The sequence below is a fragment of the Panicum virgatum genome, chromosome 1K, assembly GCF_016808335.1.
Source record: "Panicum virgatum strain AP13 chromosome 1K, P.virgatum_v5, whole genome shotgun sequence".
Lineage (NCBI taxonomy): Eukaryota > Viridiplantae > Streptophyta > Magnoliopsida > Poales > Poaceae > Panicum > Panicum virgatum.
The window spans coordinates 9,883,384-9,951,527 of record NC_053136.1 but is presented as its reverse complement, the minus strand read 5'-3'; the positions used below and the strand labels follow the sequence as shown (position 1 = coordinate 9,951,527).

The window sequence follows — 68,144 nt, the reverse complement described above, 5'->3', positions numbered from 1 at the left end:
TACACAATAGGAAAGCGACCTATGGATCAACTTATTGCTGTATCTGCTAATCTACTCAAAGCTTGATAATAAGAGTAAGCTTAGCTAAGAAGGCACCATTGCTAGTCCTAAATATAACTTGAGCAACACAACGAGTTCTGCTATTCCAGATGCTCAGACACATATCTATACTCTTAACAAACATATGCACTTCACTATTTCAGTAAGATAGCATATACAAGCATTTCAATCATGCATTACGCAAATTGCTAAGTCAAAACCAAGGCCATGGTGGTTCTGTGAACTACATTGGTTAGCAGCAAGCATAAAACTAAATCAGATTCTAGCACATTCTATCTACATTTCCCTATCATCTCTGGTCTATAGATGATGTTATCTTAACAAAGTTCCGCTAGGCGCGTGGAAGTCGCAGCGTAGTCGATGTAGAGTGCGCTGAACTCCCTCATGACCGTCGTCATGGACGGCGGCCACGATCTCGCCCAATAGTGGTGATGATGGCGTGATGTAGAGGCGGGAGTTGTAGGCGATCATGCCGTCAACGATGGACCAGGGTGCGGTGCGGTCCCCTGCGGTGATCTCGTCGTGGATGGCGACCAGAGCCGGGTCCGAGGCCTGCACCTGTCGGAGCCTGTCGATGAAGTCGAAACGCGGGCCCGAGACAGCGAGCAGAACGCCGGAGTCCGTGTCGCGGCGTGACAAGGCGTCGGCGACGACGTTCGTGGAGCCCGACTTGTACTCCACCGCGAAGTCAAAGCCCAGAAGTTTTCCGACCCAGTGGTGCTGCGGAATTGTTGCAAGGCGCTGATCCAAAAGGAATTTCAAGCTATAATGGTCAGTACGCACCAGGAAACGGCAGCCCCAGAGATATGGCCTCCAATGGCGGATCGCCTGAACGACTCCGATGAGCTCCCGCTCATACGCGGCGAGGGCCCGGTGGTGCGGCGCTACTGGCCGGCTGAAGAAGGCCACCGGATGCTTGTCTTGCAACAGCACCGCGCCGAACCCGTACGTCGAAGCGTCGCACTCGACGGTGAACTCCTGTGTGAAGTCAGGAAGACGGAGAACCGGCACCGAGGTGATGGAGAGCTTGAGCGCCTCGAAGGCCTTGGCGGCCTCATCCGACCAGTAGAACCCCTCCTTGCGCAGGAGAGCGGTGAGTGGCGCTGCAATGGAGCCGTAGTCGTGGACAAACTTGCGGTAGTAGCCCGCCAAGCCGAGAAAGCCACGGACGGCGCGCGCCAAGCGGGGTTGGGGCCAGTCGCGGACAGCCTGCACCTTGGCCGGGTCCATCGCCACGCCGTCGTCCGAGATGATGTGCCCGAGGTAGTGGATCGAGTTGACGCCGAAGGAACACTTGGAGCGCTTGATGTAGAGGTTGTGCTGCATGAGCGTGGTGAAGACGAGGCGCAGGTGATGCAGATGGTCCGCCCAAGAGTTGCTGTAGATGAGGATGTCGTCGAAGAAGACGAGGACGAAGCGGCGGAGGAACGGACGCAGCACCTCGTTCATGAGTGCTTGGAACGTGGCCGGGGCGTTACAGAGGCCGAACGGCATGACAAGGAACTCGTACAGGCCTTCATGGGTGCGGAATGCCGTCTTGGCCACATCTGCAGGATGTATCCGTACCTGGTGGTAACCGGAACGGAGGTCGAGTTTCGCGTAGAATATTGCGCCGCGAAGTTCATCGATCAGCTCGTCGACCACCGGGATGGGGAAGGCATACTTGATCGTGAGCGCGTTCAGGGCCCTGTAGTCGACGCAGAACCGCCATGTGCCGTCGGGCTTGCGGACGAGGAGCACCGGCGAAGAGAAGGCCGATGAGCTGTGCCTGACGAGCCCCTGGCATAGCATGGTCTCACACTGGCGCTCCAGTTCGTCTTTATGGGACGCCGGGTACCGGTATGGCCGGACGGCCACTGGTTGCGCGCCGGGCCTCAGGTTGATGCGGTGGTCGCAGGCCCATGCTGGAGGAATCCCTACGGCTCGGTGAACAGTGCGACGAACTCGTCGAGGAGGTTGTCGTTGGAGCAGACGCGCAGGGCTGGTGCAGATGGTCCGGCCACGCCACGCCATCGCACGTGGTGATCGCGGCGCCAGAACGACATCGTAAGGGCGCCAAAGTCCCAGAGAATGGGCCCTAATGACGTGAGCCATTGCGTCCCCAGCACGATGTCATAGCCCGCCAAGGGTAGCGCGAAGAGGTCCCCTTGGAATGCTTCCCCGTCGATGCAGAACGTCGTGTCGCACAGCACGCCCAGGCAAGGGACGCGTTCTCCATTGGCGACCGTCACCTTCATGGAGCCTCGGCGTTCGAGCGTGATGCCGCTGGCGCGGGCGACATCCTCGGCGATGAAATTGTGTGACGATCCCGAGTCGAGGAGACGGGCATCGCCCAGTTGCAGGTGCACCTGCATGGTCTCGCTTGTGCGGATCCCGGCGATGGCGTGCAGCGAGATCTGGGGCTCATCAGTCGCGGACTCCTCCTGATCTAGGGTCGCGTCATCTTCTGAGTCGAGGTCAAGAAGGAAGAGACGCTAGCAGACCTTGTTGTGGCCGCGCCCAAATTTCTCGTTACAATTGAAACATAGACCCTGGCGGCGCCGCTCGTCCATCTCCGTCTGGGAGAGCCGTTTGACAGAACGACCCTCCATGATGACCGGGGACGTTGCCTGCGGTGCTGTGGCCGGAGGTGCAGGTAGCACCGGCCGGGTCGGCGTAGGCAGGAGACCGCGGTTGGAGGTGCGCTGTGGAACTTTGGATGCTTCCATGACATCTTCCTGCATGATATATAGTTGCCGAATTGCAGAATGTTGTGGGTGGAAGCCTGGGAATCCAATGGCTCAGGGACCAGGTTTTGGACTAGGAACACCGAGACATGGGCCTTTATCCTTGTCTGGTTATTCTATTTTTAGGTCTTTCCTAGAAGAAGGAAAGATTCATTGAGCTAGAAAGTAAAAACTATGGCATGCCACTGCTGTGACATTAACAAACAGTTGCCATAAAAAATGTGGGCGAACTTCGACAAGCTATGGCCGCCTCAAGTTTGCTATGAAAGCACCGCCATATACCGCCAATTCTGAGACATTCTCATCAGTTTGCCTTTGGCTTTCTATTTCTGGCTCTGGCTGAGTTCCACGACAACAGTTCACTAGTTCTTAGGGCATCTCCAGTAGTGAGTCGAATCATGGAGGGAAGAGAGACACACGTAGACAAGCATGTCCTGATGAATCGACTCCTCTAGTTTGTGAGTCTATACCTGCTCTACCATTGAATAAAAAAGTCCAATCTTCCTTTGTTCAGCTGTCTCTGGCTTACTTTTAGAGTTGGATGGACTCTTACCTTTCTTTCATGGGTGTGTTCTCCCATTCTTTGTAGTCTCGATAAAGAAGCCATTACTATTTTTTTCTTGACTGCCTGTATACTTCTCTCCTGCCTTATTTTACTCCTTGCGAACCTATCATTCCTCACTCAGTTCATATAAATGATTTTGCTATTTTTCTTCATCAAATTTCTGTTAATTGATATGAACGAGACACTATTATTTTCTTCTATCAGTCAATATGGGTGATGGTTGCCCCTCAGGTTCTTGTTAGATGCCCAATAGAGAAAATCGTTTAGGTCTAAATTGTAGTGGAAGCTCCGTGAGTATGTATCAACATTTCTGTTTTGAGCATTTACCTTGTACGCAGTGGTTAATAGGATGCTTCTCTAAACCTAGATGTTTTTTACATCGGTGCCAGGTAAAAAGTTTGTTTATAATCTTGTTAGTGATTGGTAGTCTTGAGGCTAGTTCCGCTTGCATTGGTCAGATCACTAAAATGTGAATGTGACCAAAGAGATTAGTAGATTTACTCGCATCACATCATGCGTTCATGCCCAGCCATTGATGTTCTGGTAACTTGATGCAGGGTATATATACCATGCTCATCCATCCCACGGCGTAACAAACCTAGAAGAGTTGACTTGTATTATTCAAGCTGGTGCATCCGTGCAGGTAGTCATTTTCCTTGCTTATTATGCTTGAGACTGGGAAACAATAGAAGTTGCATAACAGAAAAATAAGAAATCCCTTTTCTTTCTGTTTCGGTGGGATCTTATCTGATTCAGAATTTTCTTTTGACTTGTATTGGAACAGTGGAATCAAAGAGAGGGAATGGAGGGTTGACAGCCTGTGAGATTCTCTGTTTCACCATGAGGACATGGGTATACCATACGAGATTGCAAAGTTTGGGATTCGGCAGGGAATGTGGGGATGTGTAAAGAAAATTGAGCCTGGACTCCGGGCCTATCAGGAGGCCAGGGCTGCTGGGGAGCCAGCGTCAAAGAGTTCCTTGATGGCTCGGATCAATACTAGGTTGGAGACAACTTTGTTCGGTCACTGGAGACCAACAGCGACGAATCAGAAATTGTGGAAGCAGAAGAAAAACCTGCGAGAAGCAACGTGTCGAGGTTCCTCGTGCTCGGCGGGGCAGTCGCTCTGGCGTGCACCCTCGATCAAGGGCTCCTCACGAAGGCTGTCATCTTTGGCGTTGCGCGGAAATTCGTGGGGCAGAGGAAGACATTGTAGAGTTGCTGTTTATTTTTCTGGGTATCCTCCGCCTTGGCCAATGTGGTTATTGGACTCGCCCTGATTCACTGTCGTGAATTGGAGGGAAGAGGTGATTCAGACTCTGTTTGGTTACAAATAGTCCCTTAACTAATTTTAGTCTAGAGGCTAAAACTTTTAGCCTTTACCTATTTGGTTTGTGGGACTAAAGAAACTACAAGTCATTAAATAAAGTACACAAAGTACTCTTCTACCCCTGCATACAAATCTGCATGCAGCGCGCAGTGCGCACCTTGGGGCATGCACGCCCGGCGCCTCAACTGGTGGGTGGCCTCGTGCTGCGCTGGGTGGGGGACATGTTGTTGGGCTGAGATGGTTTGGACATGTCCAACGAAGGCCTCCTGAGGCGCCGGTGCGTAATGAGGTTCTTGAGCGGGTCGATAATGTAAAGAGGGGTAGATGTAGACCTAAACTGACGTGGGATGAGAGACCTTAAGGATTGGAATATCTCTAAAGAGATAGCTTTGGATAGGAGCGCTTGGAGACTAGCTATCAATGTGCCTGAACCTTGAACTTTTTTTTCGGGTTTCATCTCTAGCCTACCCCAACTTACTTGGGAAAAAGGCTATGTTGTTGTTGTTCTTATTGTATGCTTAGGGAAGAGGAGAACGGGGAAACTTTGATTGGGAGATGACAACAGTAATCATGTGGTGCACCTGAAGGTTCAGTTTGAGGATAATATTCAGGTGATATGCCGAATTCATTTTAGTAAAGCCAAATTGTGTTAAGAATTATCACAATATATAATGTTAAGCATAAAGACACAAACCACGGATGGTAGGATGTGTTTCTGCACAAAATGCTTTTACTGTTTCCATCCTTCGATGCTTTAGAGACTCATAAGGCCTGGTGTAGTGCAGGAAACCCACAAAATGTTTCTAATAGTCAGCTATTATCTAAAAGTCAGCTTGTTGATTTCATTAATCACATTGCATTAATAGTATTTCCTTTCAGTCTGTTCACTTATGGGCTTAGTGAGTGTTTTATCGTTCTCTGCTAATTCAATGTGGGTTGTGTGATTGATCCAGTAGCATCTTGAGACTGCAAGTGAAAGAGTGAAAATGAAAGCTGCTATGAGAATCCTTGAAAAAAACAATCTTGCTTGGGAAATCTAAAACATTGTAACTGAATCTAACCAAGTGATCTATTAAAGCTGATCAAACCATCTGTAGTTGTAATACCAAATTTCACATTTACACAATTTGTATCGCAAATATATTCCCAGAGTTTAAGCACCCTTGTTTAGATGATGTGAGCCGACATGCTTATGTTTGCTGCTCTGGGAAGCACGGTGAAAGCTTTTATTTCTGGCAAGCTCCAGCATCAATCCGAACATTCCCATAGGCTGCATTGGACCTTGATCTTTGTGACAAGGCCACTTACGCAAATAGTTAGGTTGTAACAAATCTTTGAACTGCTTGTAGAAAATTGAGGGAGTTAGATGCTGTCACAGGTTATATTATGTACAATTCTGGCCAATAGTCTGTTGTTTTCTAAGTGACCTGCATTAGCTAATTTACTTTATGCTATCATTGTTACATTTCAGACTGCAGTTGAGTATATGTTAGTAAACTCAGTTTTTTTGTTGCTTAATCAAGTGTTATATTACGCAATTTTCCAAAATTTTGCCCATAGATATTTAGTTGACCTGATCTCTAAATTTAGGTCTTTGATGGGAGGAGTTTGAGTATGAATTAAGGGCCAATACTGCACAGGGAGCAGGCCTCACCTAGAGGCTCCCAGTGTGAAGCTAAGAGGGATATGTGGGGAACCTTCCCGGGGGTGTCAATAGGTTTACTCTTGCTAACCTGTTCAACAAACAATGGGAGATCCTGGAAGCGAGGTTCATCTATGACAGGGATACTTCGAGATCAAGGGGGTTCGGTTTTGTCACATGTGCCTCTGATGAAGGGGTTGAGGATCTGTCACCGAATCTTGATGGCGCTGTGAGTTCACAATCTCATTTGTCCTTAGTTGTTTGCTTATAATGTGCCTTTTACGACTTATTTCTTATATTCCAGAAATTCATTCATCTAATCATATATATGCAGTTTTTTCGTGAGCTGTGAAGCTTCTCCTGGTTAGAGTTCTACACATGGTTTTTGTTTGGTGATGAAGTGGTACTGTCTTCAAGAAACAAATGAAGGATTGCATCCTATGACATTACAGAATGTCACCTGTTGTGTCGGTGAGCGCACTTTGACCACTAAACTCCAGTGTCCAATTCCTTTCAGATGTCTCCTTAAAACTGGAAACGTTTGCCCAATCACTGATATGATCCATTTGGTCCCCCACTTTTGGATTTTCTACAACAAAAGGAAGGAATAATATGAAGTTCTTTATCTGAAAGTTTATCATTTTGATATTTTGCAAATAGTCTTACGATGAAGAAGCATTGCAAACATGGCCATTTCGGTACTAATCTAGGTCCAGTATGTGTGGAATGTGTTGGTTTCATGTTGAAATGGAGATATGCTTGCAGCTGAAGTAAGAAATTGGCCTCCAACTTAAACTTATTCATATTGTGTTGTGAACCTTTTGGAAGAAGAAGAAATAAGACAGAAAGGAGAGCAGCAGATTGCCACAACAACTGAGCTCAAGAGGTCTCACACTAATTTTTTGTTTTACAATGATCTCCCCCTTTGCCTTTTGTTATGCATCACTGTAAATTCTAAACCACCTGTTATAGTTATTTTAGTTCAGTGCCAGCCAAATTTCTGGTTGGCTGATTTAGAATTGATTTACGTATTTTTCTATTTGTTAGTTTCCAATTTGATACTCTAGACCTATACTGTTTTGAGCAACATTCTGTGGATGGTTTTGGCAAATGTGATTATGATTTGAATGAGGAAATGTTATAATGTCTTAATTTGACGGTTTGGGTTAGTAACAGTGAGTACTCATTAGATTACTTTGAAAAATCACTGTTTACTGTATCTTTTAGTCAGCATTGAATTTAACATCCGTAGCAACGCACGGGCATTCAACTAGTATATTTATAAATTCGTTTCATGTAACCTTCTATCTCAAGACCAAACTAGAGATGACTACACAGATCGAACTAAAAGTGTTTTGTGCCTTATTCTGGTTGAGCATAGATGCTGGTAAATCGTGAAACAAATTGCGCTCTGGTTGAACTTGGACGGCTGCTCCCTTGCGGCGGACGCCGAGAACTGAGCCGAGCGCTGCGCCGCGCCATTGCCGACGCTGACATTTGAAGGTGCGAGTCTGTGACGCTCTGGGCAGAGAGCAGGATGTCCGCGCATGTAGGCTATGGTCAGTGGCCAACCCCCTGATGAGTGCTGACACAACCTAGGCTCGCCGGCTCGAGCTGCTGCCGCTCTCGAGTTTCCATGTCCGTCGCATATCGAGCTAGACGGCGTCCATCCGCACCAACGGCTCACGGCCGGCGCCAGGCCCGGTCGGCTCGCCGGAGCTCCGCGCAGCGAATCGTGTCGGGGAGCCGCGGCGGCGCGGTAGAGCGTCCGACGAGCCCCTGAGCTCAAGCTGCCTGACCACGCCGTCGTGACCTCAACAGCGAGCTCTCGCAGCCATCCGCGTCGTGCTCAAGGGCTCACGCACAGGAAGGTCGGCCCTGCGAGCGTCCACGGCCGGAGAACCGCCCGCGTGCCTGGCGTGCGGCGCCGTCGTTCATCTTCCCCGACGAGGTTGGCCAGCGCTGGAGCGGCCCAGCGCACGAGCCAGCGGGAGGGGCTCGCTCCCATGAAGCCGATCCTGGCCGTACGATACCGATCCAACTGCTCCGATAGGCCTAGGGGGTGGACGGTATTTCATTTACCGTCCACCCGCGGACGGTAGATGGAACACCGTCCACCCCAGGAGTCGGACGTCCACGCCGGCGATCGTCAGAGAGAACCATCCATGGCTTCCGGCCGCGAAACTGCAGGATCCCTTGCCGGACGGGCGTGCAGCACGGCGTTCTACACGCTCAGCGACCGGCCGGCGTGCCAGGCGAGAGCAGCAGCATCGATCGCAAGCTTCTTTCTCCTCCTGAGTCCTGAAGCATAAGCAATCCTGACCTCCGCCGCAGCTGCTGCCCAGCCGTGAGCCCGCGAAGCTTCCCATGGGCGCTCGACTGGCGCGCGGCAGAAGCAGCTCGTGCTCCAGGCTTGCACGGTGGCCGGGGATGAGCTAGGCTGCGCTCTGGATGGCGGCGGCGGCCTGCATCTTGCTCCTCCCCTCAAGGCTTCAACTGCTCTCCGAGCTCCCGCACCTCGCGGGCCGCCGCGGTGCCAGCACGAACGAACTGCAGGCGCGGGATCCGTACCTGTGCTTCCTGGGCGGCGCCGGGGCTCACCGCCGGCCGGATGCCGGCGCAGCGCATTGTGCCGGGCGGGGAGCGGCAGGCCGGCAGCCCAGGGGACAGCGCGCGAGGACCGTGGGGACTGGGGAGGCGACTATTCAGGTCAATCTCCGCCGTACGAGGCCGATCCAACGACCAGGAGGGCCCAAGGGGTGGACGGTATTTCGTTTACCGTCCACCCCCGGACGGCAAATAGAGTACCGTACACCCCAGACTCGGCGTTCCTCGCCGCGCGCCGCTCGCGCAGACGCCGGCTCCCGTTCTGCGTCGCCCGGCAACCGGACTTACACGTTCCCGCACACGCCCGTACGGTGCGGTGTGGCAGCGGCGTCGCCAGAGACCCCCTTCCCGCATAACGGGGCATGGCCGCCGGCGACGGTGATGGAGCATGGAAGAAGTGCAAGGGGGAAGGCGCTCGTCGACGAGGTCGCCGGAGTGAAGGTCGCGGCCGCCTTCCGGTGCAGGGTGTAGCGCTCGGGTGGGTGCCGAGGAGCTAGGAGATGATAGATGGAGGTGCGGGTGGACATGCCAGCCCGGCCCCTCTGCGTTTGTGCCTGCTCCGGCTCGCAGCGGCGGCGTGCGTTGTCTTCTACTTCTGAAGCCGGGCTTGATCGTGGCCGTGAAGGTCCGAAGACCCCCCCGAGCTCGGTCTGCCCGAGTGCCCGGCACCATCAATGGCGACCGCGCCGTCGTGACCTCAACGAACAGCGAGCTTGCCAGGAATGGAGCGTCGGGGCTCGCCGGCCGCGTCCTGCTCATGCTGCACGGTACAGTACAACGCCTAGGCGGCGCCCGTCGGTCCTGCGTGCGTCCACGGCCTGAGAACCGCCCGGGTGCTGCGCGGCTACGCCGTCGATCATCTTCCCCGACGAGATTGGCCAGCCTGGACGGAGCGGCCCAGCGCAGGAGGGCCTCGCTTCCTTGAAGCTGATCTGTCCATACAAGACCGATCCGACAGTTTCAAGAAGCCCAAGGGGTGGACGGTACCCGGACGGGGAATCAGATACCGTCCTCCCCGGAGTCCGGCATCCGTCGTCGCGCGGGACCGCCGGTTGCTGTTCTGCGTGCCCGGCGACCGGAATCACACGTTCCCGCACTCGCCCAGCTGGTACAGCGTGCCGGTGCGTCGTGATGGGAGTCCCTGCTGCCCGCTCAACGGGGCCATGCCGCCGCCCGGCGGGGCATGGGACGCTCGAGCTCGGCGAAGGCGGCAGCGGAGCTTGGAATGGATGCACGGGCAGGAGGCGCTGGATCTTCGACGAGGCTGCCGGAGTGACGGTAGAGCGCCGGTGGGGTGCCGAGGAATGCGTGGCTGAGGTGGGGGAGGCGTTCAAGACGCGGGCGGACGTGCTCGATCTGCGTCAACGCCGCCGCCGGCGGGTTGCAGAAGGACGATCGGCGGCGGCGAGTCTCGTCTGCTAACTTCTTAGGAAAACGAGTTCTAGAAACCTCACAATCGCTGCATAGATCTGAGCATGCTATTTGCTATGCCATGACGAGAATAACATACACTCTGATTCTCTAGTACGCCGTTAGCTGCATAAAGTTGTTGCATTGGCTGAGAATGTTTATTGCTTGAGCGTTCAGTTGGTATGGTAATACACCCCTTGATATTTGAGGAATTTTTTTTTCTTTTGAACTTGAATAAAAAGTAGCAGACATGTGTACCATACGTATGCATTCAGGGTTTGATGCTCCACACACAACACAAAGGCTTTAAGCTGATTATCCATCAGCATGACAAGGTGAACCTACCTGGGCGAACAAAATTCTGAATTTATATCGATACAACAAAGGAGCACACAATATCACATCTGCAGCGTTCCCGGAAAATTGTTTTGCTAAACATGACAGCTGCCAACATTCAGCTTAGCATATGAACCTTCCAGGTACATTTTGTCGAAAGATATTCAGACATGTACAGAAAATCTGAAGATCCTCCGGTGACCAAAGGGGAAGCATCATCGTCAACAAAAGACATGGTTGTGCAGCCTTCAGATTGGTTGTTTTCATCATCCTGGGTTCGAGGACCCACCGGACAGCAAATGCATGCATTATTCAGGCATTACTGTTTCAGAGTTTTATAGGGGTAGGTAATCTCCCAAGTCCCTAGTCTTTTACTAGGAAACAAAAGACGGTTTGATAATCGTTTACAACATACAGATGGTGTCAGCATCCGTCAAAATTAAGCACTCAATCTCACCTTCCCCCACAACATTACGCGACAGCACCATGATGAACAGCAGATAAGTGCAAACTCGACTGAAATTGGACCACCCTAAACAGAGATAACTTGCTCAGATCAAACAACTTGCTATGTTTTTCTTTTCTTGAAAAATGAAAAGCAACTGGCAAGAATTTTGCCGGGCCTGTACTGATAGAGGTAAAAACAAGTTTGCAGGTTTTTCAGTCTCTTCAGATGTCGATGCTGGACTGACGATATACTTCCCCATCTCCTCTGACCTCTGGGGGTGGCACTCATCTCCGGTCAGCACTGACTAAGCAGCATGTGCTTCCTCCATCAGGTCTTGATCAACTCCAAACTTAATCTTTCCAGGTAGTAGCCTTCAAGACAGTGGCCCATATACTGGTGACCATCAGGTTCCATGAGGCTGGATGGCGGTGCGGCCCAGCTGGATCATCATCGGCTTCTAGACCGCCCACCTCATCCCTGATCGCTCCGGTTTGGCCGTTTCGGCGGCCATTGCGGCATTGGTGCCAGGGCTTACAGGCTTGCTTCCCATGGGCGCCGGCTCGGACGGAGTTCCCGCTGTCGCCTGTCGGACGGGCGCCGCCGTGGCCAGGTTGTCCCCACCGAAGTCGCCATCTGTGCTTCCTAGCCGGCGCCGGGGCTCACCGGAGGGAGCTCCGCGCAGCGCGTGGATGCGTCGTGCAGGGGGTGGACGCGGGAGAACCGTGGAAACTGCGACGGTTCAGATCTATCTTGGCCAAAAGAGGCCGATCGAACGACCGGGGGCTCCAGCTTGGAAGCATGGGTCGGAGGAGCTCTTCGACGAGCGAGGTCCCCAGAGTGACAGTCGCGGCCGCAGTACTGCGGTCAAGGGTGCAGCGCGAGGGCGCGTTCAGAGGAGCGAGAAGATGATGGAGGCGTTCCTTCAAGACGCCGGCGAACATGGCCGCCCGCGCCGCTATGCCTGCTCCGGCTCGCAGCACGATCGGCGGCGATGATGTTGGTGATCGGCGCCTCGGCCTTGTAGACGGCGGCGGCCGTGTCGGCGAAGGCGGGGCTGAGGCGTCTGCCCAGACGGCCGTGGCGCAGCGGACCCGGCCCGGCCGACCCTCGAGGCGAGCGCGTCGACCGAGGAAGAAGGCGACGACCTGGTCGCGCTGCCTCTGAAACTTGTCAAGGCAATCTCCGCCGCAGGAAGCTGATCCAACGGCCTGGATAGGCCTAGGGGGCGGACGGTATTTCATTTACCGTCCACCCCGGAAGGTAGATGGAATACCGTCCACCCCAGGCCAGCAGTCGGACGTCCACGCCGGGCGGGGGATCCTCGAAGAGAAACCATCCATGGCCTTCCGGGCCGCGAAACTCCTGGAGCCTTTGCAGTACGGGCGCGCAGCACTGCGTTCTGCGCGCTCAATGAGCGGCCGGGCCGACGAGCGCGGGCAAGCTAAGTGCCGGCCGGCGTGCCAGGCGAGCAGCAGCATCGATGGCGAGCTTCTTTCTCCTCCTCAAGCATATGCAATCCTGACCTCCGCCGCAGCTGCTTCCTGCTTCCTGCTTCCCGGCCGCGAAGCTGCCCATGGGCGCTAGCTGGACGGGTGCGCGGCAGAAGCAGCTCGTGCTCCAGACGTGCACGGCGCCCGGGCATGAGGCTGCGCTCTGGGCGGCGATGCGGACGGCGGGCCTGCATCCTTGCTCCTACCCTCAACTGCTCTCCGAGCTCCCGCACCTCGCCGGCCACCGCGGTGCTGGCACGGACGAACTGCAGGTCCTGGGCGGCGCCGGACTCACCGCCGGCCGGATGCCGGTGCAGCTCCTCGTGCTGGGGACGGGGAGCGGCAGCCCAGTGGACAGCGCGTGAGGGCCGTGGAGAGGCAATTATTCACGTTGATCTCCGCCGCACGAGGCTGATCTAACGGCCAGGAGGGGCCCAAGGGGTGGACGGTATTTCATTTACCGGCCACCCCCGGACGGGGAATCAAATACCGTCCTCCCCGGAGTCCGGCATGCGTCGCCGGCGGAGGCGCCCGGGAGCGCCGGTTGCCGTTCTACGTGCCCGGCGACCGGAATCGCATGTTCCCGCACTCACCCGGCCGGCACGGCGTGTCGGTGCGTCGTGATGGGAGTCCCTGCTTGCTCACTGGGGCCATACCGCCGCCTGGCGTTGTGCGGGACGCTCGAGCTCGGCGACGGCGGCAGCGGAGCTTGGATGCACGGGAGGGTGGTGCTACATCTTCGACGAGTCCGCTGGGTAGCGCGCGGGTGGGGTGCCGAGGAGTGCGTGGCGGAGATGGAGGCGTTCAAGACGCGCGCGGACGTGCTCGATCTGCGTCAGCGCCGGCGGCGGCGGCGATGCTTACGAAAACGAGTTCTAGAAAGCTCACAATCGAACCTATTTGAGGTTTTCAGATGCTGCCTGCATAACATACACTCTGATCCTCTTGTACACAGCGTTAGCTGCATACACAGTTGCATTTGCTGAGAATGTTTATCGCTTGATCGCGTTCAGTTGGTAGAACCCCTTCATATTTGAGGATTTTTTTTTCTTCTTTTGAATAAAAATTAGCAGACATGTGTACCATACTTATGCATTCAGTGTTTGATGCTCGACACGCAACACAAAGGTAAGCTGATTATCCATCACCAAAGGTGAACCTGGCGAAAATTAAAACTGAATTTATGACGCAACAAAGGAGTGCACAATAACACAACTGCCTCGTTCCCGGCAAATTGTTTTGCTTACCTGCCAACATTCGGCTTGAGCTTAGCATCATCATTCAGACATGTAGAGCAAATCTGAAGATCCTCCGGTGACCAAATGGTCCAGCGCTGGCCAGCGTGCATTCAGGTATCCTCCCGTAATCCTCCGGTGACGGGCTGGCCAGCGCTGGACAGCGTGCATTCAGGTATCCTCCCGTAATCCTCCGGTGACGAGGTTGGCCAGCCTGCATTCAGGTATCCTCCCGTAATCCTCCGGTGACGAGGCTGGCCAGCCTGCATTCAGGTATCCTCCCGTAATCCTCCGGTGACGAGGCTGGCCAGCGTGCATTCAGGTATCCTCCCGTAATCCTCCGGTGACGAGGCTGGCCAGCACTGGACGGAGCGGCCCAGCGCGCGAACCAGCGAAGGAGGGCTGCGCTACCTTGAAGCCGATCCTGTCCGTACAAGACCGACGGTTTCGAAAGGCCCAAGGGGTGGACGGTATTTCATTCGCCGTCAACCCCCCGGACGGTAAATGAGCCACCGTCCGCCCCCGACCCGGCGCCACGACAGCAACGCGCAGGAGACAAAGGTCCGGCGGCCCGTCGAGCGCAGCTGGCCGGTGTCCGGTGAGGCGCCACGCGCGTTCCCGTGCTCCTGTTCGGGCAACACCGGGCACATGGGATGGCCGGCGCCGCATCGTATCGTACCGTTTCTCCGCCGGCTCGACGCGACGGCGCTCTTCGACGCGATCGGTAAGGGCGTCGCCGACGCCGACCCGCACGGTCTCGCGGAGAAGACGTGCCCGAAGTCGCGCAGGATGAAGTGATCGGTCGCTTTCACGGGGCACCTGGGGACCGGAGCTCCGACTACGCCGTCAGGGCATGATCGGATTCGGAGGCCATTCGTGATTTTGTTGGGTTGGGCGTCGGTGAGGGCCGGCGTGAGGCACAAGTTTCCAAGAATTCTGGTCGGACACGAACTCGGACGCGCCCCGCCATAAATATTGGCGACCCGATACCGCGGCAACCAGCAACACACGAGCAGCTGCCCCTCTCCGCGCCGCGATGGCCGCCGCCGTAGCTTGCCGGAAGCGCTCCGCGACCCCGTTCCTCGACGAGGTGCTCCCGGCGCCGCCCCACCTCGCCAAGCGCGGCCGCTTCTCGCAGTGCCCGGGCGCCGCGGCGGCGCAGCGTCCGCCGTACCTGGCCTTCGACCTGCTCGACGCCCTCCGCCGCGTCTTCTCGGACGCCGGCCCGGGCGAGCTCGAGGCCTGCTTCGCCGCGTCCGGCCGCGACTTGGACGCGACCGTGGAGGCGTGCCGCGCCCGGCAACGACAGGCGAGGGAGCGGGAAGCGGCGGCTGCCCGGGTCGCGAGCGCCGCTGCGCGGGACGACTGTGGCGGCATGGAGGAGTGCGCGGGCGTCCTGGTGGAGCAGATGTCCGTGGCGGCCGACGTCGCGGACGCCAGGGGCCGCGCGTCGCTGATCCTGAAGCTGATCGAGGGCGCCGTCGCCAACCGCGCGGCGGTGGCGGCGGAGGTGCGAGCGGCGGCGCTGCTGGAGGACAACGCGGCGCTCAAGGCGCGGGCGGAGGAGCTGGAGCGCGACAACGGCGTGCTGCGGCGCGGCGTGGCGGCGCAGCACAGGCGGCAGGAGGAGCTGGAGCGCGACAACGGGGTGCTCAAGCGCGGCGTGGCGACGCTGCACCGGCGGCACGAGCAGGCGGAGCGCGCGGCGGCGGAGCTCAAGAAGAAGGAGGCGGAGCTGGCGGCGGCCAACTACGCGCTCGGCGTCCAGGCGCGCGGCGCCGACAGCCGCCGCTTCCAGGTTTTCCGCGGCCCCGACGTGTTCTGAGGGCCGGCGGGCAGCTCGACGAGATCGCCCATTGCTCGCTCATCTTGGTGGTGTCATCATCTACGGCGTAGGGCTAGTGATCGTCATTAGCAGCAGGCCAGCAGCATGTCGCTGGCTGAACAGACCGATGCAATGTAAACCTTAACACCAAAGGCTTTGTTCGCTTTGGATTACTATACCAAACTCGAAGCTTGTTTTCAGGATCTTGAGTCTGTAGCAGATCAGATAGTCAGTTGAGACTTCAGACAGTTCTGGTTTCAGTTTGCTCGCACTCGCAGACAATCACAAGATGCAACAGAGATTTAGTTCTGTATCCCCTTGTAAGAAAGAAGAAAATGGCAATTATGTGCATTGGTATTTAAAAAAAATAATTTGTGACTTTACATCTGAAAGCAGCTCAGATCTACGGCTTAGGGTTAGTGATCGTGATTAGCAGAGCAGCACCAAAGGCTTTGTTCGCTTGGGATTCGCCGAAAGGGTAGGCAGACGTGAAGAGTCGATGCAAGATTGATAGTCGAATCTCTCTCTCCTGCTATGGTTCGGCTGCTCCAACGGTGAAGATTCGTTTTGAGGAACCACATCAGACGATGGTTCGATCACTGGAGAATCCCTTACTCCCTCCTTCCACTTAAGGTTATAAACATAGTACGATCTCCCAAAGAACACTTTAACTATTCATTTATCATATATTATATCACTTATAGTTATAAACTTATAATCATTATAAAGTATATTTAATTATGAATCCAATTATATAAAATTTATATTATAAAAATAATAATAAAAATTAATAGTCAAATTATCGACCAAAGATAGCAAAATTTAAATCTTGATATGTTTGTGCACCTTGTAAAAGTGGAAGAAGGAAGTACCTAACTGTCGTTCTCATACAAGCAAATTGAGGGTCGCTACCATTTCGTTCAAAGTGATCGCTTATGAATGTTGCAGATAAAGTTACAAACTTCAACTTAAGGCTCCCACCTTAACAGACGATGGTGAAATGGTTCAATTTGTTCTATTCAACCCTTTTTTGTCAAAACCTAGTACCCTATACGGAACCATAAAGAAAACTCAATGAAATTTAACGTCAAGTTCATTACATATTTGCATTGACTAACGACTGTACAACTTAACTCACATCATGTATACATGGGTCAGACTATCGTCTATCTCAACCTCAAGCATTGCCCGGTGGTGGACTCGCAGAACTTCACTACTGCCATGAAATACTCCCATGGGATTAACTGATTACAGATGACTATAACTCAAATCGAATTTGAAATGGCAGGCTGCATCGCCGAATCACTTTGGTTTTTGGACTGGCAAGTTCAGATGTCGCAGTCATGGCTTATGGTACATGCCTGGTTGGTCTGGTAATTTAGTTGAGTTCTCTAGTTCATTCTTGACGTTGCCTGGCTCGTCAATGGCCATCGCATTAGCATCCGCCTATTGCAATTGACGGCACCATCAAGAGAAAAAAAGGACACCTTTGGTTAGTTGATGGGCATAAATCATGGTGAATAATGAAGTCTCAAGATGTTATCATTTAACCAATATTGTAGAAGATACTTACAGGAGCTTGCTTGGAGGGACCAATGTCTTCTACCATGGGTTCCAGTCCTCTACGTTCAGATGTAACTCGGCTAGCATCCTGTAGAACGCAACATAAATAAGAATGATAATCACACTTAGCCTACAAGAGTGAAGTGCAAAAGAAATGCAAAATACCTGAACTTTGGTCTCATTTTCACTAAATTCTCTCTTAACTCGAACACCTAGAATGTTGCTCCTCCTATGACAAAAAAATGAAATGAGGAAGGGCAAACAAGATCAGAATCAGGATTGAAAAACAAACCAAAATGAAAAAAAAAACATCATAGACAGGTAGGGAGGGAGTGGGGGAGAGACCTTGTTGACTCTTCCACAGCCTTGTGATCATCCATTTCCATGTCAGAATCAGGATCATGCCTTTCATCTGGATCCGCTTGATCTTCATCTGGCTGTATATCAAACATAAATGTATCCAAAATTTAATCAGCTTTTAACTTGTCATTTACAAAACAAGACCAAGGCACAGCCAATCACTACTAGACCACTCGTAAATTTCATTTCTGATATCACAACTACACAGTAATCAGTTAAACAAGACTTCTCGCCTATGTTTGTAAGGGCATGTGTGTGTTTGGTGTTTTGGTGCTACATTGGTTCTCTCTTTTTTGTTTGTTTGTTTGTTTTGTTTTGTTTTGTTTTGTTTTTCACCCGATGTTGTGCTGCTGGTTTTTATCCTCTTCTTTAATATAATGATAAACAGTTCTCCTGCTTAATCAAGAAAAAACAAATTATTAACTATCCAGTCTTTGTTCAATGTTGGCTTCAATCTGTGTTCAATTTGGCATGTTAAAGTTTTACCAAGCCAAAGTCCCTAACATTCAGACTGGTTGAGGCCATGGACCATAGTACTATGATAGCATCAGAATGTGCTTCAGATAAAAGAACATTTTGTGCCAAAACCCACACTCAACCATAATACAGTCCCTGGAATACAACTAAAATAAAATGCACTGAACGGAACAACATGCAGATAAAAGAAATCCAATAAAAAGGTGGAAATATCTTTAGCATGCAACCTCAACAGAGAAAACAACAATGTTATAAAAATAGATCTATTATTCCTTATACAAGGAACAAGTGTCTGGCGTGTTAACATAGACTAGTAAGGCTCTCTAATCAGTGCTGGCTGGGTGGGGTATTTAGTTCCAGTTAGTGATATTTAAAGCATAAGAATGACACAAGCAATACTACCTTACTTTTAGGAATCTGCGTTTACAGCCAGAAACCATGCATCTAGTTCTCATCAGAATAACCATGTAAGAAAGCATCCCATACTGTATCTGTCCTTTCGTCATATTCTTTTTGAGACCAAATATCTCTGTCCTTTTCTCATATTCTTTTTCAGATAAAATAGCATCAAACAACTAACTTGGTGCTTATAATATAGGATGCTCAGTTGCTCACCTCAGGTAACTCCGTGTCAGGAGCCCGCTCTTGAAACTGGACGCTAGGAGCATGCCTAAGTTTTGAAAGATTATCCAGAAGTTTGCTTCTAATATCATCCAGTTGGTGTCGTGTATTTTTGTTCTCCATGTTACTTGGTGCAACATGAAGAGTGTAATCTGGACCGAAGTATTCATAGTACTCGTTGACAGGCATCTTGTCTTCCAGCTCTTGACCAAGAGCAACTCCGGTCTGCACAGTTTTTTTAGTAAAAAAAAAGTAAATTGGATGAACAAACAGCAGGAAGCATAGAAAACTCAGAGGACAAATAAATATAGCATTCTAACATCTGCAATCTAAAGATTTTGAAGTCCAGCAACAGAAGCCCTTACACAATAGGAAAGCGATCTATGGATCAACTTATTGCTGTATCTGCTAATCTACTCAAAGCTTGATAATAAGAGTAAGCTTAGCTAAGAAGGCACCATTGCTAGTCCTAAATATAACTTGAGCAACACAACGAGTTCTGCTATTCCATATGCTCAGACACATATCTATACTCTTAACAAACATATGCACTTCACTATTTCAGTAAGATAGCATATACAAGCATTTCAATCATGCATTACGCAAATTGCTAAGTCAAAACCAAGGCCATGGTGGTTCTGTGAACTACATTGGTTAGCAGCAAGCATAAAACTAAATCAGATTCTAGCACATTCTATCTACCTTTCCCTATCATCTCTGATCTATAGATGATGTTATCTTAACCAACTAGTAATGGCAATAGCAGTACACAGGGACAAGAATTCAAGAAAGTGAGCTTTTACTCAGATCATCATACCTCATAACACCAGCACCGGGCAACATTTCTTATGGTATATCCACCACCACCGAGAAGCAACAATGGAACGTTGAAAGACCTCATGTATTTGACACATTCTGCATGACCTCTGATAGAGAGGTTGAAGCAGCCCAGCCTATCCCCAGACAAGGAATCAGCGCCGCACTGAAGCACAACTGCACCAGGGCGGAAAACCTCCATAACCTTGCCCACGATTGGCTTGAACAGGGACTGATAGCTTTCATCATCAATCCCATCATCCAGCGGGACATTCAGAGAGTAGTACTTCCCCTTTGAGTGCCCAATGTCACGGATGTCCCCTGTTCCTGGGAAATAATCCCCAAACTTGTGGAACGAGACGGTCATAACCCTGTCTGTTGTGTAGAAAGCCTCCTCGACTCCGTCTCCATGGTGGATATCGATATCAACATACAGAACTCTCTGTAAATATTGAGCCATCACATATTAAGCACACCAGAGTGATTAACATTGATCTGACAGAATATTTATTTACGTACAGGAAGGAAGGCCATCAACCAAAACATGTGATGATGGAAATGGGGAAAAGGTTGTTCTAGCTACATCTGGGCCTAATCTATCCCAAATGGCACAAAACCATCACCAAGTAACTTTATCTAACATTTTTTGACCAAAGGTAACTTTAACTGATGATGGAAAGGGGGGGGGGGATGTTCTAGCTACATCTGGGCCAAATCTACCCATAAACGGCACAAAACCATAATCAAGTAACTTAACTTTATACTTATAACATTTTTTTGACAGAAGGCGACTTTAACTGTATACAATTACCCATCAGCATGCAACTTGGCAGAATTAATCCACCAATCACTACTCGTATGTAACAACATGGAAACGTGACAGATCGAAACACCTAACCAACCGAGCCCACCAAAGCAAACCAACCACAACCACAACCACAACCAGGTGGCACGCAGGAGAGGGAAGAATCGTCATCACCTCGTGGTGCTTGAGGAGCTCGAGTATGGCGAGCACGATGTCGTTGACGTAGCAGAAGCCGGACGCCTCGCACTTCTTGGCGTGGTGCAGGCCCCCCGACCAGTTGATGGCGATGTCGTGGCCGTGGTTGAGCTTGACGGCGCCCCCGACGGAGGCGCCGGCGTAGGTCTGGCAGAAGCTGTAGAGGCCGTCGAAGACGGGGCAGTCCTCGCCGACGTTGAAGCGCTTGAGGAGGCGGATCTGGTCCTGCTGTGTCTCGGGCGTGACGGTGCGGAGGAAGTTGATGTAGTCGTCGGCGTGGAAGCGGCAGAGGTCGCGGTCGCGGGCGGGGTTGGGGCGGTAGACCTGCATCTGGTTGAGGAGGCCGTAGCGGGCGAGCAGCGAGTGCGTCATCCGGATGCGGTGCGGCTTCATCGGGTGCCCCTGCCCGTAGTAGTAGTTGCCCACCTCCGGGTCGTAGAAGTAGCACACGCGCCGCTTCTGCCCGTCGGGCCCGACCGACGGCAGCGAGTTGCCGCCGGAGCCCGCCGGCGAGAGGTCCATCGCCGCCGCGGGGGGATTTTTGGGGTTTCTGGGGGCGGGATGGTTTTTTTTTTCGGATGCGGGAAGTGGTGTTCTGTTTTGAGGAGGAAGAAGAAACGGGAGGAGGAGGAGGATTATATATGAGCAAGGGGAGAAAATGGGAGAAGACGCTGGAAAGCGAGTTAGGCCACGGCACTGGTGAATCCAGGGGCTGGTTTGGCTGATTGATTTGTTCCTTTTCGAAATTTCTGCAGTGTTTATATATTATCTATTTATTTATTTTTCTATTGTCAGAAACTAATAGTACTCAGAAAATGGGAGTACTGATTATTTCAACCAGAAGAAAGATTGACTGTGTTCAGAACGGGCCCGTTCAAAAGTTATGTGAGCGTCTACTTTATTTCGTAAAACAAAAAAAGATCATATTTATTTTTTATTATAATTGTGGTAAAATAAGTACAAATTCCACTAGACATTTCGCTTGCGTTCCAACAAAAATCTCGTGTTTCCAGGGAAGTGCGCTTGCCTAACGCGTGCCCGGTGTTCGGAGAGCTTTTTCTCACGAGTTTTCCCTTAAAAGTCGACGCTGGCGTCATTCTGAATGTACATATTAAATAATCGCTAATCATACATAGCATACCCATAATGTGATGAGAATAATACATTTTTATCGTGACATATCATTATCAACACTCGCAGGCAGCCCGGGTTCGATCCCTAGGGCTGGCACCGGGAAGCACCTCTGCAGCCTTCCATCTCAAAAAAAAAATCAAGATTCTAATATTTAATTTATTAGTAATTGTGACATAAAACTTATAACTCCGTTCGGCTGGTCTACCAGCAGGCTTTTTTCACTCTCACAGAAGTTGGGACTTTGAGACAACCGAAAAAAAACTAAAGGGCTCACGATCCATACTGCAAATAAGAAAAACAGGCGATTGATTCTAGTTAGTACAATTAATATGTTCTCTTTACATGCAGAACAAAACATGGACTGGTTTAATCTTCCAAAGCTTTTTTAGTTAGCCCAGTCTGATCCTAATGAGCATGAGTTGGCTTTTAGGTTCAATGGTGAGCTGATAGAGAATTCGATATTTTATGCAAGGAAAATATTTTTTAATAATTAGTAGTCATCATTTATTTTATACGTTGTGACGCCGTTGCCATGCAGCGATCCGAACATTCACCACTGTACCAGCCCCCCCTTGCAGCTGTTCTCCCTGCTCAACGGCATCACAGGCACGGAGCACGCTGGCCATGGCGACGGAGCTCGGCAGCCTCAACACCCTTCATGGCTTGCCGCCATGGGCGGCGGCAGGGGCATGCACTGATGCCATGGCATACTCATAATTTGAGACTAAATGTTAATAGATATACATATTTATACGTATCATATATATTCAGCATATGAAGGAACAAAGTTCACTAACTCAGCAAAGGAGAAACTAGCCCAATAAACTACAAATTAAGTACATATACTAAAGGGCTAAGATTTGGGGCCTCCTCATGAGTCGCGGCCCCACGTGGGGCCCGTGCACTGTTCATGTGGGGTCCCACATACTATTCATGTGGGACCCACGTGGGGCCCACGTACTATTCAGGCGGGACCCACGTGGGGCCCACGATTCTATTAAGTTAGTCTCTTTATCTTAAAAAAATATTTTTCTTCTATTATTTGACAATACAAAATATATTTAACTACTTCTTACATACAAAAATAATAATTAAATTTTGTATACTACATTTACATGTGGTAGTTGTACTACTTCTTGGGTTTTGATTTCCCTCCGTAAATCCACAAAATATAATTAAAATGTTCATTCATTTCTAATCTTACTTATTTTCTTACTAAAGTAATTAAACTATACCTACTGCCACAAAAAAAATCGTAAGAAAAAATTACCTATACCTCTATACTACAATGCTTGAGATTGGCGCGCTCTCAGGCACAAAACTACTATGCCGCTTTATTGTAATTTTTAGATCTAACTCAATACATCGATACGATGTTGCTTCGAACATAGTAACGGATAATATCTTTCTATTAATATTTTAGGTCCACGTTTTTGTATAGGCGCGCGTAGCGCGCCAACCTGACTAGTAAATCTTATTCCATCTAAACACCTAGACTTAAAGGTGAGGTTTATTATAAGTCTCTTTATAAGCCCATAAGCTCCTTTAAAAGATGCCTATGAGGTTTATTTCCTATAGGCCGCACCAAGAAAACAATATTTTCCAACCTCAATCTCTCCACACCACTATCCACTCAGCCCCTACAAAGCACATTAATGAGGAGTACAAAGGTCATTAGCTACTAAAGAGACTTATTATAAGCGCCATACAACAAAACACCTATTTAGCTTATTATAAGCCCATAAACCTCAAGTAATCTCACATAAAGAGGCTTATAATAAGCCTCAAGTAACCAAATAGGCCCAGACTCGCGTAGTCGCATTTTGCGAGCGGCGGGTCGCATCGTATCGCTTCTTTCCCCGCTAGCCTTGGCGCCGCATCTCGCAGGGCGCATTGGTGCATCCCCCGGCTCAATAGTTGGTGCTCGACGACGCCCCCACTTGGCCCCTCTAGCGACCGGTGGGCAGCACCAGCACCAGCACCTCGATCGCGCCCTCGCCCCCATCGGCCATTGCTCGCGGGCTGCGACTACATTTGCTTGATTACATTTATTAAGAGAGAATTCTTCAATCAAGTGAAAGATGAGGATATCATCAATCTCTTCCAACAGGAGGGATCGTAGGATTATATTATAGTAGTCTTTATTGTTTTATAATATTCTTTAATTATTTATGTTTAGAATTTGTACTTTAGCTATTATTATGAATTTGTTATGACTATTATAATTTATCGTCCATTATAGCATATATTTGCTTTGATTTTTATTTTGCATGTGGCAGATCCAGCCACAAATTTCTAGCTCCGCAATTGCTCGCAGCCCCGGCAAGACTGTGTCAAAAGGACGGGACCGTCCGTTCCGGCATTTCGTCAAGTACCATGCGCGCGTCGCTTAAGCGCCCTAGCGGCGGCGCGTAGGGGCAGGAGAAGAGGTCCGACTTTGGCCGCTGAGGGGGAGAACGCTGGATGCTGGCCATCGAGGCGGCGGCGGCGCTGGTTCGGCTTCGGCGGCGAGCTGGAGACCCGGAGTCTTCAGGGTAGAGTTGCAGTTACAGGGCTAAGAAAGTTATAATTATAATCAGATCCTTCTGTCTAAAACTTTCATACGAAACACAGCTCTTATAGGGTCCTGAACGGAAAACTACCAGCTTGCGCCTTGCGGGTTGCGGCTTGCCCGTCTTCTTCCGCGCGCGGCGAGCTCCTCTGGCCCCACACAAAGCTTCTCGATCCTTCGCGAACCCAAAGCCCCTCCCCTCGCTTCGTCCCCTCCTTTCTCAAACCCCAGATCCCGAAGCCCCGCCGCCGCGCCGCATGGACCATCCATGGCGCTTCCCCGCCGGCGCCGGCGCCGACCTCTGCCCGGTCTGTTCCGCGCGCCACTTCCCCTTCTGCCCGCCGCCGCCTCTCCCGCCGCACCCCTTCCCTTATGACCTCCACCCGCCGCCGCCCCCTCCTCCCCCGCCTCATCCCTTCCCTTATGACCCGCCGCCACCGCCGCCGCCGATGTGGGGCCCTCCGGCTCCTGGGCCGCATGACCCCCACCCCTACGAGCTACCCGGCAGGGAGGGGCCCCACAAGCGGATGCGCGTGGGCGAGGCGCCCCCGTTCGATCCGTACGGCTTCGCGCCCTCACCGCCCCCGGGAAGGGCTCCTATGGAGGGCGATCGGCTGCTTGGCCTGATCCGGGACCATGGCCGCAATCCACTTCCTGGATCGGCGTGGTGTGGCGAGCCGTGCCCACCTGACGGCGGCTTTGGCTACGGTGGAGGTAGAGGCTATCCTTCTCCGTACCCGCAAGGGGGCGATTTTGCTAATTTCGACCATGCTGGAAGGTTGCCACCTCCAATGCCAATGCATGATAGGAACAATGGCTTCGGTCATGGTTTTGCTCCGGGAGAAGGGTCTCATGAGAAGTATCTTGATAGTGCCGATCACCATTACCATCAGTTCCACCCAGAGGCATTGCCTGGTGTGCCACCACACTCTCCACTGCCTCCATATGCAGAGGCTGCAAATCACAATGATTCCTGTGCTTGGCTTCCTGGGGCAGGTGCCGTAACACCACCACCAGAACCTCCATTTCCCTCTCACCGGGATTACCATAATGCGCCGCCACGGCCGACCGCAAACTCGTCGTTGTTTCCTGTCCTTTCTGGTTCTCCAGCTACGGCAGTTAATACCCCTAGAACTCACACCTTGCCTCAAGCTCACCAAATGCCAAATGCAAACCGTCTTAAGACTCTTAACAATGAGGTTGCTTCTGTGATCTCAATTCTTTAATGTATGGTAAATGTTTTGTACGGCATACTCTTCCATCAGAAGCACTTACCTTTTTATGCTTGTGCGCTCACAGGGGTCAGGTTTGATTTATCGGCCATTGTCAGAGCAAGACTTGATAGATGGAATGTCAACCAACACACAACATTCTGCGGAAAATTCCAAGGTCACAATCATCAATGCATGCGATCTGTTCAAGCAGCCCTGTCGTGCTTCACGCCCTGACCATATTGTTATCATCCTCCGAGGGCTTCCAGGTTTACTGATAATATTGTTTATATTCTTAATTATTCTTTTTACCACTATTTTGAATGCTGCCTTCAATATTTACTAGTTCCTACTGATGTATAAGTCTTGTTATGGTTGGTGGTGCATGTGAGCACCTAATTACCTATTTACCTACTGCCATCTTATTGGGTTTGAGAAATAGAAAAACTAGTTATTGGGCCAACACCTACTTCCTATATTGTAAACTAGTATAAGTTACTAATTCATAGCATGTAAGTGATAGGCTGAACAATGTGATAAATGAGCCCTTGTACATTTCAATTAAATCAGAAAATTTTGTTTTGCTGTTTTAACTGGCAACTGTCTACTCGGTAAAGTTTCTTAATGATATTGTCTCTACAGTATTCCTAATTATAATTTTTTGTATTTTTTAAAGTTATTTCATAAATCTGCTGTTAGGTTGTCCTTCACTATTGTTGTGAACTATAATTCATACATTTTTTTTAACATGCAGGTAGTGGAAAGAGCTACCTGGCAAAGGCATTACGCGATCTTGAGGTTGAAAATGGTGCAAATGCACCTAGAATCCATTCCATGGATGATTATTTCATGATTGAAGTTGAGAAGGTCAGTAGAGATTGGTAACTACATTTCTATTTAGTGTTGACATAGTTTGTTTAATGGTTGTTTGTAACTGAAATATGTGTAAATTTGGCCAATATTCTCTTAGAAATTGGAAGATAATGAAGTCCCTAAATCTTCTGGTGCATCAAAAGGGAGGAGGCAGTTGACCAAGAAAGTGATTGAGTACTGTTATGAACCGGAAATGGAGGAGGTGATATTACATTCACTAGTTCTGTAATTCTTTTTCTCTTGTTATACGCGCCTGCAAAAAATTTGACCTCACTCCATTAGCAAGCTACAACACGTAAATGCTGTCATTTATGAACACAAGCAAAGCTAATTATTATATTAATGCAATAGTAGTTCAATGTTGGTTACAGTGTTTACTTCATCTCACTAGAGAAAATGATTTTGAGGTATCTTTTTTTGAAAAGAGATTTTGAGGTATCTTGCCTTGAGTGTATGATGCACAACTGCAACATGTTCAAAGATTTTCCTCAGGAACATCAAAATATTTTCTTGTGAATTATGTCACTGTTTAGGCCTTCTCTGGCCAGGAACTTTGGATAAAAACGACAAGTCATCTTTTCTTTTGTTTCAGCACATTCCTTTTCTTTTTCTATGTTTTTTAGCTGTTTGTCAATTATCCTCTTAAGGCGTGACATTCATTGCTAACTTCCCTGTACATGTTATAGACTTACAGGTCAAGCATGTTGAAGGCATTTAAGAAGACTCTTGATGAAGGAAATTTCACATTTGTGATTGGTATGAAGTTATTTAGAGTTATAACAATCATATAGCAACTTTATGTCAACCACCACTTCATAGGTGGTATTTACTTTTATCGTTGTCTTTCCAGTATTCTGGAGGCCACATATAATGGCCTTCAAATTTCATAGATTAGCGGAAAGTTTATCATAGTTTCTTTTCTTTTCTTTTCTTTTCACACTATAAGCGCTACATGCGAACAGCCGACAAACTGAAAAATTCGATTATCCTTTGGTTGGTTTATCAGTAATGTTTTGTTTCTGATAGCGATGGAATGGATTCCTTGAACATTTGGACAGTTCCCAATTTTGTGGCACTTAATGTTATTCTGTACTGTTTAAAACACTCATTTTAATAACACCTTAGCTGCCCTAGCAAAATACAGCGGTTACGGGCCATGAGAATGCCTTCAATTTCACCAATGGCTGATTCTATGTTTCTGGTAACTGACTTGTTTACTGCTGGTATTCCTGGCGGTTTTAGTGGATGACCGCAATCTGCGGGTAGCTGATTTTGCTCAATTTTGGGCAACTGCGAAGGTAAATCCTCAGTCTCTGATGTGTTGACTTCAAGATTTCTTTCCATATGGATTTCTTCTTTGGGGGTTTTGAACCCTTAAAGAGGCGCCCACTACTTGAAAAAAAAATGCAGTTCTGAGGATATGCTAGCCCCCCCCCCCCCCTTCAAGGATTATTCATGCCATGGAATAGTTTTGAACCAATTATGAGGAAATCAACCCTTCTACCCACCCACCCCACTCCACTCCTTAGAAAGGTGCCCTCATCCTATTAAACCTGTTTGGAGTCGAAACATAACCTCCATACCTGCTTAGGTTTATCATTCTCTCTCATTTGCACCCTCCCTACCTCTTGCACGCACGTTCTCCTGAATGATGTAACACTTGTTTTACCACTTTTTTATGCTAGCTGTTTTTTCCCATTGATATTTAGCTAACATGATGAAGAATATTTGTTTTTGCTATTGATCATTCTTGGCGTCTGTACATTTGATTTTTTCCCCATATGTTATAGCCAAAATCAACTGTTGAGTTGCTGAACTCATATTTGTTTGATTTTGGTCTCTTACGACTTTAGTTGCGCTGAAGTAATATATTGTGTATTTTTTGACGATACATAACTTGTTGGACGCTACTTTGGTAAACTCTCCAATTTGCAATGTCAGTAGACTAATCTGTCCTTTCATTGGACAATATCTTTGACTTCCAAGGGCTACCTTAATGTGATTTTGACTTTTTTTATTTACTATATCATCTCATTTCATAGTGAATCCATCATGATGGTGTTCTAATTCTTCTTTTCCTTTTTGCAGCACTCAGGTTATGAGGTGTACTTACTGGAGGCACCATACAAGGATCCAACGGTAATTTCCTACTGTATTTTCAATCATATGTGAATTTCCTGTTAAACATGTATTTAGGTGTTTGGCAACCACCCCAAATGAACCTTGGGATGTCTCAATTTTCCTGTCTTGACATAGTTCCACAGTATATGCCTAATGGTATGGTGCGTGCACATGGAAGTCAGAAATTGTATTGATGTGAGGCAGTCAGAAGTTTGTCACCATGCGCAATCTTCATAATCTCACCATTAATCAGTGAAACCAAGGAACTTTGACTCGTGTTCCAACTTCAGTCAAATGTATAAACTTTTGCTAGAGGCAACCCATAGAGTATTTTACTGGTTCCCTGTAGCAACTAGCAACCATCTAGAAATCTGTACAGGGCAACTACTGAGTCATTCTGCTTTTGGGTTTGGAAACCTTTTACTGACTGGATAAAAGATTGAAGGATGTATCTTGTGCATCATTCTTCGTATGAAAGTCATATGTTCACTTTCAGTATCGCATTTCTTTCTGTTCTGTATATTTATTTTTCTTATTTACTGGATTAACTAAGAGCTTAAGGCTAGTCTTTGCTATTGCCATTACCTTCTTGTTATATCATAGCAGATCTTTGATATCCACATGAATAATAGGGTTGTGCTGCAAGGAATGTGCATGGATTTACGTTGGATGATATAAAAAAGATGGCAGCAGACTGGGAAGAGGCTCCACCACTGTATCTGCCGCTAGATATACATGTATTTTTTTTTTGCTGTTATTCATATTTGCTGTTATGACCTTAGGTGCATGATTAATGATGTCTCATGATATATTATCCTGTTTATTTCTCAGTCATTATTCCATGATGATAATCTTGGTGGCCACTCTATACAAGAGGTAATGCTATTATTTAGCTGTTTTTAAATAAATCAATGCGCTAATGAGTTTTGATCCAACAAATAGGTTGATATGGACACAGAGGACAATGATGATGATGCTAATGAAACTAGTACCACTGCTGAAAACTCAAAGAAAGCTATACAAGAAGCACCGCATAATGAATCAAATGAAGGTGCACCTCTTTAACATTTCTTACATTGTTGACTGAGGATATATCATTGGCCATAGCTTGTCTTCTTAACAATTAGGCCCCTCATACTTAGGAGGAAGCCTTTAATGTAGAAAGGTGGTAAAAGTAAAATGCCTTCCGACCAGAGCTTGAGATGTAGGTTAATGATTAAGGGTGTAATGTCATCTAGTGTATTTTTGTGTCCAGTTAGTATATATATATATATATATATATATATATATATCAGTTAAGCATTTACATCACATTGAGGTTTATGAGTGCTAAAATAATTGTTTGTGCTTGTTTCTCAAAACCAGGGGAAAATTGGAACACAGAAGTAGAAGATGATTTGGATACCTTCAAAGAGCTAGGGCAGAGCAAATGGTCAAAAGATGTTGAAGATGACACTGAGAAGACTGAAAATACAGAGGAAAATACACACACTCTTTCTGGCCTCGCCCAAACATATAGCACTCGTCAGAAAAGAGTCAGTTGGGGTGACCGGGTATGTATTATGTTTAAGTGTGACCTTTAATGTTGCCTCTCTTAAAAAGTCAGATAACTTCTTAGCTGAAACATATCTAGTAGTTTACTAGTTGTGCATATTTATTTAGTTATTTATGGCATATATCTAATTTACTTCACGGATAGAACTTGACAGTCAAGTTTATGTTAACGTGTCTGTAAGTACAACAGCAATGCCATAACCACACAGATGATGTGTATGTGAACAAGAATCATAACTGTTATGTTTGCCTTTTTTTCCTATGATACATGCTCACTCTTCATCTTATTTCTTTGCAGCTTGAAAAGGGTGGGTTTTCCATAGCTGCAACTAAAAGAAAACTCGCTTCATCGCTAGTCATAGGGCCTGGATCAGGGTACAATTTGGTCAGTATCTGCACATTGCTAACTTTGTGACATTTAATCAGTAGGACATCCACTTTATGCTGCTGTCCATCACTTGGCATGTGCTCATTTTAACATACCATTCATTGTCATATTAGTCACTTCTCTCTTATCCATCTTGTTTTATTTCATCTATAAAATGTAGATCCTGCAATCCTGGGAATGGAGAATAATTAAAATAAAATGTTATAAAAGCAATGGTCTAGGAACAATTTTACATTTTATTTTGCTTACACTATTCTGTATTTGATTCTGTTGGAACTTGGTGCTCTTGCCCCCAAACAAAAATATACATTCTTATAGTTTGGTGCTAAAATTATAAAGGGAAAAGTCCGTTTACACGAATTATCACAAAAGTTCTAAATCTTCAACAACGAAACTGGAGAATAGAGGCCATCCAACTGTTGAAACCGAGCAAATTTAGCCCCATAGGTGGTTTTTTATTTTGTGAGAATTAAAAATATTCCATTTTAAACTAAAAAATTCATAAGTAATTCATTTTAAGTCAAAAAATTATGAAATGGGTATCATAAGTTTTCTAAAAATGTAACCTATCCATTGGCACAATACTTGTCAGTTATTCAGATCCAATTTGTTTATATGTTCATAATATTTTGTTGCTTGTAGTTATGCTTATTATTTTTGAATAACTAAGATTCAAATGGAGCAATAATAGATAGGTTGCATTTTTAGAAAAAAAAATGGTACTAGTTTCATATTTTTCTGATTTAAAAAAATAGTTTTTGATTTTAGATCTAATTAGAACTTTATTTTTTTTTAAAATACAGACCATCTTCAAGACCACCCAAGGGCTAAATTTGCCCGGTTTTGACAGTTGGATGGCTTATGTGTCCGGTTTTGTAGTTGAATGTTGAAAATCGGACTTTTGCGATAGTTCGTTCTCATTGATTCCAGCTAGCAGCCTGGACCCTGTAGCAAACTTGTAAGTATAAAACTGTTTCTTGCAGGTCTCCAACCCCTTGGCCAAAGATAATTCCACAGGGATGAAAGGGAAGGCCAACAACGAGACCAAGAAAAGGTTCAGTGAACAACTCCGTGATGAAAGTCAATCCTTCAAGTCAGTTTTTGACAAGAGAAAGCAGCACATCGGAGTTGTTGAAAATGGAGATGATGAGTAGTCCTTGACAGAGAAGCCTATCATGTCTGCCCTTGAGATCTCTGGATGCCAAGGTATGACCTGGAGGGGACAGGTGCAGACAGCTCGGAATCACCGCCTTGTCTCCTCATCCTCCAGCACATCACAATTTTGTGGCGGTCAGTGATGTGTGGGATCCAGATTCTACTCTGATCGCCATTGGCCATTGGCATGGTCGATGTGTATCAGTTCCAATGGGGTTTGTAAGATGGTAGAGATGTGATTAGTGATGGACCAAATGCTTGTTTTTTCAAGGGTAACCCCAAAGGCCGTAGCCCATAGGATGTACTGTACCAATTTATCAGCCACACTAAATGGTGGCCAATTGTTTTACATGTATCCGTCAACCTTACATAGTAAACTGTTCTAGAGTTTGAATCTGAGGTATAAAAATTTGTTCTCTCTGGATTCAAAATTTGTTAAGCCAAATTAACTGAACCTTCATGTATCGTTTTAAACAGCGTTTAGCTCTTCACAGCAATCTTACTCGTTCAGTTTGCGAACCAGTTCCTCGTAATGGTGGCCTTCTCAGATTCGAAAGAGCTGGACACTAATATTTGCACACTATTTGTACACGACACGCTGGCATGCAACATCAATCATGTCAGACATATATTAGAGCTGATAATCTGCAGTCACTTGTCAAGATTTTAAGTATATATTCTTGATCGCATAATGAGGATTTGTGCTACCACACAGCTGAATATACAAATTATGTAATGCAAAAAACTAGAGTTGGGGTTCTAGTACGCGGATTGATTGTCATTAGAGTGTCGGGTTTTTTTTCCCCACTTTGTGTAAGGCTGTGTACCGCCAGGCAGTGGTTCGAAATTTTTCAAGCATTGTTGTATCACCTTGATATAATGCTACTTCAAATCAATAATGTTTTCCTTTTTGAAAAAGTACAAATAATTAAAGAAGCAATTATTGTATCATTCTCTGCTTCTATGAATTATTGTAGAACTTGCATGTCTTTTTTAACCAAAATTATACCCGTATATGGCCTTGTTTAGTTCTCAAAAATCTTTCACATCGAATCTTTTGAGCTTAATTGTGCCATGATTTGACAATGTTGGTGCTACAGTAAACATTTACTAATGATGGGTTAATTAGATTTAATAAATTTGTCTCGCAATTTACAGGTGGAATTTATAATTTATTTTATTATTAGTTTATATTTAATTAATACTTTAAATATGTGTCCATATACTTCAAAAAGACTTTACACCCTCGGAACTAAACACACCCTATGTCCATAACCTTACTCTCTCTCTGGCAAGACCAGAATAGAAAATGGAATGACGTACTACGGCTTTACACGTGGGAAAACTCTTCTCCATCAACCTTGCAACCAAGCGCACACAAACACCTGCAGCATCACTTCCTTGGCCGGGGAGAGTGGCTCGCCTCACCTTCTCTTGCTAATAATACCACTTGTCCCTCCTTAAATTTCCCTCTCCGCCCATCCTCGCGAGCTCGGGTTCTTTCTCTCTTCTGAACTACCAATCCTACCAATAAAGAAGAACCCGATGACCCTCTTTCCAAGAACACTACAGATTATCCTTTTTGTATCAGTCAGGTAACAAAGTTGAAATTCCGTCCCATATATAATCGGGCGACGAAGAGGTAGAGAGAAGGATATATACATATATACATTTATTTTTATATAGAGAGAGAGTACATATACATATATACATATATATGATGGAGAGGCTCCGGTGGAGCCGCCCCGGCTCCCTCCTCGTGGTCGCGGCGGCGTTCCTGGCGTCCGCTGCAATGTCGAGCGCCGGCATCGCCGACCTCGACGAGCACTGGCAGAAGCGCAAGGAGCTGGCCGAGGCGGCGGCGAGGGAGGCGTACAGGCCCGACCCCTACAACGTGACCAACAGCTTCAACATCGCCGTACACCGGGCCACCAGCCTGCGGCGCGAGATGGGGGAGAAGAAGAACAAGAAGAAGAAGAACAAGTCCGGCGGGCCCTGCAAGGCGACGAACCCGATCGACAAGTGCTGGCGCTGCCGCAAGGACTGGGCGACGGACCGGCAGCGCATGGCCCGCTGCGCCCGCGGCTTCGGGCACCTGGCCACCGGCGGCCTCGGCGGCAAGATCTACGTCGTCACCGACCCCGGCGACGCCGACGCCCTCAACCCGCGTCCCGGCACGCTCCGGTGGGGCGCCATCCAGACGGGCCCGCTGTGGATCACCTTCGCCCGGTCCATGATCATCGAGCTCTCGCAGGAGCTCCTGGTGAGCAGCGACAAGACCATCGACGGGCGCGGCGCGCAGGTGCGCATCGCCAACGGCGGCGGCATCACCGTGCAGTTCGCCCGGAACGTGATCATCCACAACCTGCACGTGCACGACGTGAAGCACACCATGGGGGGCATGATGCGGGACTCGCCGACGCACACGGGCCCGCGCACCAAGGCCGACGGCGACGGCATCTCGCTGTTCGGCGCCACCAACGTGTGGATCGACCACATCTCCATGTCCAACTGCGAGGACGGGCTGGTGGACGTGGTGCAGAGCTCCACGGGGGTCACCATCTCCAACTGCCACTTCACCAACCACAACGACGTGATGCTGTTCGGGGCCAGCGACTCGTACCCGCAGGACCAGGTGATGCAGATCACCGTCGCCTTCAACCACTTCGGGAGGGGGCTCGTGCAGCGGATGCCGCGATGCCGCTGGGGCTTCTTCCACGTCGTCAACAACGACTACACGCACTGGCTCATGTACGCCATCGGCGGCAGCAACGCGCCCACCATCATCAGCCAGGGCAACCGCTACATTGCGCCGCCAAACATGGCAGCCAAAGTGGTACGTCGTGATGACGACGATACAGATAGTAGATCATCTAACAATAATCGGTTCTTTAATTTATGCGCAGATCACCAAGCACTACGCCGACGAGGGCGTGTGGAAGAACTGGGTGTGGCACACGGAGAACGACCTCTTCATGAACGGCGCCGTCTTCCAGCCCTCCGGCGGCGCCGTCCCGAGGAAGGTGAAGAAGGACGAGTGGGTCAAGCCCAAGCCAGGCTCCTACGTCACCAGGCTCACCCGCAACTCCGGCACCTTGGAGTGCAGGCCCGGCATGCCGTGCTGATCTCATCTCATCTGTGCTTCTTGCAAACATGAACGAAGAATGCAAGGATGCACATAGAATGGAGGGTAGCTGGGCTTTAATTTTTTTGCTAACCATTTGCCTTCAAGTTTTTTCACCCCACTTTGTGGATTTGTTAACAGTGCAGTTTGATTATTTTCAGAGAAGTAGGGGTTGTTTCTGTTCCAGGTCCTTCTATGTATACAGGTTGTATTTTTTTTTTCTTCAAAAGATTATGTAAACAGGTTGTACAACATGAACCACTGGTGTTTGTGATTTTTTTTTTCAAATATAAACATATTATTCATGCATGTATCTTGCTGTTTGGAAATTAGAAGGGAGATACTTCAGGCTGTTTCACATGTCATTCCATTTCACTGTCTCAAATCTCATGGTCTCAAGTACCGACAAAAGAAAAAAAAAAGCCTCATATAAACTGCAATGTAGCCGGCACATCTGAAAGCACAAGAGCAAAATGGTTCCTCGCCAAAATGCCTTCCTTCAATGCATGAACTCTGCTTCGGAAAGAACTCTAGAAGCCTTCCTTCAATGCATGAACTCTGCTTCGGAGAGATGGTGGCAATCTGTTGATTGCTGCATCAATGTCCTGAAAACAGAGCAGTCGCAAGGTTCAGTTTTTTTTTTATGCAGAAATTGACTTACAACAAGAGTATTTATATGAAAATGTAAATAGTATCAGCAATAGTAGCAACAGTGAATGGACATGAAGAACAGAACAAATGTCATGTAGAACCAAAGCAATTCAGTAGAGATTACAGAAGAAATAGGTAGATATTAGCTCACCTCTGCAGTATAACGGGTTGAAAAGTGATTCAGTAGAATAGCTTTCTTTTCAAGCTTGTCAGACAGACTCGCTATCTGCATGCAACGGCAAACATAGTTAAGGGTCAATAAGAAGTAAATTTTCAGAAATTGCATAAACAGATTAAGGAATAACCTCAGACAAGTGAGTGTGCCCTTTCTCTCTTGCATCCTCAATTGATTTCGAGTCATCAATATAAGTACTCTGAAATTTACAGAGGACATTGAGTTGAGTATATTAAACGTAGGAACAAACCAGAACTCATAAGGAAAAAAAAAGAACAAAAGATAAGACATTCGGAGAGGAAGTGGAACTTACTTTTAACAAAGGTTTCTACTACTAATGCATTAAAAATGGTCACTGATAAGAAGCCATACCTCAACCACAAGAATTTTCGCCTTCAAAACATCTGCATTATCAGGATCAAGGATGAAATCCGACATTGTATCTCCCGTGAAAGCAATCTCAGGTGTCGACACTGTATTCGTGATCTGCAAGTTGTGAATTGGTCAACGATTGCATACAGCATCAACAATTTGTACAAAGACTGAACTCAAATTTCATTTCAGTGCCCTGCAACTAAAACAAACAGACCTCAACTCCTGACTTTCTGAGACTGCTGAGTTCTTTCCCCTGGAGGCCAGCATACTCGTCCTTGAGCTTATGCTTCAGCTTGTACATCACATACCCCTACACACACATCACACGATTCAAATTCCGTGCAACCATTGCAAGGAGCGATCCTCACAATTCATTGAAAAACATAGAGAATTGTACGAGACTCGATTCCAATTACCCTCCTCCTTACCTGGCTTGGCACGACGTGGTAGGTCCTGAACGATCTGACCCTGAGGTCCTTGCGGAGCTCGTAGACCTCCCCGACCTCGAGCGGCACGAGCTCGTGGTCGAGGTCGGACCGGTCCATGGCGCGGTGGACCTCGAAGAGCCTCCGCACGAGGTCGGCGAGGCAGGCGGGGACGAAGACGGTGGGCGGGCGCATCCTCCTGCGGCCCCGCGTGGCGACGTACAGGGGCAGGCCCCCGATGTGGTCCGTGTGGGCGTGGGAGATGAAGAGGAGGTCCCGCGAGACGGCGAGCGGCGGGCAGCGGCCGATGTCGAAGGCGAGGTTGAGGGAGGGGAACGTGACGCAGGTCTCGTGCCCCGCGATCGAGACGCCCTCCACGGCGTAGCCCTCGATCTCGAGTCGCCGCATCGCCCTCGGCCGCGCGGGGGCGGAGGTTGAGGGCGCTCCAGAGTCGTCGTCGGCGGCGATCGCTGGCTTGCCGCCATTCGCCATGACGCCGGCGGCGGCGGCCCTAGGATTTGAACCTAGGGAATGCGCCTCTACAAAAACTCCAATACGAGATACAGCACGACACAATCGCAACGCAAACTATAAAATCCTCCAACAATTTCACTATTTCAGGCTAAGCCAAGCAAATCTGGACTTGAAACTGCCGAATTGAAGAAGTACTAGCCCACCCACCGGGAGAAGCTCTAGACTTTATCACCTACGTGCAGCGGCGGATCCACTGGAGCCCCCAGCTCTAGACTTTATCACCTACGTGCAGCGGCGGATCCACTGGAGCCCAAGCTCCCCTAATTACACGTAAAACACTGTAGCAAAAGTATTAAATTATCATTAAATTTTCACACAAATCAATATCTCTATTGTTTCACCCTCTTTGTCTCTCATCCTGCATCCGCCACTGCCTATATGTGGGTCTTGCGCCATCAGACCCACGTGTCAGTGTCAAAGTCATTGCCTCCATGACTGCAGAGGATTTCAAACTGCGGTCGAGACGGTGAGACTCCTCTCACCTTGGCGTCGAAGCGCGGCGATCTTTCCGAAAAAGGCCCTTGATGAAAAGCTTTGCTGTGAACGAGCCAGCATGAGTCTAATGTTCGCTTGGTAGTATTTCCCCATAATAGATTAAGGAAAAATTAAATATGCACCATTAAAAAATTTCAAAGTTAGATATATATTATCGTGACCCACATGAGCTCCACATATTAGTGAGATAGCGATGATATATATCTAACTTTGAGATCTTTTAATGGTACAGATCCAAATTTTCCGATCATTAACTATTCGGTAATGCTAAGAGCAGGACGTCCTGCTCACCAGCGCTGCAGGTAGCGGGGGGCGGCAGGACGGCGCGCGACGTGGTAACGGCAGAATGCTGCAGGGTGGCCGGGAAGCGGTGGGCGCGGTGCGGCAGCAGCAGTGGGGGCGACAGGGCGGCGATGCGCAACAGCGGCGGGGTGTGGCTCGACCCGGCAGCGGCACCTTCGTTCGCCCCGGTCACCGCTCCCCGCGCCATAAGCCGCGCTGCTCGCCGGAAGAGCTCCAGACGACAGCCTGGTGGGTAGCTCTGGCGGTTGAAGAGGAGCGAAGGCTGTGACAAGCACCTAGTGGTCATGTTGTTGCATGTATCTTATGCCGTTGCAATAGAGATTTTGGAATGTTACAAGTATTTCACGTGGATGTTACAAAAGTAGATCTAGATGTTACAACATTGCATATATTTTTACATGTTGAAGTGTTTTATCTGAATGTTGCATCTTCAATGAGAGTTTGAATGTCCCTTGCAACATGAAACATATGTTGTGGAGGGGGTTTTTTTTCTGATTATCATGGATGGTTAATAACTTTTCTTCAATATTTTTTTATGTTGCAAATGTTGGTTATTCATGTTGCATATGCCTATTTTCTATGTCGCAAACACTATTCTTTAATGTTGCGACGGTCTAACGGAGTGTCCGTTGGAAGTTTTCCTATCGTCCGGACGCTGGTGGCTATTTCACTGGTAAAGCTAAAGCGAATGAAATTAAAGAAAAAAAGAATATAATTTTTATTTTTCAAGGAGTCAAACAATCCCAAATTTAAATAGATATTAAAAAATAATTACTAATATTAATATTATAGAACATAAATATTATTATATTAATCATGTAATATATTTTTATACTAAATCTATTAGGAGATATAAATATTAGTATTGTTTACAATTTTAATTAAATTTGAAATTGTTTGATTTCTCATTAGGGTAGCTCCAATGTATGGAACGTGAGGGGTGCTAAGATCGTGCCATGCCATTCCTGCTAGCTTAGCAAAATTTGCTCCAATGTATAACACCTCATTGCACCCATCCATGGATAAAGCTGGGCCCACAAGCCGCAGCCTTCCCCCCTTCTCTCTCCTCTAGCACCGGGTGCCCAAACAAGATACCGGTGCTAGAGATTGCTAAGCTAGCACCAGCACTCCAATGTATAGCACTTTTTATATTTCTTTCTCTCTCCTCTTAGCACTCCCTTGGAACACACATTGGAGCTGCCCTTAAGCAAAAGTTGAATTTTTTTATGGACGGAGGGAGTAATTTAGTCGCATGCAGTCTCATCGACACGTCGCATCAGTATGAACTTTGTGACTGGAGAGCCCGACCAGAAAGCCTGGTCATTGTTTCTTGGAAATATCTGAGCAACGCACAAATTTTCTCCACGCCATGACCAAGACCTCGCCTTTAGTCGCCGCTCGCCGCTCGCCGCTCGCTTCATTCCAGTGCTCTTCACCGGCAATCACAGTCGTTTGCGTAGCTACGTATGTATCCGACGGAGAGAGACCGATGTGAACATGCAAAGATTCCGTTGGGATTTTCTAAACCCTCACGACAATTGTTCATCTAGAGGTACAAATTGACGATCCTTAGGTGTACCTCCAATTCTCTTTAGATTTTGTACTATTTTTCTAAAGTGAAATTCTATTTTTAAAAAGTAATATGAAATTTTAAAACTAAAAAATATTAGAGGTGCATCTGTGGGTCACCTCTCTGCACCCTGACCCTGATGTTCATCTTTGATCGGCACGCACCTTCCGACTCGAGCGTGTCCCATGTTCTGACGACCACCAATGCATCCGAAATCGCAACATGATTCCACGACTAGATTTTGTAATCAAAAGTTCAGAACAGTGGTCGCGTCAGCTTCGTCGTCGTCTTCTCGACGTGAGTTACCCGGCAAACGCGGCGGACTCCGACCTGGAAAAACCGGCCTAGACGCGCATGCCGCGGACTCGCTGGTGTGACGCCGAGAGCGAGAACGATGGTGCCTGCCGGGACCCTATAAAGTGACGCGACGCGGAGGCGCCCAAGGCCGGCATTGCCGAGCTGACCGACCAGCTGCAGCAGACAGCAACGGCGACCTCGGTGGCGCGTGCACGGGGCGAGCAGCAAGATGGCCGTGCGCCACCGCCTCCTGGCGCTCGCGTGGCTCGCCGTGGCGCTCTGGCTGGCGGCCGCCGCCGGCTGCCTCGGCCGGCACGTCCTGCCGCCGCCGCTGCCGCCGTCCCTATCTCCGCCGCCGGTCGGCGCCCGTCACGGTGAGTCGCGCCACGCCAAGCTTGTTTTGCCGTCGTCAAGCTGGAGCGGGCTGACGGACTCCATCTCCTGTATGTTTGACTCTGCAGGTCCGGCTCGGCGCCCTTCCCGTCCCATCTGCCCGCCGGAAGGCTGCTCCGGCCAGGGCACGGGCACGCGTTAACTTCCACGACCACCGTCGCTGCGTAGACGAACCAGTGTGATGATGCCGCTCAATTCCACAGAACAAAATTAAGAAGTAGAAAAAAAAATAAACTGCCGATCATGGCGTGCGGCATGTTGTACTATTCAAGATCGAACTCTCCATTACTCCGCATGCTCGATGTTTACTTGAATAAGAAAGTGTGATACCGAGAGAGTGAAGATTTGTTATGGTCTACAGTTTTTGAATGAAGAACAATCTTATTACAGCTGCTACATTTCTCCATGCATAGAGACCATAATTCATCCTAATTATTCCACTCGAGCGACCACCTGTGTGTGCACAGTTTCTACTCCTATCCATGTTGCAGATGAACCCTGAACCTGCTGCCTTGAACCCTCCATATTCGTAAGGATGCATCAATATTAATCTCCAAGCGGTTGCCAGTAGTGTTTGTCAGATAACGTGTGAGCCCGTGTCATGTACAACACCAAACTATGGAGAAATTTCAGCTACCCAAAGAATTGTAGACACAACTTAGAAGATAAACCAGCGGGCACTTTGTTCCCCTTTTGCCATGGAGAAGCTGGTTTTGCCCAGAACGGCAAACGACATTCACACAAGGATGCACTAAAGCATACCTTCCCCCTCAAAAACATGCCGAGAGTAATCAGCGCCAAAAAACACACACCAGATGCCAAGCCCAAAAGACCAGGTCAGGAAAACGCACGACGGTCTGTTTTATTTCAGAACTAGTGATACAAAGCAATCTGATGGCAGTTTCAAGACATTTACATGCTTCTCACAACTATGCAGCCGACTATAGCTTTGTAGAATGCACTGCTGTATTCCCCCTGGCCCGACTGGAAAATCATCTATACAACCATCATATATCATGTTACAGAATCCAAAAAATGAAATGAAAGTTATTCTACAATGTTCTTACAAACAACCCATCCCCCAAACGAAGTCCTTAAATAACAGCTGTGGCCAAGGCCACCTCATCACCGTGTCATCTGTTTGGGAAGGGCAAGCTTACAAAAACCGCAAGGCACCTTAATCTCCTACTAGGCTCAGCCACATCTTTAGGCTCGGAGCCATTTTGCAGCCTCAACTACTAGGGTTGGTCTTTGGCCAAAAGCTAAACATCCGCTAGATCACTGCGCCACCGGGCTTGAATATTCAGGTCCGATCTCCGAAGTGGTTACGCTGGATGATCCTGCTGAGGTCACGTTGCTGTATGAACCATTCCTCGTGGATTTTGGTTGGAGTTCCATCTCTCTTTGCCTCTCTGGGCCTGCTGGTCTTTGACCCTCATCTGCTAATCTCTTCAGGATGTTCATTATAGTGGGAACAAATTTTGTTGACAGCGAAAGGATGGCAGGAAGCTGTGTGACAGTGCAAGCATAAAGAAGTCATTAAAATATTCAGGTGGCCAAAAAAGAGTTTAACAGAAAAATAGGTTATTTCAATACTCACAAATCCATGTTGGAATTCTCTGCCAATTTCTGACTGCACCCAAATGGCTTTTCCAACAAGATAAACCACAAATATGACAAGCAGGTAAAGCGGATTCCTGTTATTCAAATGAAAAAAAAATTACACAGGTCAAAAGTGAAAATACCAAAGCTGATAGTCGTGGATGTTTCTGCAGATAACAAATACCTCAGTAATGTCATAAACTCGTTGAATCCAAGGATAGCCATCGCAGCAAGTGCCCATGGAGGTGGCAGCCAGTTGTTGTTTCTCTTATTTGCTTCCTGAGCAAGGTAAAAGTAAATACTTAGTGCATATATATTTTCTCATGCAGTATATTTAGGTGAAGCGAAAGGCCGGGCGGTTGAGATGGCTAGTCCGGCCCGGTAGCGTCGCGCTCCCAGCAGGTCCTGAGTTCGAATCTCATCAGAAGCGAATTTCAGGCTGCTGGGAGAAAAAAAAACCCCTCGCTGTGCTCGCCGCAAGGCTTGGCCCTCTCGGGCATGGGCCAGGGTTCGGGGGGTTTCTCTACCCGGTTAGGCTTCCTCTTAATGAAAAAACGGTGGGGTCCGTTTCACACCCCCCGGGTAGAGTATATTTAGGTGAACAAACCCACTTCCCAAAATTTTCAGAAGTAATTATCAAAATAAAGGACTTTGAGATGACACCGACAAAAGTTTTGGCAGCACATATAAGGTAACAGGTGGAATGGATCAACTGGAGGAGATACCTGAGCAGCTATGGCTTGAGTGACTGTATATTCAGTTTCAGCTTTGAATTGCCTCCACAAATTTTTGCACCGCACAGGGGTGATTAAAGTCTTCTCCTCGGGGACCTGCTCGTGAATCGCATCTTCATCAAAACACTTCACCAGATAAACCCAAATTTGACATGCAAAACACAGCTTTCTTACCGTTTCCCATGAGCTGGAGGCAAGTGGATCGGATGATTGGATACTCCTATCTGTAGTCCCAGGCCTTGAAGTATCAACAAGAGCAAGGGAGAGAGTGTTTTCAATGTTGTCGCCATCCTCCTCCAACCGAATTGCAGCCATTGTAGAGAGCAACTTCATGGACTGCAGAGAAATGGTCGAATGAATATGCTTCAGCTCCTACGACAATTCTTTAATGTTTCGATTATATAATTTGAATAAGCATTCGACATACAGCTGAACGAGCAGTTTTAGTAATAGCTTTTATGTCCTCCTTTCCTGTCCACACCCTGGGCATAGAGTCAGCATCTCGGCTGAACAGTGTCGAGAACCTGTAAATTTGTTTCAGTCTAGTCTGAGCACACAAGATACTTGTATCTATGTGACTTGTGCAAATGGAGCATGGAGCTCAGCTCACCTATCCTTCATGCGAATCAAGACCCTCCCAGCTTCTTCTTTTGCCTTTGATTCAACTACACTCTTTCCATGCTTCTCCAGCTTCGCAAGCAGTTCTTTCTCAGTTGATTCATCAAGTTCGAAAGATGACACAGCAGATTCAAGACCTAGAACCGCAGCTTTTGTCTCGCGTTGAAGAAGCTTTCTAATAGCTGGCCAGGTATCTTCACTGGCTGAATCTAGAAGAGCTTCTACTGGTTCTGCAAGAGCTTTGGTAAGTTGTGCCTGAAACAACATATCTAAGATTAGAAAAGGATTCTCTGTGCTGCACCATGACATAAACAAATGAATCCAAACTGGGACCAACCTCATATTTGGCACAAACTTCAGATAATTTAGTAGCTCGAACTGAAGCTACATGTCCCTCAATGTCGCGTTTAAGCTTATCCTTCACTTTTGAGGTATCCCAATTCACTTGTTGAATAGCAGCATCTGTCAAAGAATATGCATGCATGTAACAGGATATGGATTTGGGTGGAAACGGATAAGGATGCAAATTGACAAATAAATCCTTCGGAAGGGCAGTTTAGGCAAAAGTTTTGAATCTAAAGTAGCTATCAAATATCACAGTTAGTGTAATACTCATTTTAAGCTACACAGCTACCTCAGTTAATCAACAGTGTATCAATTGATCTTTTAGAAAGCTGAAACGCCAACAGCAAAGCTGTATTATTCAACTGTAAGTCTATTTATGACCTTCCTCATGAGTCAGCTGGCTGGTGCATTTACCAGAACCAGAAATTTACCAGACCATTTGAAGAATTCAAATGAAAATTTATCATACATGCCATGTTCTTAAGGCGGTAAGGCGAGGCTAGGCGAGCGACCCCCGCCCGGACGCCTAGGCGAACTAGGCGCTAGGCGAGGCGATGCCATACAAAAATACACAAAATTCAGAATATAAACTGAATATAAAGTAATATCCTAATCATTATTGACCATGGTTCTTAAAACATAGCAATCAGCATATAAACTAAGCAATTAGCATAAAAACTGAGCAATTAGCACGAAAACTGAGCAGCTAATATCCTAATCAGTGATCTTACTAGTTACTACCAGCTAATAAACAAAGGGCCAAAGCAGAGCAGCTAATGGACAAATCGAAGTGCAGTAGCAGACCCGTGCTCTGTTTTATATGCAAGCACAGCATAAAGAGGAGAGAGAGAGAGAGAGAGAGAGAGAGAGAGAGAGAGAGAGAGAGAGAGAGAGAGAGAGAGAGAGAGAGAGACGCAGAGCCGGAGGGAGACATGCAGAGGCGGCCGGATCTGACGTGCTGCTCGAGGATACGCCGGTGGCTGGAAGGGAGGGAGACGGAGGTGCAAAGCTGCCAGCGTCAAGGGATGCGGATGCGCCGGCGGCTGAAAGGGAGGGAGGCGGAGGCAATGCGCCGGTGAGAAGCTAGACGCCTGCCTTTCGGACCCCAGGTCGTTCCTCTCTGCCTCTCGATTTCTCGTCCCAACCTCCCGCCAAATCACAATCCCTCTCTGATTCTTCCCGCGCGGCAGCGGACAGGTGGGAAGTACCACGCGGGAACCTTCTCTTCCACGCACGGGAGCGATTTTGGGAGTGGGCGGGCGGTAACCTCTGCATCTCGCGTCGCGTGCAGGGCGTCCGCCAAAGGGTGGTTGGCGTCCCGCGGACGCCAAACAGGGGAAGGCGGACGCCTAACAAGGGAAGGCGGACGCCATATGCGAGGTTAGCTAGGTGGCCTGGATGCCCAGCAACCTGCAGCGCCCGGACGCCTAGGCGTCGCCTAGGTGACGCCTTTAAAACCATGCATACATGAACAGAGAACACTAGGAAATGACCAAATGGATTTAATGATTGACTGAAGAACACCAGGGAGGAAGGGAATATACAGTAACAATGGTCAGTCCCCGTGGAAGATTGGACTCGAACAAGTATTTTCTAGGTAGTTAATCTGCGCATTTCTAGGCTAGGACAGTGCCCTGCTAGACAATACAAACTGCCTTCTGCTTCTAGTATAGATCAATGTTTCCAACATATCCCAGGGTTAATCCAACTTGTAATCAAAAAGTATATTCTAGAGAACTAGCCAACACAAGAAACGAGGTCGTAATGACTAACGTTCCTGAAAACATACCTTCAGATCCTTTATCAAACTTCTCCAAGAAAGTATGGGTACAATCACGAGCTGCAGCAGCAAATCCCTCCTTTTCTAGGGCCTTGTCAAAAGACTCCTTAAATCCTTCTAAAGTTCTAGTCCGCAAGTGGCCCATAAGAGATTGATAGGCAGGATTGACAAGCTATAGAGACAAGAAAGGCGTTGGTTTCAACATAATGAAACAAGAAGTAGCACAAGAGAATAAATAAAAGGCCAAATTCATGCTGGGTACTTGGGATCATATAAGCAAATCTATGAAAATTGAAAAAAAAAAAAACCTCATGGAAGGTAAATGGATGACAAGAACATTGTAGGGCACAATTTAGGTTTCAGTTTCCTTATGAAATTCCACTCTTCCACTAAACTGTTAAAAAACACGCCAGTCTGTAGCCAGGAAATGAGCATCAATATTAATAGATTAATGACCTACAGCATAAATACCTGCACAACTATTCATTAACCCTCTGTATATAAACTATGTTGATTTGAAGATGAGTTAGTGAAAAGTTTTGAACTGTGACTACAATATGAAAACTTATACCTAGACTGACAAAATGAAAGTGACCTTAATAAAGCATCATCACCAAAGATACTTTCACTATATTTTTCAGTCTATACCAGCATATAGTGCTAAAATGCAGCAAGTTGCCCATGAAGACTATCACATCCAAAAACATCATACATTTAGATTCAGGTGGAAGTATCAATAAGTGAGGGCACCATATACAGAGGCAGTAATTCTAACTAATTGGGGAGAGAGGCAATTTATTTCACATAATAGATTCTGTGTGTTTGAGATAAATTCAAAAGAATGATGAGACCTGCAAGAGTTTAGACTCAAGTTGTTGTCTTTTCGAGCTTCTGACACCTTCATCAAAATAAATAGCCTCCATGTCATACCTGCGAAGAAATGAGTATGAATAAGTAAAAGGGATACCTGAATAGACAAGGGTACTCAAACCAGAACCTGGGGCTGGCTCTGCTATTTTGCAGTAATTAGTTGGATCCAAGACTCCTATGCCTAAGAGAATTTTCTTGAAGAAAACTTAACAAGAACTGACCAGTATTCAGGATCCCTTAACCAAGGCAATTGGATGTAACAAGCCGAAAAAGCTTTCTAATCCATGGGAATACCACGTCCACAATAAGATAACAGATTACTCATAAGAAAACTAATGAACTCACTCTGATAAACATCTATCAAGAAGGCTGCTAATCTTCTTCCCAAACCCAGGACAGTAGTCATGTTGAACAGCCTCCTCTAATTGTTGCCATTCCTTCAAATAAAAAGATCATTTAGAATCAGAGCATGCATGCATCAATGATCTATAAATCAAGCATAGCATGCAATAGTCACCTCATCAGCTGTAAAACTGGCAATTTTCTCATTACCAATTTCCTCACAACGTACAGTAGCCACCATAACCTGAATTGAAGGATAAAAGATGTCAGTATACATGATATTGATAGCTCAAATTGGAAAACAATGGATGATACTCACTTTATGAGCAGGCAGGTCAAGGTCTTTGTTCTCCTTAATGACTTTCCAAAATTGCTGTGAACTAAATGAAAAACCTGAAGCTGGGACAACACCACGCCGATCTCCAGCAAGTCCACCAGGAGCAATAGAATGCTGAAACCTATCTCTTAAATCAGAAACCTACGGAAAGAATGATTTGCTTTTAGAGTCAATCTTAGCAACATCAGTAATAAGCACACACATCATGATTTACGTTTTATATACACCAACCTGTTCTTTGAATAACTCCTCTTTTTCTTCATAACTGGATAGCCCCACAACTTGTACCTGGAATGGAAAATGCACATGGTATTCAATAACTCCAGCATAATGCATGTTTTGAAGTAAGATTTAAGTCATAGATTTTACATTGAAAAATTCACTAAGCGGAGTTTCTTTGTGGGCATGGGGTTTAGGAACACCATCCCATATCTGCAGCAAAATGAGAACAGCTCAGGTGACTGAAAACACAAAGGGCGCGATAGAAAACAAAATATCAAGGAGCATACCTTCTGAATGTCTTCTCTTAAAATTGGTTCAAGATTTTCTAGGGGTGTCTGTTAGAAACCAGAAAGAGCTGATATTAATTGACATACAAACAATTCAATTTGAAAAGGAAAACACTGGCAGTTGATCAGCACATATCATAGTTCTAAGCAGTCTATATTGCAAAATAGCAAGCCCCTTACCCGTGATTTGTCACGAATAACAAATAACAATGTCGTTTTGCGAGGACTAAACAACCTCATCATGACCTACACAAAAGAACAATTCCTGGGGTTATACAATGCCTGACATGCCACTTACAATAAAGCAAAAACATAACAGTAGGATAAGAAATTAAATCAAAGTATTACTCGTAACATTACCTGGAATACTGTCTTCAAAAGTGGCTTGTTTGCAGCCTGTTCTCTGCCAATGTCATGACACCACCTAGAAAGGAAAACAAAACATTTGCTCAGCTGGGCAAGGGAATAATAGGCCAAACAACCATAAAGCAGTAAAAACAAACTTACATATTGATCAATACAATGTCTGAAACAGCCAAAGCAAACAGAGCACTTTGCTTTTCAAAGGCTGTGTCATCCTGAAATATTAGGTAGATGAATTAGGCATCAGCATAATGTAAGCTCCACAGCACAAAATGTAACTCTTAGACATCCATGAGCTATAAGAAGGGTTAATTTCAGCAAATGTCAGAGTATTCAAAGATTAAGCTGGGGCACAACATGCCTCAAATTATGAGTCTTATTCAACAAGCCAGAGGATTCCTTCCACTTGAAATCAATAAAAATCTGAAGTCAGTAGGAAGGGGCTAACAGGCTTAAGATTATAAGCTGAATGCAAAAAGTCAACCAGGCTTATATGAGATTCCCTATCCCTACCAAAGTTCAGAATACTCCAGATATGTGAAATGAAAAAAAAAATATGTTCCTTTATTTTTTAAAAAAAAAGGCCGTCTATGGTTTTTGGGACCTAGTAAACACATGTTCAAAACACTCCCAAATTAGAGGTATGCTCATTTTTATTACCTCTCCCCTCTCTCTTCCATCAGTTCCTTCCAAGTCCATTACAAGGGTGCATGGTTCAATGTTTTGGGCCTTCGCCAACCATATACCTTTGGTAGTCTGTGACCTGAACATATCAAGAAATGCTAGTAAAATTACACAAAGAACAGGCTGCACCGAAGGCAAGAAACTTCCTACTGACAATATGAAGGACAAGCCACATACCTTCCTTTGAAAGCATCCATCTCCCTAAAATTGGTGCGAAAAAGATGATTCAAAAGCGTACTTTTCCCTGCAAGAAATGAGGAAGGCGGTGCAGTCAGACAAAAGAAGCATCCAGTAAACAGAATAGAAACAATAGAAATGAGAGACCCATACCACTACTTTGCGGGCCCATTATTGATACAACAGCATATGAGAGCCCGCATTCAGCCAATCTAACTTCCTTCATGAAGTTCTCCAATCCTGTGACATTGAAGACCCCATCTCCGTCGATGAGCTGCGTAGAGAAACACGCATCCGCCATTTCTGCTCTGCAGGAGACAAATGTATGAAGCATAAACCATCATGTTCAGAATCAGAAAAGGAACAAAAAGAAAAAACTAAAACCCAAAGTAAACGGAATATCATTGCAGCGTCTTGCCTGCCTCCAGTATTTCTCCAAAAGAAAAATCAAGCACGAAGCATAGCCTAGGAATTTAGCACACAAGAACATCTAGGGCTTTCAAGGACCAGGCAACCAAACTGTACCGCAGGACAATCAGACGCTTGCCATGAGCAAAATCAAATACTAATTACTGGCATACTCTGAGCATGCATACCATTCATAACCCTCCTCATGGCTCGGGATTAAGTTAGAGATCAAATCAGGAGCATTAAATGCGGATGGAGATCTACCAGCGCAGCAATGTTGCGAGTACCAACGGGGGAACCAATCAATGGCTGTACGCACTAACCACGCTTCCCTCTGAAACATCTACGGCAGAATACTACAATTACAACTTGTGATCGCACAGCGTACACTATCAGGGGGGCGGGTTAGCATGAGACCATGGGGCTCCGGCTGAACCCCCCCAGGAAATCAGGTTTTGGGGGACCAAGCAAGCAGTATTATCACCCAACCCGCGCAGCAAATAAATCCGCAACACACCAAACGACCATCCAAGGACGAAATATTTGGATTTCCGGGGGGGGGGGGCGGGCACAGGGTAGGGACGGACGGATCTCAGCCCCCACGCCGGCGGCGACCAGCTAGGGGGGGCGCGGCAGAGGGACGCCGAGAAATTTCAATCTGATTGATGGGGGAAGAAAGAGGAGGAGGGGACGGACCGTGGCGATGGCGCCGGGGCTCGCGGCGAGAGGTGAGGTCGCTGGGCGCCGACGGCTGATGCAGATCTGGCCCGCTCTCCAACGCCGGGGGGCACAGGAAGCCGCGCCGCGCGCACGGGGCCGGACCTGTGGAGCAGGGGAGGAGGCGGCCCGGATGGATGGAGGAAGGGGGAAGGCAGGCGAGGTGGGGTGGTGGGGAGGGGAGGTGAAGCCGTGAGTCGGTGACCGCACGGGGGGGTCGGGGTCGGGTCGGTTGGGCGCCGAAAGGTGGTCGACGATTCCAAAGCCGCGGCCCGGGGGCGCCGCCCACTGACGTGGCACACGGCTCTCTGTTTTTCCCCCACTCCTCTCGCTCTCTTTAGTCTTTCCGCATTTAAATATTGGAATAACCTAAACCCTAAACCCTACAACTTGTGTTGTTTGAATTTGAATAAGCGCCGCCGCCGCCTCCAAAATGTTGGAATTGCTAATTTTAAAAAAAAAACGATGCTGGCATTTCATACTCCCTTGTATTTAAATATATCAAAGACAAGGTTCTAGGATGTTAGTGCATACTTGGCGAACACTGGACGATCACTCCATCACGCCTTTACACTCGAGGACCGATGTCGATCTGGCGCGGCAAAACCTTTAAAGGTCCCGCTTAATTAACCGAAGTTATTAAAAAGGCAAACAAATGCAAGAGAGCATACTTTGTGCTCTCCCACGAGGTACACAAGTTTTCCTCTTTTTTCTATCTGTTACTCTTTGTTGAGATCGTATTATTTGCCTCCTTCAACTTTATGGTGAATTAGTAGCAGAAGAAAACTCGCCAAAAATAGAGGCAAAGTCAAAGTTGGACCAAATGAAAGGACTCTACAACAGTATTTTCTTTTAAGATCATATTTAAATTTGTGCCGTAAGGATAAGGCACCAACCGGCAACCGTCTTAGAAGATAAGTGCTCCCTTAATCAGTTGGCAGTAATAGTGCGTGCCTAAGCTCTAAGCACCGAGATTGAGGCCAGAAAAATCTCCCCTGCAATGCATCAAATCCTAATCAGCGCCCTGCGGCGTGCCGAATTGCATAATCCTGGTGTTGGCGCACGCTAACATAGTAACATGGCATGCTTATGGGCCAGTCACAGCCACCACTGGTGGGGATGGTCCGCTTCGTGCATGGGTTTTATTGATAAGGAGATTGACATCACGTTAACCGCAATATTTTTCGCAAAAGACTCGCTAGCGTCGTACTCTAGATAATAAAACAGTCTTAAAAAATATTTCCGTCGACACCAAAATCTCGCAAAACAAATACGTTGGTCGATTTTAAATTTGTTGATTTTTCTTAGAAGAGGCGGAGCTTGGTATTGGTTAAAAGTATGGCGCATGTTCCTCCTGATTTAAAATTTTTCTTTAAACTTGACTTAATTATACTATTTAAGCATATAAAATTGCTAATCCCCCTTAACACTTGATCCACCGTACCCCTCTCATTTTGAATCAAGGTAGTAGCTTCTGCGGTAGACGAAGCAGTGTAAAAGTAGCCTAATTTTTACCGCGCAAAGAGGTGGCAAAAATAATGCAGGCGATCATACGGCCTGATTAGCTGTAGTGCAACTCGGTATACTATTGTCACCACCTGTCCGCGCATGATTGCATCTCAACTCATTGATGATTGAACCACCACCTTTGATTTCCCATAAAAGCCAAGAGCACTTGATCAAGCTTACTCTTTACGATCATGATTATTGTACACTTTGTACCAAGAGGGACCATGCATGCATGCATGTATGTATGAATTTCATCTTTGTGTGCATTGTGGCAATTGTATACACCAGCATGCATGTACCACCATGATGAGCCCCCATCATTACTCTTTGTGCTTAAGGATTGCCCAACTCGCCTGGGATCAATATAATACCACTTCTAACAGTGAAACTAGGCACGGTGCATCCATGTACTGGCCCAAAGCAAAAGGAAGCCGCTGGTGATAGATCAGACTGAGCCAAAGGTTGTGGGAGTCAATCCTGCAGGTTAGTCAAAACCAAAGGCATGCCGCAACTTCCATGGTTAACATTTTCATTTTACAAAATAAAACAAGTATACAAGATCAGCCAACTGTATATATTTTTAGTTGGAGAATGGGATAAGGGTACATACAAAATGACAAATAAAATTGGTTTTAATTTGAATAATAATAAAATGGTTTTGGATTAATATGACCAATATCATACCATCACGTGAAATTAAAAGCAATGTACTCTTGTATTTCTTTACCCTTTCATCAAAGAACACGACCTAGTTTCAGGGACGAACTATCTCAAGATCTTCTCTAACAGAGTAACATCACTTTATTACTCCTCTAATTTCTAGTTTCTTTGTAATGCACAGTTAGTTTTGCTTAAGCAAAAACGAAAAAAAAACGAACACAATGGCCATGCAGCGAGATGAGCCGAAGCAGGGCATCTTAGCACAGTGAGGAGTGGTGGTGACTGGTGAGTTGTGTGACAGAGCACATGAGCTTGGGAGAGAGAAAAAAGGGCATGGCGCCAGGGAATAAAGCGGATACGGCCAAATCTGACGAGGCTGAAAAACGCTGTGCTCGCACGCGCTGCCACAGTAGCGCCAGCGCCCTGATCTTTCCGGGCCGGCGGCGACGCCGGCGCCGGCGTCGCGTCGCGAGTCCCCACGGCGGCCGGCGTCCCCTCGGCGGGCCGCGGGACAACCCCCTCGTGCCGCGGAGAGCACCGCACATGCCAACCGTACCGTATGGGGCCGCGATCTCCGCACGCTCTCCGCACGTCGGTCCGTCCAGCTGCCACACCAGCTTGTCCAATTAGGCTTTGTTTAGATGAAACATAAATTTTTTTTGATGGAATTTTACTAATTTGAAGTACTAAATGAAGTCTATTTACAAATTTTTTTCACAAATGGGTTGTAAATCGCGAGACGAATCTAATGATGCTAATTAATCCATGATTAATACATAATTAGCGGATGGTTACTGTAGCATCACTGTTGTAAATTATGGATTAAGTAGGCTCATTATATTTGTCTCGTGATTTACAGCCCATACATGTAAAAAGTTTTGTAAATATACTTCATTTAGTACTCCATACATGTGTCCAAACATTCGATGTGATATTTTTTTTACGTTTACGGGGTTTACGGATTGTGATCTAAACATGACCTTAATCCAATTCCCCGGCTCCGGATTCTGTTGGCTTCTCGCCTTCTAGGACGGCGGGCATGTTTAGGCCATGTTTAGATGTTTAATGTAAAAATTTTGAAACAAAATTTTGCTATTTTAAAGTTCTAAATAAAATTTATTTATAAATTTTTTTATATGGATGGATTTTAAATCACGAGATGAATTTAATAAACTCAGCGGATGGTTACTGTAGCATCACTGTTGCAAATTATGGATTAAGTCGGCTCATTAGATTCGTCTCGCGATTTACAACCCATCTGTGCAAAAAACTTTGTAAGAAGATTTTATTTAATACTCCATGCATGTGTCCAAATATTCGATGTGATGTTTTTAGGTATAAAATTTATGGATCTAAATAGAGCCTTAGTTGCTAGCTACACTTTGCAATAGTTAAGGTTAGACAAATGTGCAAGGGTGGCAAAGAATTTGAAAACTATTTTTTTCTTGCCTAAGAAAATCTTGTCATACTTTTATTTTCTATGACAAATGGAGCCCAAAAAAATATTGCCTAAGCTCGGTTACCAATCAAATACCTATCAACTTGGTCAAATTTGTCTAAGATTCAGTGTGACAAAGTGTGGTTAGAAATCAAATACCCTACGATCGGAGGATTAAGTAGTAGCTTTCCACCATGTCGGATGACGAATACCCGACAGCCATCATGATTTACCAATTTACCAAATATGATTTGTTAGAATACAGTATGTAGTAGTACATTTGTCATAGCTAAATTTTAATTCTAGCTCCGCCACCAGAATCAAGTGTCAGCTGCGAATCATTTTTTTAATCCTAGCTCCGCCGGACCTTCATTCATTGATTACGAGTACAGTTACAATCGGTATGTATAATACCCCATAAAACTGGTGGAGAATAAGGCGTCAGCTGCGATTCGAGATTTTGCAGGGAATTCTTGTTCGGCCCCTAAACATAACTTGTACTTTCTTTGTTTCAGATCACAGGCTGTTTTATATAATTTGCTACCCATCTAGGTATATGTTACTATATCTATATGTATTGTAAAATTTATATATCTAGAAAAGACAAAATAATTTGCAACAGAGAGAGTACCGACATTCAAATTTTGAACTTTTTTATAATGTTTGGAAAGATGTCGGGGTTATTTCATGTGTCTATGATTTGTTGGCCCAATATAAGAGAAGTCGTTGAGAGGTATCAATGAGAAGGCGTCGGGAGATGTTAGATGTGTCTATGGTCGGTGGGCCCATATGCGACGTAACGTCTCCCAACGTTTTCGAATGCCTCTAAAATTAAAAGGATTAGAAATTTATGAGAATTCCTTTTTTGAATTTATTTTTTTTTCAATCAAAGGTATCATAATAAATTTATAATTATAGAAATAATGTTTTAAATAATATAGTTAAGGTGTATGATTTAAGTACTATATTGAGACGAATATTTATTTTAAAGAAAAAGAAAAAAATAATCATTTTATCTTGTTAGGGTCATGTCGTCCTCGTCCTTGCCGGCTGACGTCGAGACACCCTTCGGACCCACGTGGCCGATCGCCCGCCCACGCGGCCGCCTCAAGAAATTAAGAAATGAAACTTCTAATGAGGTGTGAATTATTTTTATCTTAAAATCACCCAAAGTCATACAACCACGTGTTTGGCCCTTCTAAAGCCGGGGGCCGAGAACCGAACCGAGCGTACCTCGGGTGCTCAGCACCGCAGGTGTGCGGCCGGCCGGCGCGGGTTTGATTTCCAGGAATGGATTACGTGTTTCTCACCCTAGGTATCGGGATTGCGTGTGTGTGCTGGGTGTGTGTGTGCGCGTATAGTGGTGTGTTCTCGGTATGGTGTGTTCTGAGATTACTCGGGCAGCCTTATCTGCGTTAAGTCCGGTCAGCGTGGGCGTCCAGAAATCTTACATGATTCCCTAGTACTTCCGGGTGCTTTCAAAAAAAAAATCAGGAGCCAATGTTTACGTGCTCGATTATTTGGGCATGCAGAAATTGTTTAGTTCTCAAAAAAAATTCTACAGTAATCGTCGCATCGAATATTCGGACACATGCATCATATCGAATGTTCGGACACATGCATAGAACATTAAATATAATTAAAAAATATAACTAATTACACAGTCTAACTGATTAACACAAGATTAATTATTTAAGCCTAATTAGTCTATGATTTGATATTATTTGTCAAGTAACAACGAAATGTGCTGCAGTACCATAACCAACAACTTTTCGCCAAATAAACCGGGCCTAAAACCGATGAAGAAACCTCAATCTCGAATCTCTGTTCGTGCGCTTGAGCTTTGAAGCAACGAGAAACTCGTCAGAATATTCGTGTGCAGCGTTAGGGATGAAAACTGTCGGGAACGGTCGGGAAAACCTCTTAACTATTCCCGCAACTGTATTTTTTAGCCGGTAACGGGAGCGGGAACGAGAAAGACGGACGGGAAAACGAAAACGATATTGCGGGATATAGGGAACGGAATATTTCGGTCGGGAACATACCGGTTACGATCGGGAATCGATAACTCAAAACGGGAACACCACACATGTTACCACTTCAAAGATTTAGCTCGATGAAATAATTACAACTATGCATAACTTATATGCAAACAAGTAGATGCACCCCATACACACTAGCAAATACACACATCAAAAAGAGTTCGAGAATGGTAGAATTTGACACACACTGCACGCCGCATCTACATTTCCAGTTCGGCAGTTCCAGTGACCAATCCAAATAAAAAATCCAATTCGGGCAGCAGTAGTACAGTCTGCAACTTCTCCATCCTACAAGTCAAAGAAGGTATTCCTAGTTACATTTGTAATTGGACAATCTAAGCTAGCTGAGTTGGAATTCGAACATACAGTGAGTTGTTAACTATTGAACTAGCAGTTTTGTACATCAATTGAGCCAACATGATTTATCATACATACTACCTCACAATTCTGTCTCGAAGCAAGCGCCTCCATAACTTTAAGATACCCATAATTAAGCCCACCTTCTTATCTGAAAAAAGAGCAACGGAGACATATAAATCAGCAAGCAAGATAGTGATCAATTCTTGTAAAACAATCAAAACTAGTTCTCTCGCCCGTCTGCATGGCTGCTTGGGCACGGGCAAAGAGCCCACAAGGGAGTGCCACCTGCCGCACTGCCGGCACTGGGAGGGAGCCAGGGAGGGAGAGGCGGAAGTGCTGCAGCATCATGGCGAGCACGATCTTGGCCTCGACGAGCGCGTGCACCTGGCCGACGCAGTTGCGCGGGCCCGACGCGAACGGTAGCAATGCCGGATGCCGGCCCGCCGCGAATAGAGATGGCAACGGGTACATACTTGTCGGATATTGGCCACCCATACCCGTACCTGCTAGAACTAAGTTTTACTCGTCGGGTTACCCGTACCCGGCGGGTAATTTATACCCGACGGGTAACCCGTACCCGAAAAGCATACCCGAGAATTACATATAAATATCACATATTCATATGAAAAATAATTCATTTCAAACTAAAATTGGAGTGAGTGTGGAGTAGGATTTGAAGGAGAGTTCAACAATATATATACTAGGAGGGATTAATTGGATTTGGGCCAAATTCATGGGTCATATGGGCTAAAATGAGTTAGACACTTAAGATGGCTTATTTTTTGTGCGGGTATTTCTTACCCGCGGGTAGGCGGGTATGGGTTGTATACATCCGCACCCGTACCCGCCATACCCGACGGGTACAAGATTTTGCCCAATAATATACCCACGGGTAGAAAACTCATTTCATACCCGTCTTCTTATCGGGTAAAACCCGTCGGGTACTCGGGTTTCGGGTACCCATTGCCATCTTGAGCCGCGAAGCACTCCGGCTTGAACTCGTAGTGGTGGATGGAGAGCATCGGGATCCCTACCAAAAGGCCGGCCGACAGGTGCAGGCCGACGGCGAGCCGGATGTCCTCAAACACCATCGGCGGCGGCGGCGTTGCCGGCGGGTACAGTCGGCGGGAGTTGCGTTCTCTCGGAGAGGGGGAGCGATAAGCGAGGAATCCATGGGGCAAGGCGGCGGCGGCTTGGACTGTGGGAGTGCGTGCGTGGGGGGTGTGGGGGCTGCGGGGAAGGGATTAGGGTTCGCCCGTTCTGGTGTCGGGTTGGGCCGAGTAACATTCGTGGGCTGTGGGCTGAAATGAAGTTTTGTCTCTTAATGTGGGAAAATACCGCGGGATTTTCCCGGCCCAAATACGGGAACCGGCAATACGGTCAGGAAAATGCTTGAACCGCTTCCGCTCCCGGTTTCGCCGGATTTTCCCGTATTTTTCCCATTTTTCTGTTTTTCCTGCAAAAACGATATCTGGACGGGATAATTAAGCGGTATACGGTGCCGGTCGGGACGGGATTTTCCTGTTCCGTTTTCAACCCTATAGATAAGTAATTCGTGTGTGGTTCTATTTGTAAATGCATAACATATTAAACTGTATCTAATTAGAAGTTGAGAACAACTTCACAATGGTGAAGTGCAAGAAACCTGCATGCTCAATAATACATACTACTACAACTCTGAAAATGTTTTTTTTTTCAAATTCCTCGTGTAGATAGCAGTTGTGGCTGTTTTTCAGAGGGGCCATGTTGGAGATGACTGTTGGCCAAGACTTGTCTTGATTATATCTAGAAGATGGCAGCTAATTTCGAACAAGTAATTTCCATGCCTGCTTAGGAGAATATTGTTGATGTGTTGCCTTCAGCATCCAGAATGTTTGCCAAGGTAAGGAACGCTTTACATACATGATTGGCAATTTCTAGCTTTTACACATCTTCTACATATTTGGTTTTACTGTCCCTTAAAAGTTATTACATGGTATTGAAGCCTTTTCTTTGCATGCATTTCATCAAAATTGTCAGGTCAGAATATTTGGACACTTCACCACAATGCTTTGGTAACGCAAAATTTCAACGACTGAGCTCGATTCCGACGAGTCACAGTTCAGATTGTGCCACAATCCTGTTTGTACTTTCCATCTCGCCTGCACTCCTTTTGCTTCTAAAAGATTTTAGAAGTAGCGTTATATTTAAGCCATTTGTCAATGGACGTTGTGAATCTGTTTTGAAGAATTTTCTATCTGGTTGTTTTTCCTTTTTTGTATTGGCAAAAACTCTTTATTCCTGCATATTTAGGTAAAGGAGCCCAGAGGAATATTCATTTTTCTTGCATTTTCTTTCAAGTATTTCACATGCCTGAGGGATCTCTCTACTTCATTGTTTTCAGGTGGCAAAATGCTCTCCTATGGAGACCATTCTTCACCACCTTTGTTTCTATGATGTTGTGCCGAGGGGCCTGATCGAGTTATATGGTAGTGGAAAATGTGATATCATTGGTAAACTATGGGTTTATCATGTTCATGCCGGGTTTCAGTGCTCATTAATCACTGTGAATATCGTCTTTGGAACAATTGGTGTGGTTTTGGAGGCCTGCTCAACTTTCTCCGCCTACAGTTTTGTCAACGAGCTGGAGGACAATGGACTAAATTGAGGAAAAGAACCCTCATATACCTTGCATGAAGAACAACTGTCTATGTATTGTTTCTTCATTATATACTTACTAGCCCTGTTGTATATGCTTTTAGAAGCAAATTTTGAAAATGCTCAAAACCGATGTGAAATAGGATCTTTTGTATAATATCAATCCATTGTTATTTGGACTAAGGGCGTACTTTATGTCGTCCGTGGCAACGCACGGGCACATACCTAGTTAAAGATTTATGGTCATATGTTAATGGATGGTATGGATTCTCACAAGTGTGGTATTATGAGAGTGATTTGCATTGCCAACGCCAACGGCGGCTCCGCCAACCCGCTCCTCTTCTTCGCCGCCACCGTCACCAGAGGTGGACAGGTCTGAACACTGCCTGCCCTGGCTTCCGATTAAATTTTTTTTCTTTTCAGCAACTGAGTATTACGATAAGGAACTTTACACGATTCCTCGAGATATATACAATGATAAACTAGATGATGTTTTTGTTTTTGCTCGAATTCGTTCATGTACGAGTATGACAGAAGAAGAGTTCTATTTGCGATTTTTGCATTGCTTTCTGAGAATAAACCAGCTTTTGTTGCTCACGTTGTCACATTGGCTATTAGTGTTTAGTTCTCACCTACGGAGTATATATAGGAGATGAATTACTTAGGCACGCCACAAAAAGAAGGCTTCTTTTTTGCGTTGCTTAACTAGTTTTTGAATAAATGCACAGTGGTTTCAAGCTCACATTGTAGAATCTCGATTGTTCAATTCATCTCCCATAGGCAACCATGTAAAGGGGAACATCAACAGATTGAAGCAAGAAATGTTCATACAGCCAGCGACCTGCAGGTCATATATGTAATCCTGTTTTTTTAACACAAGCTTGCATGACAGATAGCACGGTTGATGTCGCAAAATAGATGCAAGAAAGAAACTAAGTAGATCGATATAAGAAAGAAAGAAAGAAAAAGACAAGCATATTCATTCCATTTATTTACTGCTAGATAGCTAAATGTTCTTCCAATGTACTAGGTGGCATGATCTAAACCAAGCTCTCTTAGTTCAGTCACATTGCTTTTGCATTTGATGATCTGACAAATAAGATTAGCCGGTTTAGAAAACTAAAGGAACTCACCGCATTGTAGTTGTAGAAGAGGGTAGTCTAGACAAGCAAACATGTTCTTCGTTCACAAACCAGCTGGCTAAACTCAATAGCATAAGTTTAATTTAAGGAACGATTCCGGTGAGCTGGTTGTTGCTTAGATAGAGTTTTCTGAGAGTAGCACAGTTGGCTAGGCCTGATGGGATGGAGCCGTTCAAGCGGTTGTTCTCAGCGCCGAGGTAATCTAACTGGCCGCCTCCGGCGCAGAAATCTTGCGGAATGGCACCCGTGAGCTGGTTATTGTTTAGAGATAGTGTTTGAAGAGTAGCACAGTTGGCCAGGCTTACTGGGATTGAGCCGTTCAAGTGGTTGTTGTCAGCGCGGAAGTAAATGAATTGGCCTCTGGCACACAACCCTTCTGGAAGGGCGCCCGTCAGCGCGTTGTCACCAACATCAAGATATCCCAGGTTCGAATGCTTCCCGAATTCCGCCGGCAGTGTCCCGGTAAACTGGTTGTTGCTCAGCTCTAGGTCCCACAGCGACGGCAAACGGGCGATGGACGCCGGTATTTCTCCCGAGAAGCTGTTGAACATGAGGTACAAGAGTGTAAGGTTCTCCAAGAGCCCAAAGGCTTCAGGGATGCTTCCAGTAAGCTTGTAGTTGGACGAAATGTCCATTTCAGTCAAGCTCCTTGCAGCCATGCCATTACCATCATCAACCACCACGTCGCCGGTGAAGTTGTTATAGGACAGATTCAGTATCTGCAACTTGCGGAGGCTCCATAGCCTCGGAGGTATGCTTCCGGTCAACGCGTTGTTGAACAGGTCCAGTAGCTCCAGCTCCACCATCTCCAGCACTGAGCTTGGGAACTCCCCGACGAGGTTGCAATTACCGGCGCAGAAGATGGTTAGGTTGACGAGGTTCTTGAACGATGCTGGGAGCTCACCTGCGTCGAATGGGTTGTCCGACAGACACAATGTCTGAAGCCCCTTAAGCGAGCCGAGGGACGGCGGGATGGCGCCGCTGAACAGGTTGTCGTCGAGGACCAGAGTGGTTAGATTCTCCCCTAGGCTTCGGCCCATGTCCGGCGGCAGCTCGCCGGTGAGGTTGTTGTAGCTCAGATCGAGGTACTGGATCGATGTGCAGCGATACAGAGCGGTCGGAAACGCGCCGAAGATGCTGTTGTTGAATAAGTTGAGGTAGGTGAGCGCTGAGAGGTTGCCGATGGCGTTCGGGAACAGCCCCGTGATGCCGGCGCTGGCGAGGGTGAGGTTCGCGACGCGCCCCGCTGTGTCGCACCCCACGCGCGGCCAGTCGCAGTAAACGCCTGCAGCAGAGGCGTTCCATGCCGCCAGCGCCGGCGGGTCGCCCCACAAGCTCTTGATCTTGAGCAGCAGCGCCGCCTCGCCGCCTGCTGCCGTCTGATGCGTGGACGCGAGGCAGCTGCAGGGAAGAAGAAGCGCGAGCTGCAGGAGGAGAAACCGGAGAAGCCAGCACGCGCAGCGCGGTGGCGCCATGTCGATTCTCCGCCGGCTGTATGTATGTTTTCCGGGGTATATATGCTGCTGAGCTACCGTGCTTAGCTTGTTCGATCGGGAACGAAGATTGCCTGCATGCTGTACGTGCTGCAACAACGAAACGACGACCCAAGTGGGACACAGCTGCCGAACCGAAGACTAGACCTCCCGTCGTCAATCACTAACTAGCCCGCAACGTCTGACCGATCGGGAACGAAGATTGCCTGCATGCTGTACGTGCTGCAACAACGAAACGACGACCCAAGTGGGACACAGCTGCCGAACCGAAGACTAGACCTCCCGTCGTCAATCACTAGCCCGCAACGTCTGACCGATCGACGACTCGCTTTGCTTTGCAACGCGCGATTCCCGTTCCGACAAAACTGCACGCTTTCCCCGCAGCTACCTGATTTCTGTCCCGCACCTAGACTGCTACTACGTGAATGGAGCCCAGACGCGTCAATCACTGCAGGTCTGTCTGCTGGATAGAGTCGGTTGGGCCCCCGTTTGCAATTTGTAAAATTTTTGAAAAGTCATCTTTTTATATTTGATGTACTAAACATAGACTAATCATAAAAATAATTACAGAACTCGTTTGTAAATAATTACAGCCTAATTAGGTTCATTAGATTCGTCTCGCCATTTACAGACAGCAGTCGCAATGCGTTTTTTATTTCGTCTAGATTTAAGTCTCCATGCGGGTGCCGGAAAAAAATTTTGAATTTGGAAGTTTGGAACTGAACACGGTCTTGGTCTTGGTTTCAAGTTTCAACTGCTTTGTCAGCTGGTTTCTTAATTAGTCGTGATTGACTAGTTTTTCAATGTCCTGGAATTCGGTTCGTCTAAAAAACCTTTACATACGTATAAGTAAAGGCAGCAATGGGTGACAAACCTATACTGAAAGTGATCTTTTTATAATTTCTTGGAACAAATACCCTTACTATTTTATTATATGAAGTTTTAACCTTTTTTGCAGAAGCATTTTAGAACTCTTAACTTGAAAGTAAGACGTCCAAAGTTCTTACCGTAGTTTGAAATTTTTAATATCTACATATGAAGATTTGTATATATGAATTTGAAGTTATGGATGTATAATGTTTTATGCACATGGCTATTAAGCTTTTAAATTTGGATATGTGAATTTGGAAGTTAAGGATGTAAAAATCCTCATTTATAAAGCTTTGTATATATAACTTACAAGTTAGAAATATGTACGGTGATAGTGTATACAATTTGAATGATTTTGAGCTATGAATAAAAAATTTCAAACTTGTAATTTAAAAGTTCTCGAACTATGGATCCAAAAATTGAAATATACTAAAAAAGCTTGCGCGGCGTTGCCGCGCCTTCCTCGAAGCGTGCCAGTGCTAGGCGACAGCGCGCTTATATTTTCGGCCAGTGTTTTTTTTTGGTGCTGTGCCCTCATCATATAGCAGAGCAATGTTTTGTTTGTAACACGCCAGCACGAGTAGAAATATATTAGAAATTAAGTAGTAGCAGCCACAAGAATTGTATTTCACGAATAGAAATGATATGAAAATATGCTTACATAAAGAGAAGATTACATGCCAAAGAGCAATTCCAGACACAAATTTATTTGCACTTTTGAATTACTGCACAACTCTGAATGTTCATGATTCTAGGCACTAAGATGAATAACAGTATACTCTTGTCCCTGTGGATGGGGGAGTGTTTAGATGGAGGTGGGTTCATGATTTGTAGGAACTAGCTCTATGACTGTTTCACTCTTCACCCAGAGATGTAGCTCCTGTAGGTGCAATTATACAAGAAGTCATCAAAGTAATGTTAATTGAGAATGCTGGTGTGAAAGGAACATCAAGTCAATTAAATTTTAAATAGGATAGACCAACTGCAGACCATGCAACTTTTAAGTCTTATGTGTAGTATTGGGATGTTTGTGGATGCATTAATTAAGATAGGTCTTGCCTTGTATCGTCAACCAAATATGCAGTGGCATTGTTAAAATTGGAAAGAGTATAATTTGTGATGTAATCGGAATTGACTGCATATGAAGATATTAGGACATGATATTTTTGAAAACACTTTGTTCTGAAGTGGCAGATCAAGAACTTACTTCTTTTGAGATGGCTGTTACCAACATCCCACTTCGGTGTTATTTGACCTCGCCATATGCATTGCCGCATATTATGTGGTTCCATAGTTGTATGGAACTGTAGAACAATTTTCCTGCTATTGTTATTTGATTGTTGCAGGACCAGTGCGTGCTATATAATAGTTGTATATTTTTAATCAGTATTTCTCATCTAGGTATCTGACTGAGCAAGCAATAGAATGAACGTAGAAAATTAATGACTTTGTACTTAATTATTTTGAGCATGTGGGTGGACACCGAGAGGCCTAGTAGCATGACAATGTTGGGCTAAGCACAATTTAGCAAGTTGATTATACTATGGGAAAGAAAATTTACCTTTTTGCAAGAAACAGATCTGCTAGACAATACAGAACCTGGAGCTGGAGTTGGAACTGGATGCGCGGAGGTGGTGCTGGTGCAGGCAACAATGCTTGCAGGGTCCTGCTTGCTTGACCCTGCAGTGGAGGAGGTGCTGCTACAATGTGCAGGTATTGGAAGTAGTTGAGCGAGCAAGGTGAGGCTCATCTGTAAATAAAATAACAGACATGAGATCACTTAGGTCTTGGCTATGGTCTTCTTTCTATTGAATTTAAAACTTCTTTGTATACTATATTTTCTGTTTTTGAGCCACATGAGCCATCATCATTTTCTATTAATATTTTTAGACCTGTCTTGTTTGTTACACGTGACACTGCGACATATAGTTGGCCATGGGTAAATACTTGCTTCTTTAAATATATTCTTACATTTGATAGTGTTTGCCCTTGGCTTTTATTAATAGTCATTGAGTAGCAAACTTTTATTGGAAATTGTCGTCGGCATAGTGTAAATGGCCAATGGTTTCCTCTTGTTGTTAGATTAATTCTTGGTATGTATGTTTTATGTCCAGTGTGTGTTCCTGTAATTATTATTGCTTCGATAACATTATCTCCTAATTGTGTCACTACGAGCCTTGTTCCATTGCATAGTCCTAAGCTCTGGTTAAGATTTCTCAATAGCATAATCGGGACTCCAACTTTTAGTAATAGTCTATGTGGTGGGAAGTTGTTGGAGTTGAGTGTTTTAAGATATTCAACAGGATATAAAACTTGTGCATCGTTAGGTGCATCTATACATTTTGATATGGTATCTGCGCTCAAGTATTCTCTTTCCTGGTTTGGTAGTAGCTTGACCATGTAGTTGTTTATTTCATCAACAATTTCATTAGTAGTTGCTAATATAGCTCTTTCTTTAATATAATCAGCATCCTGAAATCTTCTTTGAAAATCAGGATATGTACAGTCTACTAATGCTTGTATTTTATTATTTGACGTTTGTATTAGTAGCTCTTTTGGTATCTCTATCAACGTAGAGTCAGAGTCAGTAGCAATATTTGTTTCACCTATGATAGTTCCATTTCCAATGCTTAATATCCAGTTATTGAAAGATTCTAGCTCTTCATATTCAGGACTCGATGGATTTACCTTTTGCAGACGCATATTTTCAGTTAGGAATAATATTTTAACATTGTTCCAAAGATATGATTTAATAATTGAGGCGTTTATAATCTGAGATTTTGATCCATTTTGTACGACCGGAAGTATTTGATTAGGATCACCACCTAGGACAACGACCTTTCCACCAAATGGTATATTGACAGCTTCTTGAGTTACTTTAGACATTATATCTTTGAGTGACCTGTCAAAGGCTTCAAAACACTGTTTATTTGTCATCAAGGCTTCGTCCCATATAATGAGGCTAGTTTCGATAAGTAATTTAGCAAGTTTTGTCCCTCGTTTTATGTCACATATTGACATTTCATCTATATCAATAGGTATTCGAAATCTTGAATGAGCTGTTCGTCCATTTGGAAGTAGTAAAGAAGCTACTCTAGATGATGCAGCTGTTAGAACTATTTTTTTGGGCTCTAATGTATGATACAATTGTGTTCCACAAAAAAGTCTTGCCAGTTCCTCCATGTCCGGAGACAAAGTAGAATTGTGGTCTGTTGTTTAAAACAGAATCAACAATTTCATGAAAAGCTTCCTTCTGTCTTTTATTTAGTTGTGAATATAATTTATTAGATTCTTCTTCTAAATACTGTATATCATAGTTCATTTCTTCTTGGATCAGTTTGTTGCTTGTATCTAGTTCATGGTGTATGCACCTACATGGCAGATTATAATTAGTGATTTGCTGTCCATTCCTGCTTAAAATTTCCTCTAAATCTTGTAATAGTAAGTTCTGAAGTTCAGTTTCAGTAGTAATATATTTAATTGGGTAATGTTTAAGTGTTAACTGTCTTTCGATATCATCAACCATTTTTTTCCAGTTTTTATTAAAGAATTCTCTTTCGTCCTTTATTTCACAGTATGCTAGCATTATGCAAAATAAATTCCGTAATTGAGAAGATGTAGCCCAGGTAGTAGCTTCTTCAAACGTGTTATACCATTCGTTGTCATCAGTTAGTAGTCCTCGTGCTGCACAAGCTTCTTTGAAAGTTTGATATACAGTTCCATTATATGTTCGTATATCCGCGTAGCTTGTTGCACCTTTTACTATCATGAGAAGCATACGGAGGTAGAAACGTTCTCCTTCGCTAGGATTCACGTAATATAATCGTCCAATTTTAAAGCCATGCTGTCTTTTTGTCCATTTTTTTGTTTTTTCCTCCCATCACCACTTTAATGGAAATTCACAGTATGTAAGTTCTCTTGCCTCAATATGTTCTCTATTAGCGGTAAACCATTCAGTGAGCATTGTTTTGTGATTTTTTGGATTATCAATAATGCCTTTTAATTTAGCATTTTTTCTCATTTTAACAATATTCATTAGTGGCAGATGCACGGGTAGCCTTTCGACTGGAGGCCAATGATAGTGTATTTCATAGCCAAGCAATCTCCAGAGTACATCTTGTTCACATATATACCTACAATCCAAATATTCTTTGATTTCATCTATATCCTGGGTTTCTTCATCTTTAGTTTCATCCTGTGGTTTTTTAATGCGTTTGAAAATTATACTTGCTTGGTCAGGTCCTTTATTTACATATTTGCATAAGTATTTTAAAAGCTTGCTTTTGTTTACATATTCTACATTTATATGGGCTTGATATTTTTTGAGTAATTGTAAATTATGCGGAACAACCCATCTGTTATCTAAGTTGTGGTTATCTCTACGTATAAAGATTCCATTGTTTCGCCTACGATACATTGTAAAACCTGTATCGGTAAAAGTAGTCTCTTCTTGAAATTCTTTTGGATAAAATTTAGAACATCTACCTTTTTTCATGCATGGGCAGTTCCAATTTTTCTCTCCACAAGGTCCATGCATCATATGTTCGGATACAAGTATATATCCTAAAGGATCTATTGTTGGGTTTGGTATTTCAGCAGATATCCAAGAATCTATTATTTCTGTTGTTATTTCATTTCCTTTCTTTTCTATCCAAACTAAGATATGAACATGAGGTAAACCCCTTTTTTGAAATTCTATAGAATATAATATTGCTAATATAGGTCCAAAGATTGAACCTGAGCGTATGTCATCTAGTAATTGTTGCAGCTTCATATGGAACACACGTACTATTATATCACATCTATCATTAGGTTGTTGTCCCTCTAATATTGCTAATGCTATTTCTGGCCATTTAGGATTACATGTGAATGTTATGAAAAGATCTGGGGGTCCATATACACGACAAATAGCTATTAAATCATGGTAGTTTTGTATAATATAACGTCTGCAATCGACGTGGCTAGAAGGTAGAAGTACTCCTTTTCCTATTTGGTTCGCTTCATTCAATCCTTTATCAACTGAATCAAATATTCCTTGTATATATTCAGCTCTTAGCCTAGATTGATTTCTATCAATATATTGAAGACGATCTTCATCTTCCATTGCTCGTGCGTCAACTATTGCTTGTTTTGATAATCGCCCATAGCACAAGTAAGGATTTGGCTGATTTGGCCTATAATGCATATGGTATTTAAAAAATTCATGTATGGTTACTGTATCTCTTTTACTACTGTTTTTATGTATTGTTTTGTAACTATCATGGTATTGTATGCCTAATTGGAAGCCTCTTTCTCCATAAGGAAATAATAGAGGATACTGCAAAGGCATGTATGCAGGATGAAATATAGATATGCGTCGTAGGCCATTATTTCGGGTGCTAATAATAATATCTCGCTTATAGTTTTCTGTTGTCATATCACCTACAATTAACACAGCTAGTTCCTCTGGGTGTGGCATTTCATATTGTATTTGATCACCTTTATTTGCACCTATAATTCGAATACTGATATCGACACCTTTATATTCTTCTAATAGGTCACGGGCATGGCGGAATATCTTAACTAAAGGATTGCATTCGTCAAGCATTTCTTTTAAACGTTTTACTATTGTTGGATTAAGATCACTTTCGTTGGTATCTTCACTGGTTAGTGCTCGTATTCTATTTTCTATTTCATTTTTTGTATCAAATATGTATAGTTCAGCGAACTTTGGTGATTTATTTGGCTCAGGTAATAATGATCCTATGCGATGATGTATTTGTCCATTTACTCGAAATACATATGGACCTTCTCCATGGTTAATTTTGTTCTCAATATTGCCTCCCATGGATGTAAATGCAAACAGGCTATTATATTGTCTGATTTTCTGCAGGAAATGTTTTGCGTCTTTGTCGCCTTTTGGATCAAGTAACCTCTTTAAATATGGTGGGGGTTCTCTAAATTTAGGTATTTTGATTTTTCCATATCTGCAGCAATTGGAGTACATTACTTCTCCATGATTGCGCTCAGTATCTTTTTTATTTCTTTCATCAAACCAAAATATGGCATCGCAATATTTGCATTTGTATTCTGGTTTTCCCAAGTATGATCTTTCCTCGTATGTTTCTTTCAGATATTGAATATATTCAGCTGGAAAATTAACCATACCATAAGGCAAGGATAAATAAGCATTATTTTGGATAATATCTAAGCATTGTTTTTTTGTATGGTTCTCTATCATTTGGCAATTCTTTAGATCTTCTAGCTTGCGCTTTCTAACTTTGACTTTTTCCTGTCGTCTAACTTTTGCATCTTCTTTTTCTAAATTTGCATTGTCTATAGAGTAGACTTGTTTTTTTCTTTTCTTATGATTATGTCTACATTCATTATTATTTTCATATGATTCATATGATCTTTTGGCCATATCTATTTACAAATATCAAACGATGTAATAAAATCAAGATAGAAAGATATAGTTAGAATAGTTTTACAAACCATTGTAAAGACTAATAAAAATTATGTTGAATGCAATACAAACCTACAAAATTAATAAAATTGGAAGCATTTATTCCCGTTGCTGATTTTTGCTGGATTGATAGTTACATTTAATAATTTTGTATATTGTTAAAGTCTTAGTTTGTATTACAATTTGAGATATAATATTTATCTACATGAAAAGAGGATTCTT

At 45.7% G+C, this 68,144-nt stretch overlaps 7 protein-coding genes and 3 long non-coding RNA genes across 14 annotated transcripts; 4 read left to right on the top strand and 6 right to left on the bottom strand.

Moving 5' to 3' along the window:
• The first annotated feature begins 5,208 nt into the window (after positions 1–5,208).
• LOC120651261 lies at positions 5,209–7,480 on the top strand. Its single transcript, XR_005666016.1, has 3 exons — positions 5,209–5,292; positions 6,272–6,552; positions 6,658–7,480. It is a non-coding gene; the product is annotated as an uncharacterized LOC120651261 (long non-coding RNA).
• Positions 7,481–16,562: 9,082 nt separating this feature from the next.
• LOC120690724 (probable histone deacetylase 19) lies at positions 16,563–21,119 on the bottom strand. The gene is made up of 7 exons (XM_039973535.1): positions 20,491–21,119; positions 19,513–19,953; positions 18,690–18,920; positions 17,583–17,674; positions 17,403–17,466; positions 17,248–17,325; positions 16,563–17,120 (listed from the first exon to the last, which is right to left on the bottom strand). Exons 1-7 carry the CDS (start codon positions 21,031–21,033, stop codon positions 17,016–17,018), a joined length of 1,554 nt encoding a protein of 517 aa, XP_039829469.1. The 5' UTR covers positions 21,034–21,119; the 3' UTR covers positions 16,563–17,015.
• A 3,177-nt stretch (positions 21,120–24,296) lies between these two features.
• LOC120690434 (YLP motif-containing protein 1-like) lies at positions 24,297–31,952 on the top strand. 2 transcript variants are annotated; one of them, XM_039973112.1, is made up of 13 exons: positions 24,297–25,395; positions 25,496–25,676; positions 26,162–26,274; positions 26,378–26,482; positions 26,967–27,036; positions 27,523–27,578; positions 28,369–28,419; positions 29,034–29,138; positions 29,233–29,277; positions 29,344–29,452; positions 29,767–29,954; positions 30,254–30,340; positions 31,327–31,952. In XM_039973112.1, exons 1-13 carry the CDS (start codon positions 24,454–24,456, stop codon positions 31,495–31,497), a joined length of 2,223 nt encoding a protein of 740 aa, XP_039829046.1. In that variant the 5' UTR covers positions 24,297–24,453; the 3' UTR covers positions 31,498–31,952. The 2 variants fall into 2 exon arrangements, with proteins under 2 accessions (XP_039829046.1, XP_039829108.1); XM_039973174.1 differs by having other exon boundaries at positions 24,687–24,910.
• Positions 31,953–32,899: 947 nt separating this feature from the next.
• On the top strand, positions 32,900–34,931 carry LOC120690560 (pectate lyase-like). Its single transcript, XM_039973280.1, has 2 exons — positions 32,900–34,334; positions 34,405–34,931. Exons 1-2 carry the CDS (start codon positions 33,216–33,218, stop codon positions 34,621–34,623), a joined length of 1,338 nt encoding a protein of 445 aa, XP_039829214.1. The 5' UTR covers positions 32,900–33,215; the 3' UTR covers positions 34,624–34,931.
• On the bottom strand, positions 34,795–36,950 carry LOC120690633 (nuclear ribonuclease Z-like). 2 transcript variants are annotated; one of them, XR_005681872.1, is made up of 7 exons: positions 36,252–36,950; positions 36,038–36,133; positions 35,821–35,934; positions 35,579–35,647; positions 35,425–35,499; positions 35,047–35,227; positions 34,795–34,941 (listed from the first exon to the last, which is right to left on the bottom strand). XR_005681872.1 is itself a non-coding variant. In XM_039973393.1 (6 exons), the coding sequence occupies exons 1-6, from the start codon at positions 36,738–36,740 to the stop codon at positions 35,153–35,155; spliced, it is 918 nt and encodes a 305-aa protein (XP_039829327.1). In that variant the 5' UTR covers positions 36,741–36,950; the 3' UTR covers positions 34,795–35,152. The 2 variants fall into 2 exon arrangements, 1 of the variants encoding a protein (XP_039829327.1); XM_039973393.1 differs by having other exon boundaries at positions 34,795–35,227.
• Positions 36,951–39,582: 2,632 nt separating this feature from the next.
• Positions 39,583–40,236, top strand: LOC120690372. The gene is made up of 2 exons (XR_005681741.1): positions 39,583–39,821; positions 39,909–40,236. It is a non-coding gene; the product is annotated as an uncharacterized LOC120690372 (long non-coding RNA).
• Positions 40,237–40,677: 441 nt separating this feature from the next.
• LOC120690303 (protein ROOT HAIR DEFECTIVE 3-like) lies at positions 40,678–49,485 on the bottom strand. Its single transcript, XM_039972938.1, has 23 exons — positions 49,306–49,485; positions 48,355–48,509; positions 48,202–48,268; positions 48,001–48,103; positions 47,485–47,555; positions 47,338–47,401; positions 47,158–47,223; positions 46,978–47,025; positions 46,838–46,900; positions 46,700–46,756; positions 46,451–46,609; positions 46,307–46,375; positions 46,135–46,226; positions 45,771–45,849; positions 44,929–45,091; positions 43,132–43,256; positions 42,787–43,049; positions 42,604–42,700; positions 42,351–42,512; positions 42,168–42,272; positions 41,627–41,721; positions 41,441–41,537; positions 40,678–41,349 (listed from the first exon to the last, which is right to left on the bottom strand). Exons 2-23 carry the CDS (start codon positions 48,500–48,502, stop codon positions 41,119–41,121), a joined length of 2,424 nt encoding a protein of 807 aa, XP_039828872.1. The 5' UTR covers positions 48,503–48,509; positions 49,306–49,485; the 3' UTR covers positions 40,678–41,118.
• A 5,513-nt stretch (positions 49,486–54,998) lies between these two features.
• Positions 54,999–61,082, bottom strand: LOC120690081 (receptor-like protein 52). 3 transcript variants are annotated; one of them, XM_039972698.1, is made up of 3 exons: positions 56,370–61,082; positions 55,414–55,483; positions 54,999–55,263 (listed from the first exon to the last, which is right to left on the bottom strand). In XM_039972698.1, exon 1 carries the CDS (start codon positions 60,587–60,589, stop codon positions 59,198–59,200), a length of 1,392 nt encoding a protein of 463 aa, XP_039828632.1. In that variant the 5' UTR covers positions 60,590–61,082; the 3' UTR covers positions 54,999–55,263; positions 55,414–55,483; positions 56,370–59,197. The 3 variants fall into 3 exon arrangements, with proteins under 3 accessions (XP_039828632.1, XP_039828565.1, XP_039828702.1); XM_039972631.1 differs by having other exon boundaries at positions 54,999–55,483; positions 56,370–60,754; positions 60,887–61,082; XM_039972768.1 differs by lacking the exons at positions 54,999–55,263; positions 55,414–55,483 and having other exon boundaries at positions 59,347–59,654; positions 59,782–61,082.
• On the bottom strand, positions 55,513–56,426 carry LOC120652390 (cytokinin hydroxylase-like). Its single transcript, XM_039930199.1, has 2 exons — positions 56,296–56,426; positions 55,513–55,807 (listed from the first exon to the last, which is right to left on the bottom strand). Exons 1-2 carry the CDS (start codon positions 56,424–56,426, stop codon positions 55,513–55,515), a joined length of 426 nt encoding a protein of 141 aa, XP_039786133.1.
• A 1,575-nt stretch (positions 61,083–62,657) lies between the features above and the next one.
• LOC120690248 lies at positions 62,658–63,070 on the bottom strand. Its single transcript, XR_005681689.1, has 2 exons — positions 63,039–63,070; positions 62,658–62,835 (listed from the first exon to the last, which is right to left on the bottom strand). It is a non-coding gene; the product is annotated as an uncharacterized LOC120690248 (long non-coding RNA).
• Positions 63,071–68,144: the final 5,074 nt, after the last annotated feature.

Excerpts from the sequence above, each read along its gene's own strand:
- LOC120690724 (XM_039973535.1), bottom strand. The coding sequence starts at position 21,033 with ATGGACCTCTCGCCGGCGGGCTCCGGCGGCAACTCGCTGCCGTCGGTC. Across the intron at positions 18,921-19,512 it reads CCCGGTGCTGGTGTTATGAG|ACCGGAGTTGCTCTTGGTCA; the intron begins GTATGATGATCT and ends AAAACTGTGCAG. Across the intron at positions 17,326-17,402 it reads AAAATGAGACCAAAGTTCAG|GATGCTAGCCGAGTTACATC; the intron begins GTATTTTGCATT and ends TGCGTTCTACAG.
- LOC120690434 (XM_039973112.1), top strand. The coding sequence starts at position 24,454 with ATGGACCATCCATGGCGCTTCCCCGCCGGCGCCGGCGCCGACCTCTGC. Across the intron at positions 29,139-29,232 it reads ATCTGCCGCTAGATATACAT|TCATTATTCCATGATGATAA; the intron begins GTATTTTTTTTT and ends TTTATTTCTCAG. Across the intron at positions 29,278-29,343 it reads GTGGCCACTCTATACAAGAG|GTTGATATGGACACAGAGGA; the intron begins GTAATGCTATTA and ends TCCAACAAATAG.
- LOC120690560 (XM_039973280.1), top strand. The coding sequence starts at position 33,216 with ATGATGGAGAGGCTCCGGTGGAGCCGCCCCGGCTCCCTCCTCGTGGTC. Across the intron at positions 34,335-34,404 it reads CAAACATGGCAGCCAAAGTG|ATCACCAAGCACTACGCCGA; the intron begins GTACGTCGTGAT and ends ATTTATGCGCAG.
- LOC120690633 (XM_039973393.1), bottom strand. The coding sequence starts at position 36,740 with ATGGCGAATGGCGGCAAGCCAGCGATCGCCGCCGACGACGACTCTGGA. Across the intron at positions 35,935-36,037 it reads TCAGAAAGTCAGGAGTTGAG|ATCACGAATACAGTGTCGAC; the intron begins GTCTGTTTGTTT and ends CACAACTTGCAG. Across the intron at positions 35,228-35,424 it reads CAACCCGTTATACTGCAGAG|GACATTGATGCAGCAATCAA; the intron begins GTGAGCTAATAT and ends CTCTGTTTTCAG.
- LOC120690303 (XM_039972938.1), bottom strand. The coding sequence starts at position 48,502 with ATGGCGGATGCGTGTTTCTCTACGCAGCTCATCGACGGAGATGGGGTC. Across the intron at positions 47,026-47,157 it reads TTATTCGTGACAAATCACGG|ACACCCCTAGAAAATCTTGA; the intron begins GTAAGGGGCTTG and ends GGTTTCTAACAG. Across the intron at positions 45,850-46,134 it reads CTTGATAGATGTTTATCAGA|GTATGACATGGAGGCTATTT; the intron begins GTGAGTTCATTA and ends ATTTCTTCGCAG.
- LOC120652390 (XM_039930199.1), bottom strand. The coding sequence starts at position 56,426 with ATGGTGTTTGAGGACATCCGGCTCGCCGTCGGCCTGCACCTGTCGGCC. Across the intron at positions 55,808-56,295 it reads GCGGCTCAAGATGGCAATGG|TATGTACCCGTTGCCATCTC; the intron begins GTACCCGAAACC and ends ATATCCGACAAG.
- LOC120690081 (XM_039972698.1), bottom strand. The coding sequence starts at position 60,589 with ATGGCGCCACCGCGCTGCGCGTGCTGGCTTCTCCGGTTTCTCCTCCTG.